Source organism: Muntiacus reevesi, chromosome X (genome assembly GCF_963930625.1).
Source record: "Muntiacus reevesi chromosome X, mMunRee1.1, whole genome shotgun sequence".
In the NCBI taxonomy this organism is placed as follows: domain Eukaryota; kingdom Metazoa; phylum Chordata; class Mammalia; order Artiodactyla; family Cervidae; genus Muntiacus; species Muntiacus reevesi.
In genome coordinates this window covers 51,284,133-51,356,221 of record NC_089271.1, presented here as the reverse complement: position 1 = coordinate 51,356,221, position 72,089 = coordinate 51,284,133, and the positions used below count along the sequence as shown (strand labels likewise).

General features: G+C 43.3%; 1 long non-coding RNA gene and 1 pseudogene across 1 annotated transcript; one reads left to right on the top strand and one right to left on the bottom strand.

The window, feature by feature from the left end:
• The first annotated feature begins 19,825 nt into the window (after positions 1–19,825).
• Positions 19,826–66,143, top strand: LOC136153865 (uncharacterized). Its single transcript, XR_010660448.1, has 3 exons — positions 19,826–19,994; positions 24,709–24,955; positions 63,752–66,143. It is a non-coding gene; the product is annotated as an uncharacterized lncRNA (long non-coding RNA).
• On the bottom strand, positions 46,377–47,864 carry LOC136153840 (MAP kinase-interacting serine/threonine-protein kinase 2 pseudogene; annotated as a pseudogene).
• Positions 66,144–72,089: the final 5,946 nt, after the last annotated feature.

Here is a 72,089-nt window from a genome sequence, read left to right as displayed (position 1 = left end):
GCCAGCGGTTCTCAAACTTGAACAGGTATCAGAATCACCTAGAGGGTGCGTCAGCACACATATTGCTAAACCTCATACCCAAAAGTCTGGTGTAGGACCTGAGAATTTGTGTTTCTGCCAATCTCTCAAATGATGCTGCCTCTGCTAATCCAAGGAACATACTGTGAGAACCATTATAAAAAAGACGGCTTTTTGTGTCAAGCCCTACTATAATACAGTTATGACAACACTCTGTCTTTTTCATTAGGCCGACCCCTTGTCCAGTTTACACCTGTTATTCGGTATGACCATTATTACTACTATTAATGGCTGCAATGCACAGCTTGCGAGATCTTAGTTCCCTGATCAGAAATTGAACCCGGATCCTCAGCAGTGAGACCACAGAGTCCTAACTACTGGACCTCCAGGAAGGAAGTCCCCCAGCATAATGGTTAATGGTGCCTCCTTCCCATTCTAAAGTGTCCTGATTTAGATGATAAAGTATAAGGTTAACACATCTACACTCCATAGGGAGATCAAACATGTTTTTGAAATTCAATTAGCATAAAACATTGACCTTGGAAGAATTGGCATATTTTCTACCTGTGACCAATGCAAATCTTACAAATGACTGTGTATCTTTTCCAGCTACAGGTAAGAAAGAAACTTATAGCTCAATTTTAATTACTCTGCAGGACTATCAGGCACAAATGTCTACAGTCAAAATAGATGCTGGTGCTGACTTTGTTCATTCTCTCTATATCTCCTCTGACCTAAATTTATAGAGTCATACCTGGACATTTTGCTTCAGGGATTCTTAAAGGCCCCCTAATGACACTGGAAAAGCAATGGGTGCAAAAGAAACAAATACATGAATTATTGATAACTCATTAAAAACTTGGTTACTTCCTGCTTTTATTGGGAAGGGGCTTGGGTCTGTGAAGTCAGGAGCGTCGTAGAGATCAGACCCACCAGCCTGGAAACACCCACACTTCAGCTGGGGGTCGCATCCTGTGGGAGACCCAAGGAGCACCACATTTCTATGGCCACAAGCTGTGTATCTGTAACTGATATGATTGTGTGACACTTAGAAAAGGCAGGTTTCTCTCTGGGACCAAGTGTACTACTATCCGCTCCTAAGTTGTTAGGTATCTGTCCTTACACCCTGATCCACGACTTCAATTTCTATAAAACAGTCATGTATATGCACACATTTTAAATGTGGAAATGTCGCGACAGTGGTGTTAATTGTCAAAACCAAAACTATCCTTCATACATGTTTACTAGCAGTATCTTGGTATAAAAATTATGCTACATGCAAAAACTCAATATTAAGAAACGGTTAAACTTGTACACAAAAATATTTGCTGACAGAGAAATATTTAAATTACAGGAAAGAGGAAAAAAAGGTAAACAATTCTAGTTTCCATTTAAAGTGTGTGCATACATTAAAAACTCATGAGCTGAAACACTGAAGCCCATACCCAGAAAAAAATGCCTGAAAGCATAAACATCAGCATGTTAGTAGAATTGATAGTTAGGAGGTAATAGAGTTAGTTCAATTCAGTTCAGTCAGTTCAGTCGTTCAGTCATGTCCGACTCCTTGTCACCCCATGGACTGCAACATGCCAGGACCCCTTGTCCATCACCAACTCCTGGAGTTGACTCAAACTCGCGTCCATGAGTCGATGATGCCATCCAACCATCTCATCTTCTGTCGTCCCCTTCTCCTCCCACCTTCAACCTTTCCCAGCATCAGGGTCTTTTCAAATGAGTCAGTTCTTCCCATCAGGTGGCCAAAGTGTTGGAGTTTCAGCTTCAGCATCAGTCCTTCTAATGAACGTTCAGGACTGATTTCTTTTAGGATAGACTGGTTGGGTCTCCTTGCTACCAAGGGACTCTCAAGAGTCTTCTCCAACACCACAGTTCAGAAGCATCAATTCTTTGGCCCTCAGCTTTTTTATAGTCCCAACTCTCACATCCATACGTGACTACTGGAAAAACCATAGCTTTGACTAGACGGACCTTTCTTGGCAAAGTTATGTCTCTGCTTTTTAATACGCTGTCTAGGTTGCTCATAACTTTTCTTCCGAGGAGCAAGCGTCTTTTAATTTCATGGCTGTAGCCACCATCTGCAGTGATTTTGGAGCCCAAATAAAGTCTGCCACTGTTTCCACTGTTTCCCCATCTATTTGCCATGAAGTGGAAACGGTGGCTGACTTTATTTTTCCTGATGTATGGATGTGAGACTTGGACTACAGAGAAAGCTGAGCGCCGAAGAATTGATGCTTTTGAACCGTGTTGTTGGAGAAGACTCTTGAGAGTCCCTTGGACTGCAAGGAGATCCAACCAGTCCATCCGAAAGGAGATCAGTCCTGGGTGTTCATTGGAGGGACTGATGTTGAAGCTGAAACCCCAATACTTTGGCCATCTGATGTGGAGAGCTGATTCATTTGAGAAGACCGTGATGCTGGGAAAGATTGAGTGAGGGCAGGAGGAGAAGGGGATGACAGAGGGCGAGATGGTTGGATGGCATCATCGACACAATGGAGATGGGTTTGGGTGGACTCCGGGAGTTGGGGATGGAGAGGGAGGCCTGGCGTGCTGTGGTTCATGGGGTCACAAAGAGTCAGACACGACTGAGCGACTGAACTGAACTGAACTGATGGGACCAGATGCCATGATCTTAGTTTTCCGAATGTTGAATTTTAGGCCAAAGTTTTTTCACTGTCCTCTTTCACTTTCATCAAGAGGCTCTTTAATTCTTCTTCGCTTTCTGCCATAAGGGTGGTGCCATCTGTATATCTGAGTTTATTGATGTTTCTCCTGGAAATCTTGATTCCAGTTTGTGCTTCATTCTCATGATGAATCTTCATTCCAGCATTTCTCACGATGTACTCTGCATATAAGTTAAATAAGCAGGGTGACAATATACAGCCCTGACATACTCCTTTTCCTATTTGGAACCAGTCTGTTGTTCCATGTCCAGTTCTAACTGTTGCTTCCTGACCTGCATACAGATTTCTCAGGAGGCAGGTCAGGTGTTCTGGTATTCCCATCCCTTGGAGAATTTTCCTCAGTTTGTTTTGATCCACACAGTGAAAGGCTTTGGCATAATCAATAAAGCAGAATTAGGTGTTTCTCTGGAACTCTCTTGCTTTTTTGATGATCCAGAAGATGTTGGCAATGTGATCTCTGGTTCGTCTGCCTTGTCTAAATCCAGCTTGAACGTCTGGAACTTCACGGTTGAAGCCTGGCTTGGAGAATTTTTAGCATAACTTTTCTAGCATGTGGAATGAGTGCAATTGTGCGGTAGTTTGACCATTCTTTGGCATTGCTTTTCTTTGGAATGAAAACTGATCTTTTCCAGTCCTGTGGGGACTGCTGAGTTTTCCCAGTGTGCTGGGATATTGAGTGCAGCACTTTCACAGCATCATCTTTCGGGATTTGAAATAGCTCAACTGGAATTCCATCACCTCCATCAGCTTTGTTCATAGCGATGCTTCCTAAGGCCCACTTGCCTTCGCATCCCAGGATGTCTGGCTCTAGGTGAGTGATCACACCATCGTGGTTATCTGGGTCATGAAGATCTTTTTTGTATAGTTCTTCTGTGTATTCTTGCCACCTCTTCTTAATACCTTCTTCTTCTGTTCGGTCCATACCATTTCTGTCCTTTATTGTGCCCATCTTTGCATGAAATATTCCCTTGGTAGCTCTAATTTTCTTGAAGGGATCTCTCGTCTTTTCCATTCTGTTGTTTTCCTCTATTTCTTTACATTGATCACTGAGGAAGGCTTTCTTATCTCTCCTTGCTATTCTTTGGAATTCTGCATTCAAATGGGTACATCTTTCCTTATCTCCTTTGCCTTTAGCTTCCCTTCTTTTCTCAGCTATTTGTAATGCCTCCTCAGGCTACCATTTTGCCTTTTTGCATTTCTTTTACTTGGGGATGGTCTTGATCAGTGCCTCCTGGACAGTGTCACGAACCTCCGTCCATAGTTCTTCAGTCACTCTGTCTATCAGATTTAATCCTTTGAAGCTATTTGTCACTTTCACTGTATAATCATAGGGGATTTGATTTAGGTCAAACCTGAATAGTCTAGTGGTTTTCCCTACTTTCTTCAATTTAAGTCTGAATTTGGCAATAAGGAGTTCATGATCTGAGCCACAGTCAGCTACAGGTCTTGTTTTTGCTGACTGTATAGAGCTTCTCCATCTTTGGCTGCAAAGAATATAATCGATCTGATTTCAATATTGACCATGTGGTGAGGTCCATGTGCAGAGTCTTCTCTTGTGTTGCTGGAGGAAGGTGCTTGCTATGACCAATGCGTTCTCTTGGCCAAACTCTATTAGCCTTTACCCTGCTTCATTCTGTACTCCAAGGCCAAATTTGCCTGTTACTCCAGGTATCACTTGACTTCCTACTTTTGCATTCGAGTCCCCTATAATGAAAAGGACGTCTTTTGGTGGTGTTCGGTCTAGAGTGAGAGGTCATTTTAAGTTTCTTCTTTCTCCTTAGAGCAGAGAACTTTACACTAAGTTGCAAATGTTACACTCTCTGTTACAAATATACTTTTTAATATATTCATATAAATAAACATTTTATATATTTATATACTTATATGATTCTATATAAAAATATAAAACACATTTAACTACTCCATATCCATTTAGTAAACAATACTAGCGTAATGCAGTTTTGTAATATATACTCTCTCACTGAGCTGAGCCCGTGACAATCGCCTGTGCCTGGCGTTGAGCAGACTCAGGACCATCAACAGAGGGAGCTGTGGGGCAGGGGCAGTCTCCCTCGTCTTCCTCTGTCTACAGAATTTCAAGGGGAACTTTTAGCGGGAAAGCTGGTCTTGGCTGGAGTGTGGGGAGGGTGGAGGACACAGTCAAGAGACCTGGCTCCTGTCCACTACTGTTACAACCCCGGAAACCTTGCCAACTCATGTACCTTCTCAGGCCATTTAATTCATTTTTAGAAGGATGAGGAAGAACTAGACGGGCCCTAAAAACTGTGCTTACCCTACAACCCTGCCATCCTCTAAGTTCCCAAAACAGGGATTTTTCTGCCCTAGATCAGGGTAGAGGGGAAGTCAGCAAATCCCCAAGGATCAGGAAAAAGGGAGCTCTGGTGGCGATCAGCTGAGCCTGTGCACAGAGCCAGTGGGGAGTGCTGGACGTCAGGGGGCAAAAACGGTATGAAACGAAACACACATACACAAATGAATACATGGGAAAATAAGAATAAGAGCAGTGTTTTCTATCAATGTCAATATGTTGGTTGTGATCATAGTCTGACAAGATGTTACCACTGGGGTGAAACTGGGTACTATGCCCTAAATGTCTGTGTCTCCCCCTCCCCAGATATCATAGATTGAAATCCTTACCCTCAAGGTGATGGTACTAGGAGATGGGACCTTTGGGAGGTAATTAGGACATGAGGTTGGAGTCCTTATGAATAGAGCTAGTGCCCTTATAGGAAAAGACGTGAAATGAATGTGGGACACCAGTCATGTGTTTCTCACCCTCAGCAGGGGCATGGTGATGAATCTCAGGGGCAGCAAGTCTGGCATCTCCCCTCGCCCCCGCCCTTACGCTGAGTCCCTAGTGCCGGGTCAGGGTCACCTCCTTACAGAATTCCTGTCGCTGGAGCCCTCTCCCTCCTCACCTCACACACACTGCCTTGTCCCTCTGCAGCCAGGGCTGGGGACCACTGGGGCTGCTCCAGTTGGCTGGCATCTTCTTGCTGGGCTCCAGGCCCCAGGCTCTCTTGCTGACAACTCTGGGAACCCCAGGTCAGGTGGGCACCTGTGTTTTCAACCAGAACTGCTGGGGCCAGAAGGGAGATTCTGCAGCCTTCACCATGGGGTCTGGCCTAGGGGCTCTGCAGAGACCCCAGGAAACCTGGAGAGACAGTGCCCACATGCTCAGCTACTTAACATTCACCCCACAAACACTTCCTGCAGGCACTAAGGAGTAGCTAACTAGATTGGATACTATTGAAGAGAAAATTTCAGAAAAAAAACCACTCTGCTTTATAGCCAAGGTGGAATACAGGGAAGATTATAAAATTTGGACAAAACTTAGTGAAGGTTTGAATCCCAAGTCTCTCACATGTTAGCTGGGAGAATATGAAGAAGTTACTTGTGGACACAAGTTCTAAAGACAAGAAAACATGTATATCTGAAAGAGTGATAAAAAGTACATGGGGGGCTTCCCTGGTAATCCAGTGGTTGTGATTTCACCTTCCAATGCAGGGGTGTGGGTTCAATCCCAGGTCAGAGAGTTAACATCCCAGGTGCTTTGCAACCAAAAAATATAAAACAGAAGCAAGGGCTTCCCTGATGGTCCAGTGGTTAAGAATCTGCCTTGCAATGTGAGGGACACCGGTTCAGTCCCTGGTCGGGGAAGATGCCATATGCCTTGGAGAGACTAAGCCCGCGTGCCACAACTACTGAGCCTGTGCTCTAGAGTCTGAGAACCGCAACTCCTGAGCCCACCATGCAACTGCTGAAGCCCATGCACCTAGAGCCTGTGCTCCACAACAAGGGAAGCCACTGCAATGAGAAGCTGTCACACCAGAACTGGAGAGTAGCCCCCAATCACCACAACTAGAGAAAGTCTGCATGCAGCATTGAAGACCCACCACAGCCAAATAAAATGAATAAATCTTTTTAAAGAACAGAGGCAATATGGAAACACATTCAACAAAGACTTCAATGGTGGTCTACATCAAAACAAAATTTTTTTTAAGTACATGAAATGTACTTGTAATGGTAATGGGTGTGGTGTTATTCATGTCATGTCGTGTCCGACTCCTTGTGACCCCATGGACTGAAGCACGCCAGGCTTCCCTATCCTTCACTATCTTCCAGAGTTTGCTCAAACTCATGTCCATTGTGTTGGTTATGCCATCCAACCATCTTATGCTGTCACCCTCTTCTTTTGCCTTGAATGCTTCCCAGCATCAGGGTCTTTTCCAATGAGTCAGCTCTTTGTATCAGGTGGCCAAAGTGTTGGGACTTCAGCTTCAGCATCAGACCTTCCAATGAATATTCAAGGTTCATTTCCTTTAGGATTGACTGGTTTGATCACCTTGCAGTCCAAGGGATTCTCAAGAGTCTTTTTCAGCACCACATATCAAAAGTATCAGTTCTTCAGTGCTCAGCCTTCTTGATGGTCCAACTCTCACATCTGTATATGACTACTGGAAAAAACCACAGCTTAGACTATATGGACCTTTGGCAACAAAGTGATGTCTCTGCTTTTTAGTACACTTCCTGGATTTGTTATGGGCTTCCCTTGTGACTCAGCTGGTAAGTAATCTACCTGCCATGTGGGAGACCTGGATTCGATCCCTGGGTTGGGAAGATCCCCTGGAGAAGGGAAAGGCTACCCACTCCAGTATTCTGGCCTGGAGAATTCCATGGACTGTATAGTCCATGGGGTCACAGAGAGTCAGACACGACTGAGTGACTTTCACTTCACTTCACTTCTAGATTTGTCAAAGTTTTTCTTCCAAGGAGCTAGTGTCTTTTAATTTCATGGCTGCAGCCATCCTCTGCAGTCATTTTCGAGCTCAAGAAAATAAAGTCTGTCACTGTTTACATTGTTTCCCAATCTATTTGCCATGAAATGATGGGACCAGGTGCCATGATCTTAGTTTCTTGAGTGTAGAGTTTTAAGCCAGCTTTTTCACTCTCTTCTTTCACCCTCATCAAGAGGCTCTTTAGTTCCTCTTCACTTTCTGCCATTAGGGTGGTATCATGTGCACATCTGAGGTTGTTGATATTTCTGCTGGGGAAGAAATGAGCAGGGTGACAATATACAGCCTTGTCTAATTCCTTTCCCAATTTGGAACCAGTGCGTTGTTCCATGTCCAGTTCTAACTGTTGCTTCTTGACCTGCATACAGGTTTCTCAGGAGGCAGATAAGGTGGTCTGATATTCCCATCTCTTTAAGAACTTTCCAGAGTTTGTTGTGCTTCACACAGTCAAAGTTAAGCATTGACTAAATATTAGCAATTACTGGTCAATTAAATTACAATTAAAAGGCACATATCAAGGCAACTCATTTAACTTTCACAATTCTGACAATTAGTTCCAACTATTATTATTCTACTCATTTTACAGATAAGAAAATAGAGACTTAGTGATTTTAAAGTCATGTGCACTGCTGCTGCTGCTGCTAAGTGGCTTCAGTCGTGTCCGACTCTGTGCGACCCTGTAGATGGCAGCCCACCAGGCTCCTCCGTCCCCGTCCCTGGGATTCTCCAGGCAAGAACACTGGACTGGGTTGCCATTTCCTTCTGCAATGCCTGAAAGTGAAAAGCGAAAGTGAAGTCGCTCAGTCATGTCCGACTCTTAGCAACCCCATGGACTGCAGACCACCAGGCTCCTCTGTCCATGGGATTTTCCAGGCAAGAGTACTGGAGTGGGGTGCCATTGCCTTCTCTGTGTGTGCACTAACATGGCAAAACAAGTGGAAAGACAGGATGCAACCCAGATCTGTTTCAAAATTCAGTCTCAGCCACCATGTAATACTGCATCAAATGTCCAGTCCCTCACCTGCTCTCATCTATTGATAACTAACCAAACATCGTCAGGGCCCAGGCTCTTAATATTACTTCATGTGGATTGTAAATTAATTTTCCAAGAGGGAAATTAGCCTGGCTTTCAAAGGCCCCTCAAATAATCCCCAGCACACGATTCCAATAACATACTCCCACCAGGAATCCAATCATTGGTCTGTCTAGACAGCCAATAACTCATCCTTACAGTATCTGAAATGCACTCAAGGAGAGGCCAGATGCTGATCTTCCAGGCCCCAATTAACTTCCTCCACATGATCACAATTCCTGATACCCATAGGACCCCAAACCACTGATCCCAGGTATTTTCAAAATAAGACCCCTCAGAAGTCTCCAGTTGCTAAAGCTCCAATGCTCTTAGTTACTCGCTGACCACATCAGCCCTTCAATCATTATCTTGCAGAGGCCTTAGTCACTAACTTTTACAATCAACAATTCCAAAGAGACGTCATTACTTCCCTGCCAAAATGCCCAAGTATTGTTTGCTAAGAGTTCCCTCAAATGCAAATTGACTGTTGACAAATTAGTAACCCAGCAGGACTTCCCATTACTGACACCATTAGGCCTGAAATCAGTGGTTCCTGATAGTGCCTACACATCAGTATCAAGCTAGGATCTTCTCAGAATGCTTATGCAGAGTTCCGCTCCTGAACGAGTGTAACTGAGTATCTGCGGGCCCAGGCATCTTTGTTTGTAAAAACTCTACAAGAGATTCTGATGCATTGAGAGGAGTGGGAGCCATTCTTTTTGTCATTATCAAGCCATTATTGAATTCCTATGTTCAATAGGAGTATTAGAATGGTGGTTGTGGCTCAGCTGGTAAAGAATCCACCTGCAATGCAGGAGACCTGGGTTCGATCCCCGGGTTGGGAAGATCCCCTGGAGAAGGGAAAGGCTACCCACTCCAGTATTCTGGCCTGGAGAATTCAATGGACTGTATAGTCCATGGGGTCCCAAAAAGTTGGACACGACTGAGTGACTTTCACTTCCGCTTTCATTATTATTCTACAATTTTGGTTTCCTTAATGTTGGGTAACCTTATCCTCCACTCTCAGATGATTAATTTATCTTAAATTTTATTTTTGGCTGTTCTGGGTCTTCGCTGCTGCTTGGACTTTTCTCTAGTTGTGGTGTGAGGGTTTCTGCAGTGGTTTCTCTTGTTTCAGAGCATGGACTGTAGGGCGCTCTGGCTTCAGTCATTGTGGCTCCCGGGCTCTAGAACACAGGCTCAATAGTTGCGGCACATGGGCTTTATGGTATGTGGGATCTTTCCGAACCAAGGATCAAACCTACATCTCATGCACTGGAGGGAGGATTCTTTACCACTGAGCCTCCAGTGAAGCCCAGGATCCAGTCTTAAATTTGATTTTCTCTTGCATGCATCTTCTCAGTATCAGACTTCTCTTACAACACTGGAATCCAGAGTCATTTAACATTTATGGACCATGGAGAGAACAGGAATTCAATGTTAGCAGCCTATATCCTTCCCAAAGATACCCCTTTTCTCAGCCAGAGTCAAAGAAGGTTAGTTTTAGACATGAAATAATTTGAAGTGTTTCATCGATTTACCATATTGAAAGAAAACATTCAAGGAAGCTTTTAAATAAAAAGAAAATTGAATCAGAAGTGAGATCTCAAAAGAACAAAACAATGGGTATATATATACACACACAGACACGAGTCCACTTTGTCATCATGAGATCTTTGAAAGCAACAGGAAACATATATATGTAAGTGTGTGTATAATCATAACAGAGGAAGAAAACAGGACTGGGAATTTTAAATTAAAAATACTAGGTGTCTTTTTAAGCAGAAACCTAAAGAAAATATAAATGGCCCATAATAAAAAATTATCTTGAAAGGTCAAGAAGTATAACTGTTTGTCTTGCTGAAGAAAACTAAAAGGAGAGGGCATGTCTCTAAAGGTATAATAGAGAATATTAGCATTTTTATTTTAATATAGTTGCTTTACAATGTTGTATTAATTTCTGCTGTACAATGAATCGAATCAGCTATATGTTTACATATATCCTCTCTCTCTTGGACCTCCCTCCCACCCCCTAATCCCACCCATCTAAGTCATCACAGAGAACCAAGCTGAGGTTTCTCTGCTTTATAGCAGGTTCCCATTAACCATCTACAGCTATGGCTGAGAACCTGCTATAAAACACAGGAACCTTAGCTTGGTGCTCTATGATGACCTAGATGAGCAGGAAATAGCAACCCACTCCAGTATTCTTGCCTGGAAGATCCCATGGACAGAGGAGCCTGGTAGGCTACAGTCCATGGGGTCACAGTCAGACATGACTGATCGCATGCATGTGTTCACACACTCACGGATACACACACACACACATACACACACACACGGTGTGTATATATCTGAGTCCTAATCTCCCAGTTTGTCCCACCCTCCCTTCCCCCCATCCATATGTCCATTCTCTATGTTTATTTCCAGGGCAGGAATAGAGATGCATATGAAGAAAATATAAATTTAATCATGCTTGATAGAAAAGGGAAGATATACCTTTAAAGATTTTATACAAGTTAAAATTTCATGACCTAAAAAGGGAGTGGATTGGGAAGAAAGGGTAAGAATGATCATACCTGCATTAAGTCATGAAAACTAAGAACAGAAAAAAGAAAGTAGAAACTGATATAAATAGTAAACATAAAGTAATAAAGCATAGAATTAGCATAGAATTTGTATAAGGTCAAGATTCTACGGGTTTCAGGAACGTTCATGACACAGACCACATTATCTAACCCCTGAGAAATTAGGTTAGAAATCAATTTTTTAAAAAGGATTCACTTTTTATTGCAAAGTAGAAAAGTGCTTCAAAGTGCTTACACAGGTGAAATGAAAAAAATAATCATAACTGAACTTTTAAAATACTTATTAATGAGCAATAATGATAATACAATACAAGATATCTTGTGGGTCTTAGATGGAAATGTTTAGCCTTATGGCTTAAATTAGAAAAGGAGCGGTTGACTAATAATTAGCTGGGGATCTGATGTAAAAAATCACATCACTGAATCCACAGTAGCCCCATCACCAAGGTAGAGACCCCCCATCACTCAGCTCAGAGTAGTCAAACAAACCCTCTCAAGATCACCCCTGACCGGCGCTAACCTGTAACCCCTGACAACTCCTTTGCTTCCGAGGTCCAACCTCTAACACCCTGGTATTTAGTCGAGACGCAGGGTAAGGTGAAGGCTCATGCTCAAGAGCACTTGGGAAGCCATGTTCCCCAGTCAACAGGCCGCTTTCATGCAGAGTCCACTAGAGTTCCTTTACCCTTTGCAGATTTGCTGGGCTTCTAATATGACCGCACTCAAGTGTCATTGCTTCTTAGGGATCGCCATCATGGAAGGGTATCCCTGTACTACAGTGGAAGAAGCTGTTGCCTCCAGTCTCACCCAGCAGGCCAGTGGGGCTGCCCTGGGAGATGGTACTCTACCCTTATTTGGGTAGACTTCCTGGTGCAGGAAGGTCTTTGGGGTTAGGCTCTGAGGAGCTGCTAAAGGCAATCCATGGGTGAGAGGGGCGCCATTACTAATGAAAAGAGTAAGAATAACCCAGAATAAGTCCAGGAGATACTATTATAGCAGAAATTGATGAAGGCTGCTTCTAATATGCTAGATCTTATTCTTTTAAGCCCACTCAGCCATTTTCTCAGAAATGTTTCTCTTTTTCACTTGATTACATTCTGAAAATGATTATTTCTAACAAGAACTGTACATTGCAGCTGGTGTTTGCTTCTCTGAGAAAGCACTCCCTGACACTCCCTTCTTTTGTAAGCATTCTTTATTCCAGAAAGAAAGTCACAGTGTGATAGCTTCAGTTCAGTTCAGTCCAGTCGCTCAGTCGTGTCCGACTCTCTGCGACCCCACGAATCGCAGCACAGCAGGCCTCCCTGTCCATCACCAACTCCCGGAGTCCACCCAAACCCATGTCCATTGAGTCGGTGATGCCATCCAACCATCTCATCCTCTGTCGTCCCCTTCTCCTGCCCTCAATCCTTCCCAGCATCAGGGTCTTTTCAAATGAGTCAGCTTTTCATATCAGTAGGCCAAAATATTGGAGTTTCAGCTTCAGCATCACTTCGTCTTATGACTATTCAGGACTCATTTCCTTTAGGATGGACTGGTTCAATCTCCTTGCAGTCCAAGGGACTCTCAAGAGTCTTCTCCAACACCACAGTTCAAAAGCATCAATTCTTCGGTGCTCAGCTGTTTTTATAGTTCAAATCTCACATCCATACATGACCACTGGAAAAACCATAGCCTTGACTAGACGGACCTTTGTTGACAAAGTAATGTCTCTGCTTTTTAATATGCTCTCTAGGTTGGTCATAACTTTCCTTCCAAGGAGTAAGTGTCTTTTGATTTCATGACTGCAATCACCATCTGCAGTGATTTTGGAGACCCCCCCCCTCAAAGAAGTCAGCCACTGTTTCCCCATCTATTTGCCATGAAGTGATGGGAGCGGATGCCATTATCTTAGTTTCTCTGAATGTTGAGCTTCAAGCCAACTTTTTCCCTCTCCTCTTTCACTTTCATCAAGAGGCTCTTTTGTTCTTCTTCACTTTCTGCCATAAGGGTGGTCTCATCTGCCTATCTGAGGTTATTGATATTTCTCCCGGCAGTCTTGATTCCAGCTTGTGCTTCCTCCAGCCCAGCGTTTCTCATGAAAAACGTTGGCAAGGACAAAGAGAGGCAAAAACCCTTTCTGAGTAAAGGATGAGGGAGACACTGCACATGCACAGAAAGGCTCCTTGAAGTCAAAAGTCAGGGGGATAACTACAGGCCATAATGAGTCTTGCTCCTTCCAGAAGCCTTCACTTTGAGATCCATCTTGGCTGAGGGGTACGTGTGCACCCCAGAAGAGGGTTCCAGGGTAGCTCAGGTGTGAAAAAGAAACCAGATAATTGGTCTGAAGGAAGACCAAGGACCCACAAGAATTGACTTATATAAATGACTTCGCCACCTCTTTACTGTGCTTCTCCTCACTAGGGGGGACGCCCACACCCTTTTTCTCCGGGTATGCATCTCTGCCTTGCTCCTAGCTCAAATAAACAATCTGTTTCTCTATGTGCTCTCCCACTTGTTGTTGTGCTGTGTCTCTAATATTAAGCTTTGCACCTGCATTTACAGTTTCTGCCTCCGTGATAAATGCGTTTTCCACTGGGGACAAAGATCCAGGGATAATTAGCTTCTAGGCTCTAGCCCTTGCTGGTTTGGTGGCTAGGATTCCTGGTTTTCATCCAGGCTACCCAGGTTCAACTCGTGGGCAGGGAATTAAGATCTCATTTCATGCCACCGTTCTCTTCTGCCTCGCCAAGATCAACACCAGTCCCTCCAAACGAAATAGTTAGTGCTATCAACAAAAATTAGTTTATTTATTTATGTTTTGGCCCTGATGTGTGGCTTGTGGGATCTCAGTTCCCCAAGCAGTGATTGAACCTGGACTATGGCAACAAAAGCCTGGAATTCTGACCACAAGACCACCAGGGAACTCCCCCAAAATTAGTTATAAATTGATATGACCAATGAATGTTTTCTCTGTCTAATGTAATGTGTCAATAAAAACATCTTCTAGGACATTTTATTATTCATAATTCCTCATAAAATGAAATCTAATAATTTGAAATGATCTGGCCCTGTGCTCTGGTGTTCTTTATATCTTTGTGCCCTCAGACCAGTCACATCTGTTTTGGGCCCCAGTTCTACATTCTGGGCAGTAGAGGGCTACACTTTGTGACTACCCAATAATAGTGTGAAATTCTTCCATTATAAATCTGGGTGTAAATTAAATAAACTATCATTGTTTTGTATCTACTGACACAGGTAAATAATCGTAGCTGTTGGATCCAAGGTCCCTGCTCAGTGGTGGTGGTTTAGTTGTTAAGTCGTATCTGACTCTTTGCTACCCCATGAAATATAGTCTGCCAGGTTCCTCTGTCCATGGGGTTCCCCAGCAAGAATACTGGAGTGGGTTGCCACTTCCTGCTCCAGGGGACCTTTCCAACCCAAGGATCAAATCCAGGTCTCCCACATTGCAGGCGGTCTCCTGCAATGCAGGCGGATATTTGACCAACTGAGCCACCAGGAAACCCTGCTCAGTAAATACTGTAAAATATTTTTCACCTACTAAAGGAAGGCATGCAAGACAAGACTGATCAGAAGGCTGGGTATTACTCCTTGCATGTGTGGGTGTGTGTGTGTGTACTCAGTCACTCAGTTGTGTCTGAGTCTTTGTGACCCCATGGACTGTAGCCCACCAGGTTCCACTGTCCGTGGGATTCTCCAGGCAAGAATACTGGAGTGGGTTGCCATTTCCTCCTCCAGGGGATCTTCCTGACCCAGAGATCGAACCCAAGTCTCCTTCCTCTCCTGCACTGCAGGTGGATTCTTTACCACTGAGTCATTGGATAAGGCCACTCCTTGCATCTACTGTAGGACAAAAAGGTACTCATTGTTACATCCTTAGCTGCAGATGTGCAAATATTCTGACCTTGCATTCTTCCTTGTTTTCAACTAGATGCCCACATACTCGTGAAGATTTGAGACTGGCCTGCTCCAGAATGCAGGGCAGCCAGTGGGAGAGTTTCAGAGAAGGCTGCTCTTCCTATTTAAAGTGGCAATTCTCCAGCCCTTTCAAGTCACATCACTCTGTCCTATCCAACTCTCTTTAGAAGTTATCAGCTTTTAACAATGTTTATTGCCTTTCTTCTTCATCAGAATGTCAGGTCCAGGAAGTTAGGGGTTTGGGGGTTGCTTTGTTCAACCAAACATTAAGTATCAAGAACAGTGACTGGTGATCAACAGATTATTGTTGAATGAATAAATAGGGTCCTATATACTCAGAAGTTCTCCGTCTCTGGTATTTTCTGCATTACTCTACAAAGTCAAATTTATAACTAGTCGTGTCATCCAGAGATGCTTGCAGAGTCTTTTAGAGGGAATAATTAATCTTTTAACAAAATGAATACAGCACATACAGAGTTGTGTTGCTCTCTACATGTGTGGTAAAGATGCTAAAAATAAAGCATCTGAATACATATGTGAGAAGCAGAAATCACTGCAGTATCAGCATGAACAGAAATAAGCAAACAGGAAATGAATAAGATAATGTCTGATAAAAAGGAAGGGTATGAAGAAAACAAATGCATAGTGAGGAGTTAGAGAGTACTGGGATAGGTCAGGGAAGAAAAACATCTGAGGAAAACACATTTGAGTGATAATATCTTATACGTGGATTTTAAAAAATGATACAAATGAACTTATTTACAAAACAGAAATAAACTTACAGATGTAGAAAACAAATTTATGGTTACCAAAGGGAGGTGGGGAAGAGGGTTAAATTGGAAGTTCGAGATTAAATTATACACAATACTATAAGTAAAATAAAGAACAAAGCTCTACTATATTAATCAGGAAAACTAAACTGTTAGACGGTGAGATGGACAGGTAAGCCTGGTGTGTGGCAGTGTATGGGGTAGTAAAGACTTGGACACGACTTGGCGACTGAACAATGACAAACTGTTAGATAAATATGCAAATGTAAGAAGAGAAAACCTGCATAGAGAAAAGTACAGTCCTGTCCTTGAATGGGCTAAGAAAATCTTTGGCCCCAGCCCAGAGACTCCACCCACTGGTGGGATGATCAAGAAGGCAGGTGCTCCATGGCCTTGACAGTTTCTTTCTTTCTGTTCTTTCTTTCTTTCTTTTTTTTTTTTACCAATAAAGACAGCTTTTATTTCTTAACAGAGGAAGGCAATTGAGAAAAGTAAGGCCTTGACAGTTTCTGTGGCCTCTGTCAAAGGTGCTCTGCCTCCAAGGCTCACCCCGTCACACCACTCTTGCACCTGCTCAAATGTCTTTTTTTTTCTTTTTAAAAAAATTATTGAAATGTAGATGATTAGCAATGTTGTGTTAGTTTCAGTATCTTGTAATAACCTATAATTGAAGAGAATGTAAAAATAATGACTGTATAACTGAATCACTTTACTGTGCACTGGAAACTAATACAACATTGCTAATCAACTGCATTTCAATATAAATTTTTTAAACAGAAAAAAAGACATTTGAGCAAGTACATGAGCGGTGTGACGGGGTGAGCCTTAGAGGCAGAGCACCTTTGGCAGGGGCCACAGTAAGTGTCAAGGCCATGGAGCGCCTGCCTTCTTGATCAGCCCACCACGGGGTGGCATCTCTGGGCTGGGGCCAGAGATTTTCTTAGCCCATTCAAGGACAGGACTGTCCTTTTCTCCATGCAGATTTTCTCTTTTTACATTTAGATATTTGTCTAAGTTTGTTGTTGTTGTTCAGTCACCAAGTCGTGCCTGAGTCTTCACGACCCCATGGACTGCAGCATGGCTGGCTTCCCTGTCCATCTCACCATCTAACAGTTTAATTTTCCAGACTAACTTAGACATTAAGTTAGTTTTAATAATATGATTAGCACTGATGCACCTACCACCCAAGAGAAAAGGTATGGCCTTAACAATAATTCCATCTAACCACGTGTTTCCTCAATTCCTGGCCCTGCCTGTCCTTAACTGAGGTAAACATCATCCTAAATACCAAGCTCACCAATTTTTTATTTCCTTTTAATATAGTTTTATCAAAACTATACAAAATCCTAAATAATTCTTTTTAATTTTATAAAAGTGTGTTACGCTTTTTATACTATTTCGGGAATCACAGTCTGGGTTTTTTCCCTTAAATTCATCCCTATTGTTGGGTACTGTTCTGGTTCATTCATTTTGACTCCATTCACTTTTGTTTCCAGGTTTTGCTATCGTGAACAAGATACCATGCATATTCTATGTTTCATGTGCAAAGTGGTTCTCTTAGATATATTCCTAAGCACGGACAGGATAGAATGTGAGGACTGTAAATATTCACTGTAGGAGGAAATGCCAACTATCTTCTGAAGTGGTCACACTGATTTATATTCCTTCAACAGGGCAAGAAGATCGTGTATTTATATATCCTCTCCAACAGTCTGTTTTGTCAGACATAATTTTTGCAAGTTGAATGGGTGTTAAATGTTATCTCATTATTTGTATTTCCCTGATCACTAATGACTTTGAACATCTCTTCATATGATTATTGGCTCCGTCTTTCTTCTCTGAAATAGTCTAATAGACTTAGCTTTTTAAAAACATAACCATAGTACTATTATGACACTGACATTAACAGTGATTCCTGGTGCTGTATTAGACTAGTATGCATACCAAACATGCTTCCACTGCTTCCATTTCTTCTTTCATGTATTCATTCAACAAACACCCAGACCAGGACTATAGGGGCAGAAAGAGAATCTGGGATAATCAGACTCTAACCATCTAAGAAAGGAAAAATTGGCTAAGAGTGTAAAAGTATGCTCTGCCATTCATAAGGCTGGGGGAACAGACACAGATAAAGTCAGATGAAAATTAATAGGAAACATTATTTCTTTCAAGGATGTCCTGTATCTGTAATGCCATAAAGAACTCCTGCTTTGAGGGACTGCTGCTTTTTTACTCACTGAGAAACTTTGTTCTCTACAATCATAAAGTATCAGAAACTGTTTGATATCAGTCTAGTTAAAACATCCCACTCTTGCTGAAGATTTTAAGTCACTTACACACAAAAGAGCAGCTAAGGTTTCCAACCCCAGTGCAGAGACAGGGGGTATCTAGATAGAAAATTCCATATCTATCGTAACTTTATGGTTTCCAAGGAAACAGGATTCTGAATTCACTTTATAGTCCACATACAGCCCTGCTTTGCTTTGAGTTTACCAAAACACTGCTTCATTCACATTTCATCTGAACTTCACCAGTCCTCAGAATTTCATAACTCCATTTTTTCTTTTGTTTAGTGAACCACTCCATGGTTCCTCTGGTGTGTGGTCTCCCTCACTGACTGATAAATTTGTCAGACTACAGATTAATCCCAGATGTTCTTAGGCTAATTGGAATAGGACACCCTTCTATTCCATATTGTTAAACCGAGGCCCAGATGGAATGTCACTAGACTGAGAGCATCCAGCAAGTTCACACCTGAGCTCCTCCAAACACCTTCCATACCTGAGGATTCAGAAGGGCCTGAAGTGGGATACAGAGCCCTCCACCTCTGTCAGGAGGATTCCATGAAGGAGATATTGGAACTTGGTTTTGAAAAATACGTAGGCATTCCCAGGAGAAAGGCAGCATGACTTCTTCTTCATCTGCCCCAGTGACATCTCCCAGAGGGCAAGGGCATCTCCAGGCTTTCCTTACTGGAAGTGACAAGGGGCAACAAGCAGGTTAAAGGGCAGAAGTGGTCTTGTCTTAATTTTTAATTTTTTTATTTTCCATTTATTTTTATTAGTTGGAGGCTAATTACTTTACAATATTGAAGTGGTTTTTGTCATACATTGACATGAATCAGCCATGGATTTACAAGTATTCCCCATCCCGATCCCCTCTTCCCACCTCCCTCTCCACCGGACAGTCTTGTCTTAAAGCTACATTTGCAAAGTAAGGGCACTATTACTATTTACATTTTATTTTATGAAAAAATAAAAGCAATTTTTCCTAAAATATTTTTATTGACATATTGTATTAGAGGAAGGGAAATTTTTTTAAAAATTGGTATAAACTTCTTTTAGCTGGGGTGGCTGGAGTGGGTATGTCGATCATGTCGATTTGGGAGCATCCAAACCCCACAGCCAACACCACAAGCCCAGCAGAGGGGAAGCGTACACTGACTCCTTCCCCTTTTCCTCCAGTGCTATATCCTAGGAGGGCCTGTAGGTCCCTGATTTCTTCCCTTTCGCCCCTCGTGGTATGTTCCAGGAGGAGCCTGCAAGCAGTCCGACTTCTCATCCCCTGTTATCTGCCAGGAGATAATAGCCACTGGCATCTCTGTGTGTTTCCAGAGGCCTCTCAGCTTCTCTGAACATCGTTACACAGATCCATAGAGTTCAGAGCCAAAGGCCCTTTCTCCAAGAAGCCCGCCAGAGAAACGCCCCCATTCTTGCTCCCCACCGCCGGTGAGACAGGGCCACCGCTCCGCAACGTGAGTAGAGGCGTCCTCATCCTCCGTACGGAATGGACACTCCTGCAACATGGCGTGCCCCACGGGGAAGCGCAACTCTGGCGCGGCCACGTTCCCCGCCTGACAACGCTGCCGAGGGGCACGGAATGCCCCGAAACATCGACTCCGTAACAGGCGATGTTGACTGTTGGTTGACTGCGGCTTCGAACGTGGTTTTGCGCCTGTGCAGAGCCACGCCCCTTCGCGTGTGAACCTCCCACCCAAGCCCCGAGAAGGGGCGGTGCTAGGGGTGGTGACCGGAAGCGGCTGCAGTTTTCAGTCGTGGTTTCAGAGTTGTTGTGCAGAGGATCGCGGTGCTCTGTGTCCGAGCGGTGTGAAGGTAAAGGGGACCCGGGGAGGGTGAGTGTTGGGGAATTCTGTCTGGTCGGTGATGGAGTCGGTTGTCTGGCTATAGCTGGATGACTCGCTTTTTATTTTTCAGGCTTTCCTCTTTTCTCATATCAATGTTAAGATCTTAAAGTTCACTCTGAGACCCACAGGGTTCAGTGCTTTATATTCTAAGTGTTTTCTAAGAGTGGATTTTTTTTTTCTGGTCCATGAATTATTTAGAAGTGCGCTTTCATTTTACAAAAGTTTATCTTTTTACTAGACTTTTAAGTTTTCTTTGGTTAGAGAAATGTCTGCATGAAGCTCATTTCTTGAAATCTGAGGGGACTCATGGCCTAGTCCTTGGTGAATTTTTAATGAATGTCCCATGTATAATTCGAAAATAATATTTAATTGTTTAGCTATCACTTGTGTTGTACAAAATTTGTACTCTTTTGTTTGCTTATTCTCTTACAGAGAAAGGAGAGATTAAGTCTTCACTGTGATAATGATTTTATTCATTTCTTCTTCCGCTGTCCATGATCCAATTTGAGTTGTTTTGTATGAAGCGGTGAGTCTTAGATCGAGGTGCATGTATTTGATGTTCAGTTACTTAAGCACTGTTTGTTAAAAAGACTGCAGTTCCTCCACTGACTCCTTTGGTACCTTTGTCAAAAATAAATTTGCCATACTTTTGTGCAGCTACTTCTAGATTCTTTGTGTTCCATTTGTCTATGTGTCTCTCTGCTTTTATGGTGAAAATATGTTGAATTTGTCAATACTGTATGAATTTATATGATTTTTCTTCTTTTGTCTGTTAATATGGGGGAATCCCCTTATTGATTTTTGAATATTGAACCAGCCTTACATTCCTGGAATTAACTTCACTTGCTTGTGGTGTATAATTCTTTTTTTTTTCTATTGCAGGAATTATTAATTAATGCTTTTTATGAGGATTTTTGTGTCCAAGGTTGTGACAGACATTGGTCTGTAGATTTCTTTTTCTGTCCTGTCTTTGGTTTTAGTATTAGGATAATCCTATCTCAGAAAACTGAGTTAGGACGTGTTCTCTCCTCTTGTATTTTCTGAAAGAGGTTATGTAGATGATATTGTTTCTTTAATGTTCAGTAGAAATCTCCAGTGAAACCATCTGGACCTGGAGATTTCCTTTTAGAAGGTTTTGATTATGGCGTCAATTTCTGCAGTAAATAACTGTTCAGGTTATCTATTTAGTGTCTGTTCAGAGTACAATAGTGGGTAAATTGTAGGAGTCTATGTTTTGTGAGAAAATTGGACTATTTCATCCATGTTGTTGAATTTATGTGCATAAAGTGGTGTGTGATATTCCCTTACTTTCAATGACTACAGATATAGTTATATCTCCTGTTTCATTTCTGATATTGGTAATTTGTGTCTTCTCTTTTAATCTTTGTCAGGCTTGCTAGAGGATTACCAATTTGATTGTCTTTTCAACAAACCAGCTTGTACTTTCATTGATCTTTCTCTATTTTCAATTTTATTGATTTCCACTCTTACACTTATTACTTGCTTCCTTCTGATTGCTTTGGGTTTTCTTTGCTCTTCTTTTTCTAGTATCTTATGGTGGGAGCTTACCTTATTGATTTAATACCTTAATTCTTTTCTAATATAAACATTTAGGATTATAAATTTACCTTTCAACACTGCTTTATCTGCGTCCCAAATTGTGATATGTTGTATTTTCATTTTCATTCATTGCTTTTTAATTTCCTTGAGACTTCCTCTTTGATCCATTGGTTATATAGAAATGTATTGTTTAATTTCCAAAGTTTGGCAACTTTCTTGTTAGCTGTTATTGATTTCTAGTTTGATGCTATTATAATCAGAGAACATAAGCTGTGTGATTTCAATTTGTTAAGGTTTGTTTTATGTCCCTGGAGAGTGTCACACAGGTGCTTGAAGAGAATGCGTGTTCTCTTAGTGTTTGACTGGAGTAGGATGGATATGCTCAGTTAGGACTCGTTTCTTGGTCCTTTGATTAAGGGGTGCAGGCTTTTCTTAGAGCTTTGTTGTCTGTGCCTGTTGATGGTTCTGAGTTATAAGCTTCTCTAGTGGCCTGTTTGTGATACTTGTGAGGGATAAGGAAACCCAGGGAACTCACTACAGTTGTTCCTTAGGCCCTGAGATCTGTGGACCGTGCCTTTTCTTTTTAACTTTGAGTCTTTCTCTTTGTATTTGTTGTTATGTCATTTCCCCGTGCTCTCCTCCCCCTCCCCAGGTGATGCCATCTGCATCTGTTATATTTATTTTTAATTAAAAATAAAGCCATTAAAATATATACATCTCACTCTGTATACAACTTTAGCATGTTCCATGACTTCTGGTAAAAATTGTGTAGCCTTTGTATTGATTTCTGACTTTGATCCTGGGTTATTTAGGAAAGTGCTCTTTTTCTTTTTTCTTTTTCCCTTGTGGCTCAGTGGGTAAAGAATCTGACTGCAATGTGGGAAACCTGGGTTCGAACCCTGGGTTGGGGAGATCCCCTGGAGAAGGGATAGGCTACTGACTCCAGTATTCTGGCCTGGACTATTCCATGGACTGGATAGTCCATGTGGTTGCAAAGAGTTGGACACGACTGAGCGACTTTCACTTTCTGTTTCTTTTAAAGCATTTATTTATTTAGTTATATAAAAGAGACATACATATATATATATTCAATACCTTAAAATTCATCAATTTGAAGTGTACGGTTCAGTGATTTTTGGTACATTCACAGAATTGTTTAGTCAACACCACAGTTTAATTTAGAACGTTTTCAATACCCCAGATAGAAACTTTTCACGCATTAGCAGACATTCATCATTCATGCCACCCTACATCCCCAGCCCTAGGGAACTTCTAATCAGTTTTCTGTCTCATGTGTTTGCCTATTCTGGACATTTCATATATATGGAATCATAAAATATGTGGTCTTTTGCGACTGACTTCTTTCCCTTACGATAATGATTTTAAGGTTCATTTATGTTACAGCATGTATTGGTACTTCTTTTTTATTGCCAAATAATATTCCATTGTATGCACACAGCAAATTTTGTTTATCTGTTCATCAGTTGGTCGACATTTAAGTGGTTTCCTCTTTTTGGCTACTATGACTAATACTGCTGTGAATATTTGTGCACAAGTTCTGGAGTGGACATGGCCTTTCATTTCTCTTGGTAGATACTAGGAGTAGAACTGCTGGGTCATACGATGACTGTATATGGGTCGCATTTTGAGGAACTGCCAGCCTATTTTTCAGAGTGGCTGGACCATTTTATTTTATTTATTTTTTTTGTACCATTTTAAAATTTTACCAGTAATGTCTGCAAGCTCAAATTTATTCACATCTCACCAACGTTAGTTACTGTCTTTTTTTTTTAGCCATCCTAGTGTATATGAAATAGTTTGCTAATGAATAGAACATTTTTGGTCTTGATTGTATTTCCTAAGGCATAATGACATTGAATATCTTATACTATAAGATAACATCTTATATACTATATGCTTATATAGACTATATATACACATAGTATATATAAGTATATACTACAGTATAACGTCTTATACTATAACATTCAGACAACTACCAGGTTTTTTTCTGGCCATGTTATTTGATAGAATTGTGTAAAAAGTTCTCTAAACATAAGAAAAGAAAGCATATTCTCACTTTCTCTGACACAATGTCATCTTTGCATGTTTAAAATTTAACCTATTCATACTTTTCATTTTACTTTACTTTTTATTTTGTTTACTTTCTTGTTTCTTAACTTCTCTTATCTTAAGTTCCTCCTCATTTTATGTGGTACTTTCCCTTTCCCAACAAGGATGACTAAATCTGTAGTGCCTGGATTAGTTGATCATAATGAAATTGTACCTCAGCTTGGACAGGGAGACACCTTCCCCTCCCTCGTTCCCTCAACGGGAGAAACAGTTTCTACTTCTGGATGTTATTGTGGTAATTAAAAATTTTAGTCCCAGACTGTTAGTAATTTCCTTATGGCATATATCTTCTGTCTTAAGAAACTTTACTTAATATTTTTTCCAAATTATAATGTTTTCAACATCTGTTTAATAATAGAACCATGTTTATTTTGAGCCTCCCACATATAAGGTACCACGTGGTATACCATTGAGAACGTGAGCTTTGAAGCCAGGTAGACTGACTTCAATTTAACATCACTGAACCTCTGTTTCTATATGCATACTGTGAGATGATAATAATTACAGCAGTACACAAATAATGTGATTGATGTGCACACTAAATGAGATACCTCCTTCTTCATATTACATGATTCCTTGTAATAACCGTACTTGCTAATATGAATTAAATATTTATCTGGGGCAGTCTGTTGCTGAGTTCCTTAAAAATACCAACTCATTTAATTCTCACAGTCCCTTGAAATAAATATTTTTGATTTGTTTTAGGGAAAAGAAAACCTGAAGAAACATTTTCATATCCATATAGCTAAAGGATGACAGAGCTAGAAATGAAGCTTTTTTTAGTTTTAGTCTAAGTCTCATGGTCACACTCATATTCCCTTTTGATGAATGACCTGAATAGGTCGATGTGAATAGGTTCAATAGGTTGAATAGGTTGATGTGACTGTCTACTCCACAGTATGCCATGCCATAACAATTCTCTGGTGCTCTCAGGAAGCACTTGTGGGCTGAATGCAGAATAACTGACCACGTGAACACTGTCTTTCCAGGTTTCTTGGAATCTCTGCCTAGCCCTTGGGACAGACCCTGTGGTGAAGGCTGCAGGATCTTCCATTTCCAGCATCAGCAGCTGTGGTTAAGTCCACAGGTGCCCACCTGACCTCGGGTTCCTGGGAAGAGCAGAGTTGTCAGCAAGAGAACCGGGGGGTAAAGCCCAGCGGGAAGATGCCAGGCAATCGGAGTGCTGCTGGGCCGTCCGTGACCCTGACTCCAGGGGGCCGTGACAACTCCTGTGAGGTGAGGAGTCGGAAGAGGCACCCGGGCACAGAAATTCTCCAGAATGAAGGATAGTATCTCATTATTTTAATTTGTATGAGTTTTTTTTAATCAGGCAACATAATCAGGGGATTTTTATTGCTGATTTATGTATGTGAATTTCTATCCATTGTTGATTTATTTATATTAACTTAAGGATTTTTATAGAGTTTTTTTGAAGAGTAAGTTTAATAACCTTTTGTCATTCTTATATATTGGGTTGACCAAAACGTTTGTTTGGGGTTTTCTGTACGATGTTATGGAAAAAACCCAAATGAACTTTGTGGTCAACCCAATATTTCTGTGAATATTTTTTGCCACTTTGTAATTTGAAATTGGCTTCTAGTTCAGTTATAAGTGACAAAAGGTGCCAAAGAGTTCTCAAAGTCTTCTTAAAACAATGACTCTTCCCTGATTTGTTTCTCCCAGATTCCAGTTCCCTAGAAGCAAGCTCTCTTAAACTTTTTAATGGATTTCTTTTTCGTTTTGAACATTATCTATAGACTTTCCACTATGGAAGGTAGAGATTTAGCTTTTCCACGCACCTCCACTCATATACACATTTGCCTCTACCTATCAGTGTTCTGATTAGATCTATCGTGTTTATTATTGTGACTGTTTATAGTTGAGTCGTGTAGTATCCATGCTTACTGTTTCTTCACAACTTTTACTTTTCCCTGGAATTAACTATTTTTCAATGGATTGATCATTTCTTTGCTTTACTATAGACATATCAATAATTCAACTCCAAATTCTTTCTAGTTATTTAAATCTCCTCTCTGTATGTTCAGACATAGACGTTAAAGAATCTGCCTGTAATGTGAGACTCACGTTCAATTCCTTGGTCAGGAAGATCCCCTGGAGAAGGGACTGGCAACCCACTGCAGTATTCTTGCCTTGAGAATCCCATGGACAGAGGAGCCTGGTGGGCTACAGCCCATGGGGTTGCAAAGAGTCAGACACACACGTAGTGACATTCCTTATAAATACTCATACCATGTTTACTGTGAGCCCAGTACTGTTAAACACACACTACATCTACTAAGTCATCTTTGTTACAATCTGGAGAAGTAGGTACCATTTTTATTCTCATTTTATATAAGGGGAAACTGTTGTTTGTTATTTAGTTGCTGGGTCGTATCCAACTTTTTTTTTTCTAAACAATTAATAACCCTTTATTTCCTACCTTTACTTTTTTATTTGTTTATATATTTTATATTGTAGTGGTTTTTGCCATACACTGACATGAATCAGCCATGGATTTACATGTGTTCCCCTTGCCGATCTCCCCTCCTGCCTCCCTCTCCATCCCGTCCCTCTGGGTCTTCCCAGTGCACCAGCCCTGAGCACTTGTCTCATGCATCCAACCTGGGCTGGTGATCTGTTTCACCCTTGATAGTATACTTGTTTCAATGCTATTCCCTCAGAACATCCCACCCTCGCCTTCTCCCACAGAGTCCCAAAGTCTGTTCTGTACATCTGTGTCTCTTTTTCTGTTTTGCATATAGTATTATCATTACCATCTTTTCAAATTCCATATATATGCGTTAGTATACTGTATTGGTCTCTCTCTTTCTGAAGGCTTACTTCACTCTGTATAATGGGCTCCAGTTTCATCCATCTCATTAGAACTGATTCAAATGAATCCTTTATAATGACTGAGTAATAGTCCATTCTGTACATGTACCACAGCTTCCTTATCCATTTGTCTGCTGATGGGCATCTAGGTTGCTTCCATGTCCTGGCTATTACAAACAGTGCTGCAGTGAACACTGGGGTACACGTGTCTCTTTCAGATCTGATTTCCTCAGTGTGTTTGCCCAGGAGTGGGTTTGATGGGTCATATGGCAGTTCTATTTCCAGTCTTTTAAGGAATCTCCGCGCTGTTCTCCATCGTGGCTGTACTAGTTTGCATTCCCACCAACGGTGTAAGAGGGTTTCCTTTTCTCCACACCCTCTCCAGCATTTATTGCTTGTAGACTTTTGGATAGCAGCCATCCTGACTGGCGTGTAATGGTACCTCATTGTGGTTTTGATTTGCATTTATCTGATAATGAGTGATGTTGAGCATCTTTTCATATGTTTGTTAGCCATCCGTATGTCTTTTTTGGAGAAATGTCTCTTTAGATCTTTGGCCCATTTTTTGATTGGGTCGTTTGTTTTTCTGGAATTGAGCTTCAGGAGTTTCTTGTATATTTTTGCGATTAATCCTTTGTCTGTTTCTTCATTTGCTATTATTTTCTCCCATTCTGAAAGTTGTCTTTTCACCTTGTGTATAGTTTCCTTTGTTGTGCAAAAGCTTTTAAGTTTCATTAGATCCCATTTGTTTATTTTTGCTTTTATTTCCAATATTCTGGGAGGTGGGTCATAGAGGATCCTGCTGTGATTTATTTGGCTGTTTGAAGCTCCATGGACTATAGCCCCCCAGGCTCCTCTCTCCATGAAATTTTCCAGGCAAGAATGGTGGAGTGGATTCCCATTTCCTTCTCCAAGGGGAAACTGGGACATAGAGAAAAACTATCTGGCCCAAGTTAACACAGCAAGTAATAGCGGGGAGTGCTATCTCAACTCTGGGTATCAGTGTCTTCTCTTTGAAAAAATCTCTCCTTGACCTTGTTGACTTGCTGAAGGCTCGTCTGGTTGCTCTCTCACCTTCACACGCAGCTATGATTTTGGTGTCTACTGTTCGCCATCTATCAGGAAATCCTTTTTACCTCTGTCTTGTATCAGATTCCCTTCCCTGAGAATCCAGTTTTTTCCTTCCTGTTTCCTGGATCCTGTGTCTTCCTAGATCCTGTGTCTTCCTCTTTCTTGGTTTACCCCCTAATTTGGGGGGTGGGGTACATCCTTGAGTATGTCCTTGAAAATGGATGCATGACAAGTGAACTTTACAAAAATTTGCATATTTGAAAATGTCATGTAAAATGTATTTATGTAATATATATAATTGTATAATGTCAGGAAGCATTTAACAAGAGGCTTCCTGTGTGCTGTTTTGGATCTGTCAGGAACCCTCTGGCCCTTATTGATTCCTGAATATTCAGGAATTAAGAGGAGAGGCACGCCTTTCCCGCCTTTCCAGGGACTGAGGAATCCAGGCATTTCTCATTACAGTGATAAGTACCCTCTTCGTTTTTATGAGCCAAATGGTAAAAGGTGATTGTTTGCAACTCTCTCTTTGATAGGGATCATCTTACGTTTTATAAGTCTGGAATTTTAATCTTTGTCTTTGCTGAGAAGAACCACCTTGTAAGACAGTGTATATGCCCACAGCAAGTTGATTAAAACACCTTTGCTCCATCAGAGCTTTGGTCTCCGTGTCTTGCTCCCTCCCTCCCTTTCCTTTCTTTCCTTTCCTTCCTTTCTTTCCTTTCCTTTTCTTTCTATCTTTCTTTCTGTCTTTCGTTCTGTCTGTCTGTCTTTCTGTCTGTCTGTCTTTTCTTTCTCTCTCTCTCTCTCTCTCTCTCTCTCTCTCTCTCTCTATCTTTCTCTCCCTCTATTTCTGGCTAATTCCTTGGAGCGCGGAGGCCCGCTGAGCTCACTTTCTTGCCCGAGCTTCTAAGACCCTCTCGAGAAGGCGCACTGCGCCTTCACCCACTCCAGAGGGCGCCCGGTGCCTACGTGCAGCAGTGCTAGCCCTAAGAACAGGACTCTATTGGCTTTCCGCGTAAACCAGGGGATATCAGCCTCTTTCTCTCTCTTACTCTCCGGACCACCAGGTTCCGGTCCATTAAAGGACCAACAGTATAAATACCTTTATAAAAATAAAAAGTAATAAATACCATGGAAGTATGTTTATTTGGCCCTGATGATAAATTTATCTTTTTGCCTGAGTGTAGAATTCTAGGTTGGAAATCATTTTTGTGTAGAATTTTACAAACCTGTTTCCAGTCTAGTCCTTTTCCTACTCATACACACATTTTTTTCTGGTTTTCAAAAAATCTCTTATTTCAGTTGTTGATCCTCCATATTTTAAATTCTTTGCTCTACTGATTTCTATTTCTTTCTCTTTTGCTCTCCTTCCTAAAAGGTTTTTTTTTGTAAAACTATCTGCCAAATCATCTTCTGTGTCTCTCATTAATGCTGTTCTATAATTTTGGAAGATGGAGGGATACTCAAGATACTGGGATGGTATCTTGAGACTGAGAAATGAGGCAGGCAACTCCATATAATCAATGGATTGGTTTATTGTTATAGGTAACTTACTCACAGGGTGGGATCAGGGGGTCGATGAACCAGAAGCATTCACAGCTGCCTCCTACACAGCTGAGGGACGATTGGGACAATTTCACAGTTAACCCAGGATCTGGGTGGGGTACGTGCATTCCTAAGTCAAGATTTATGAATGGACAACTAGTCTTATGGGCACTGGGAATACCTCAGTGAAGGTCTTCATTATTATTTAAAGACTAATAGAGCCTAGAGGCCACAAGATCTAATGATCATTAAGCAATATCTAGTAACTATCCATACAAAGCCCTTGGTGACAGAGAAGAGACTTACTACACAGTATAGCCCTAGGCAGGGTCAGTGCGGAAGCCCAAGATGGCCTCTAGTATGATAACAACTATACATATGTTTTATATATATATAATTTTATTTATTTATTTGTTTAGGCTGTGTTGGGTCTTTGTTGCTTCACGAGGGCTTTCTGTAGTTGCAGTGAGTGCGGGCTACACTCTACTTGCAGTGCTCGGGCTTGTCATTGCAGTGGCTTCTCTTGCTGTGGAGGAGGGGATCTAGGGTGCATGGGCTTCAGTAGCTGCAGTTCCTGGGCTCTAGAACACAGGCTCAATAGTTGTGGCATAAGGGCCTAGTTGCTTTGTGGCATGTGGAATCTTCCTGGACCGGGGATTGAACGCATGTCTCCTGCAATGGCAGGTGAATTCTTTACCACTGAGCCACCAGGGAGGCCCATGTTTCTGTTTTAAATAGCTCTTTTTCTTTTCAGAATTTTTGTTTAGTATCTTATCATTCTACTACTAATATACTAATATTATTATTCAACTACTAATATAATAGTTTTTAAATTTAATTTTTAAATGACAATATAGTCAGATGGCTCAAAAATAAAAATTTTAAATCTATATAGCATTTTAAAATATGAAAAGCTATATACAGTCTAAATTCTCTCATCTTTTTCCTATCTATTCATGTCTCTTTATTTTTTATTTTTATTTAGTTTTTGGCTGCACCATAGGGCATGTGGCATCTTAGTACCCTGACCAGGGATTGAACCCATGCCCCCTGCAGTGGAAGCATAGAGACTTAACCACTGGACCACCAGGGAACTCGCTGTTTACCTCTCTTTAATACATATAACCAAGTTAGTTTTCTCTGCATGAATTTCTTTATGTAAGTAAAAGCCGTTGAGCGCACACTGTTATTTTTTCTTTTTTTAGTTCAGGAAAGGTATCCCATAAAACAAATTCTTATCAGTTCTTGGTAATTTTAAATCTTTTGGTAAAATATAATGTGAGTTATAAACCATGCTGCCATGAACGTTTTTGTTCATGTCATGTCTGTGTGTCCACCCTCTCTTGACTGTACACATAGGGATGGACTTAGTGGGTCCTAGATTGAGCCTATCTTTTAAAAAATATTTTTGTTGTGAAATATAACATATGTACAGAAAAGTGCAAAACAGACATGTACAGCTCAGTAATTTTTCACTGTGTAGGTCTAGAAAATGTCCATCGCTAACATTCCAGAATTTCCCTACTTCCAAAGGTAATCACTGTCCTGACTTCTATGATAACTTATTTCCATTGAAAAGTGAATCACAAGCCGCAGAGTGGAAGAAGAGACAGACAAGAGAGGACTTGTACCCAGGATGCATAAAGAACAGTAAACAGTAAGAAAAAGCAGATGACCCTGTAGTCAGAGGGGTTATTTGAGTAGGTGTGTGGCAAAGGAAGAAATCCCAATGGCTAGTAACACCTGAGACGGTACTCAGGGAAATGCAGGGCAATCAGGGAAATGCAAAAGTGAAACCACAATGTAATCCTACCCTACCTCCCCCAGAATGGCTAAAATTAAGAAGCCTGACAATGACAACTGTTAGCAAGGATAAGGGTTTGTATCAGTAGCTCATATAGTCATCTCAGCACATATAGTTGCTGATGTATTGGCTCATATGAGCAGTCCATAGACTGCTGGTGGGAGTGTAAACTGGTGCAGTCTCTTTGGAAAACATTTTAGCTTTCTTCATCAAAGCATCTGTAGACCATATGAAGAAACTCTTCTAGAAAATACCCAAGAGAAATCCTTGGCTAGTGTACCAGGTTGTTGTTGTTCAGTCGCCCAGTCGTGTCCAACTCTTTGACCTCAGGCATGAGGAGGCTCCTGGGCAAAGAGCTGGCAATGTACTGTTTCCAGACCAGAGTGGGAATTAGGTAGGTATTTGCCTTGAATAATTAGTTAGGCCAAATATTTAGTCTGCGTGAATTTTCCTGGGAATGTTATATTTTGTAAAAATCTTTTGTTTTTTTTAATATTTTTTTAATTTTTTTTATTTTTCAGTGGGTTTTGTCATACATTGATATGAATCAGCCATAGAGTTACACGAATTCCCCATCCCGGTCTCCCATCCCACCTCCCTCTCCACCCGATTCCTCTGGATCTTCCCAGCCCAACAGGCCCGAGCACTTGACTCATGCCTACCACCTGGGCTGGTGGTCTGTTTCACCACAGATAATATACATGCTGTTCTTTCGAAACATCCCACCCTCCCCTTCTCCCACAGAGTTCAAAAGTCTGTTCTGTACTTCTGCGTCTCTTCTTCTGCCCTGCATATAGGGCCATCGTTACCATCTTTCTAAATTCCGTATATATGTGTTAGTATACTGTAATGTTCTTTATCTTTCTGGCTCACCTCACTCTGTATAATGGGCTCCAGTTTCATCCATCTCGTTAGAACTGATTCAAATGAATTCTTTTTAATGGCTGAGTAATATTCCATGGTGTATATGTACCACAGCTTCCTTATCCATTCATCTGCTGATGGGCATCTAGGCTGCTTCCATGTCCTGGCTATTATAAACAGTGCTGCGATGAACATTGGGGTGCACGTGTCTCTTTCAGATCTGGATTCCTCAGTGTGTATGCCCAGAAGTGGTATTGCTGGGTCATATGGTAGTTCTATTTCCAGTTTTTTAAGAAATCGCCACACTGTTTTCCATAGTGGCTGTACTAGTTTGCATTACCACCAACAGTGTAAGAGGATTCCCTTTTCTCCACACCCTCTCCATATTTTGTAAAAATCTTTTGAAAGAGAATACATGCCTTCCAATTTTGACCTTAATCTCCCATATACCCTTTCCAAGGACAGCTACAGGGACACACACACAGACACACACACACACTGCTGTATCCATTTCTAAACTTCTAACACTTTTCTCATTTATTAATAAGTTTTAGTGATAATTTAATGTATAGATAATTAAATAGATGTAAGATGTTGCCTCATTCTTTTCAAGGATGAATCTTGTTCAATAGCAAAATGACCTTCTTTGTGGGTTTTTTCAATTGTATAACAATGCCTGTTTTCAGCATACTCAAGACAGAACAGCGTCTTGTCATATTTTTCTTTTTGGCCCATGTAATAGGTTAAAGCATGGTATCTTACTACAGATCTAATTTGCGTGTCTTGTATCATGACTGATGTTGAATACATGTAATTGTGTTTAAAGACCCATTTATATTATTTTTTCTAAGCTGATTTTAAATTTCCTTTGCCCATTTTTCTATTAGGTTGTTGCTCTTTATATATTAAAGACAGTGGCTCTTTGTCTTTTATGTGTGTCCCAAATATTTTCCCTCAACTTCTCAATTGCCTTTTAAAAGAAAAATTTTGACATTTTCTCATGCAATTCACAAAATTGTGCTTATCAATCTTTTGTGTCCTCCGAGTTTTGTGCCATAAATAGATAGCTTTCCCTATTGCTCATCTATATTTAAAAATAAAATTCCTGCAATTTTCTTTTTTTTTTCCTTCTGTCTTTTTTTTTGGGGGGGGGTCATGCCATGTGGCATGCAGGATCTTAGTTCCCTGACCAGGGATCAAACCTGTCCCCTATGAATCGAGAGCAGGGCATCTTAACCACCAAACTACCAGGAAAGTCCTCTGCATTTTCTTTTTAGTGCTTTCATGTTTTTTGGTTTTTCTTTTACTTCTGTGACTATCTAGATTTTCGATGGTTGTTGTAAAGTCTTAGCTGGGGATCAGTCTTCATTTTCTTCAATATGGTTACACGTTTGTCCCATCACTATTTGTTGAATAACCTAGAGTTTCCCCACTAACGTGCTGCCCTTCATCATATATACACACATTATAATATATAATTGTGTGTGTATTTATGAACCTTAGTTTCTTCTGTTGATCTAATGGTCATAGTCTCTATGATTCTAATTCCTTTGCATTTATAGTTTATTCTAATAAATAGGTGGGCTAAGTCTCTGATTACTCTTCTTTTCCAGAAATTTACTATTTCCTTGACTGTTTTATTTTCCATACACAATTTATAGTCTGCTTACCAAATTTAAAAAGAATTCTGTTGTTGTTGTCAGTGAATTTGTATTAATCTTGTATTTTAAGAGGGCCATTTGTCTCTTTATAATAATTCAGATTTATTACTAAAGTACAATGTATGTCTGTACTTTCTTCAAGTAATCTTTGCATTTCTGATTAGTGTGATAAAGTTTTCTTCAAGTATATTTTTGACCTCAGTGCTTGTTTCTGTTATCTTAATGAAAAATTACAATGCAAATGTATATGAATGTATATCATTACAAATTGGAACTAAAATGAAGAGGGACACATGAGAGGTAGTTGGAGAGTGAGTTAAAGGAAAAGTGAAGAAGCCTATGGTTCTCTTATTCCTGTTCAGGAGAACACTATAGATAGACCTATCTGTATTACGCATGTTAGAGAAACATGCGTACAGTATGGTTCCCTTTCCTCCACATCCTCTCTAGCATTTACAATTTGTAAATTTTTTGATGATGGCCGTTCTGACTGGTGTGAGGTGATACGTCATTGTAGTTTTGATTTGCATTTCTCTAATAGTGATGTTGAGCATCTTTTCATGTGCCTGTTGGCCATCTGTATGTCTTCTTTGGAGAAATGTTTGTTTAGGTCTTCTGCCTATTTTTGTTTGGGCTTTTTGTCTATTTTTTTTGGTTACTGAGTTGTATGAGCTGTCTGGATATTTTGGAAACTAAGCCTTTGTTGGTCGCATCATTTGTAAATATGTAAGGGAGCCAAATGCCTAATCTCAGTTAATCATTCATGAGACAGATAATGGGGAGTAAAAGGGTCTATGTCTGGCCTTGTCCACAGATTCAGGCACAAGGAGAAAGCTCTGCATTTGGCCTTGTCACAGGTAAATAAGGGAGTCATTTCCAAGTTGTATGGGGTCATGGGAAAGAGTGGACAGCCAGATTGACCTAAGTCATGTGGGAAGAATGGTTCTTTGTGGTAAGTCATTTCTCAAAAAGGAACACAGATGAGGGGTGAGGATTTCTTGACTGTCACTGTTTTGGGGGCTTAGGTGAAGTTCAGCATTGTCACAGGTTGTCAGTTCTGCCTGAAAACTTGAGTCTAGTCCTAGATGTCCATGCCATCAGACACATGGCATTCTTCTGCCCCATAGAATTGCTGAGCGATGGCCAGCGGAAATGGTTCAGGAAGACACTTGGAGGTGTTCACAGGTGTTCTGAGTGTTCGATGCAGGAGCTGGGGCCCTCCCTGTTGTTTGTGACAGACTTCTTAGCAGGATAAAGGGGAATGGTGATAATATCCCAGTCAATATCCCAGGTGTTGGAAGACCTGACAGTCAGTTAACTTTAAGGCTCTTGCAATTTGGGGAAGATGTGCCAGGGCATTCTTCTTTGTGAGGAAGGCTCCAGGGGGTGGTTCTGAAAGGCAAAGATCATTAATGCCTTTCACTTTCCTGTACTTCTGAGGTCTAAGGTGTTTCCTCTTCAGGTTCTGTGTTGTTGCTCGTCTTCTACTGACACAAAATCATTATGGCCCATTCTAGTAGCTATGAATTCACCTAACCCCCCAATTTTCTCCTGCTACTTACCAGACCTTTTATCTGAATGGATCATGTACAAGAGAGACAAGGACACTTTTCATGAATTCACAGAGATCCTTTAGGTTGTGTACTTTGGCCTGTGTGGGTCGCTGTAGGGGGACATAGTAAGCAGTGTACTGAACCAAGTAGTAATCCAACGGGAGAATCCAGGTAGCTGAACCAGAATTAAATTTCAGTCTCTCAGGCTCCCCCACTGCTGGCTGGGCTGCCATCCAGAGGGTTAGCAGCCAGGCTGGTCCAGGTCACTCGGTGAAGAAAGATTATACCCAGGATGTTCAACAGAGGATCACACGTTGTCAAAATATGTCCCTGTAACCCCTGATCTTAGTTAACTACCCAGGGAGTAGCTGAAAAGAGCTGATTCTTTTCCAGCCATATTCCTTGACCCAACTGCCATAATAGGCTGTATGAAGAACCAGAAGCAGGTAAGGATGGTAGACTCTGAAATCCTTTGGAGTCCATTAAAAAATTTTTTAAACATATAATTTTTTATTTTTCCAATGATCATTATTGCAAAAAGTGCTTAATAATACATAGAAAGTAAAATCCTCTTTGTAATCTCATCCTGGAGAGGCTGCCAAAGAATTATCTGAAAATTTCCAGGAAATGTTTGGTTGATTCTTTCTGTGATATTAGAGGTTGTTAGCCTGATCCATTCTTTATTAGGTTCCTCATTAGTTTTTTATCTGATGATTGATTTTTATCATTGCCTAGATCATTAATTCATTAGGAGTTACAAAATCGTGATGTTCTAATTCTGTCATTCCTTCTGAATTTATTGGCTGGAATGTTTCTATAAAGAAGAACTTTCTCTCATCAACTAGCTGTATTTTCCCTGTTTCTTTAACTGATAAAAAGCTCAAGGGGCTTGCCCCCAGCAAGGCTCTGGGTTTATGGATGCTGAACTTCCTCCTGTGTTCCCCTTAACAGGAACCCACTGAATCAGAGGTCTATTCTGGCCTGTGTTGTTTTAGCACTGGCATTTGCACTGTGTTGCTTTTATGCATTTCTAGTATCCCCTAAGGCAGCATTTAGTCACACTGAACTGTCTGGGCTTCCATATTTTCTCCTGAGGGTACCAATTATTGTTTTTAGGGCTCCTACTACATAGGTTTGATTGATCAGTTCCTCATTTGAGTCCATTTTTGAGGAAGCCGTTCCAGTGCTTGACCATACCAGATGCCAGTGGATGGTAGTGAGTGTGGAAGTCCGTCAGATACCTTGACTATCAGCCTATCATTACATGACTTTTGCAGTAAAAGGCGTACCACTCTCAGGCTGCAAATAAATAGTCCAGGATGCTGAATACCTGACACTGATTAATTCTAAGGGCCTCAGTGGAGTGGCTGGCGTCAGCTGAGCATACTGAAATAGCAACACTTCAACGTGAAAAAATATCAACAGTCATATGCAACAGCATACAGTGAAATCCTTGAGAACGGATTCTTGAGATGTGATGCTGTGTGCCAGGAGCAGGCAGGCCCACAATTCATGCAATGTGCTCTTCCTCATCCCAACAGACCATTTTTTAGAAGGAGTCACAGTTTGGCCGGCCATGGTAACTTTTGCATCAGAAAGGTATAGTCTTGTAATTTGTACCCAGTCTGTGATGATGGATGTGTTTGTTGCCATGTCCACGTAATGATGGATGCAGAAAAGCAATAGCAGTGATCTGGGCCCTGAGAGCTCCATCAACAATATGGTGCTAGTCAGTGGTTTCAGAGAATGAACCCTTACCATGAGACCTGCATAGGTGACCCAGACCATTCAGTTAGCAGCCTCGATTTGTTTCCATCACTCACCATACTAAGGAGGGCCATCCAACCTCCCAGCCGGTAGTCTTCCAAGTGGGAGACTGAACAACTGGACATTGGCTGCAGCTTCAGAGTCAGTAGATTATCAAAGGGAGTATTGGCCAGAGTTGTAAGAATAGCCTTGAGTTCTGCCTGCTGAAGGGAGTGCCCACATCTATTCTCAGTTCTGCTAAGGTTGAAGAGCCACAGAGCCCAGAGTAGAATGTTAGATTCCAGCTAAGCCCAGTGGTTAGTGGATCAGGTTCAGGCATTTGAGGAATCGTCTATGAATCAAGTGCCGCAGAAAGCCCTGCAGCCTTGCTCTATGGTTGGCAGAGTGGGAAATAAATTTTCCCCCAAAGGGATAGCTGTCCCATTTTCCTCTGAAGCCAAGATGCTGCTGGAGCCGGGCCAGCTGTGCTCTTGAATATACTCTTTCCGTTTGACAAATGGAGGCTTGTTGGGTCCTTCCCACCTTGTCAGTCATCGAGTCTGAATTGACCTACCCCTAGATGGGACTATCAGGCTAGATGGCCTCCATGGGTCAGGTGTTCAGTTTGGACAAGGGCCCAGTAGAAGACTAATAACTGCTTTTCATAAGGGGTGTAGGTAGTAGCTGTGTAAGGAAGAAGAAGAGCTGGTACCCTAGGGAGCTTTTCCAGATGGGCTTCCCTTCGCTACTGGCCCCAACAGGCAACACCATCGGTTACACAGATTGGTAACTCAGCAGGGTCATTGAGGCTTTGAGGACCCTGAAGATAGAGAGCAGAGAATGTGTCACAGCATGCCGGATAGCATTCTACACTGGCCCATTGGTTTGGCCCCACTGAAAGGACATCGCAGTTTAGCAAATATGAAGGATTTAGTAGAATGTCCAGGCGAGGCACATAACTGTCTCCTTTTCCCAAAGAGCCCAGGATGGTGCTGGACTTCCTTTTTTTGGCGTAGGGTTCAAAGAGGTAGGTGTTCTTTGACTGCAAGAGGAATGGAGCATCATGAGTCCATCCAGAGGTCCCAGACACTTTATTTGCATTTTGTCAGGGTTTACCAGCCACCTCTGATGTGGCAAAGGCATGATAATACTATGGGTGGAGCCAATGAGACTAAGGCTTCTGACTGGCTAACCAACACCTCATCTATACAGTGAGAAGTTTGGACAGCAGAGGGTAGAGGCAGTCTTGCTAAAGTCTGATCCACTTACTGATGGTGCTCTCATTACCCCTGGGAAAGCACTGCCAACGTGTATGGAAGGTCTTGCCATGTGAATGCCAGCTGGTCATGGTGCTTGGTGTGAAGAACTGTGAAGGGGCGGAGATTTTAAGCTAACACGCTGGTGTGCCACAGTTTCAAGTATGTTGACAGAGGCCATGAGACCCCTGAGTCAGTGATGGGATACTGTATAGTCGCAGAAAAATCAGTAGCCATAATTAGCATGTTTGCATTTTAGGGGAAAAAAAGTTAAAGCTCTTGGCAACCTATGAAATCTCTTCAAATATAAAATAGAAAGAAAATGGTTTTGTTATTGAATAAGCATCAAAGCAGGGCTTCCTGGGTAGCTCAACTGGTAAAGAATCCACCTGCAGTGCAGCAGACCCCAGTTCGGTTCCTGAGTGGGGAAGTCCCCCAGAGAAGAAATAGGCTACACACTGCAGTATTCTTAGGCTTCCCTGGTGGCTCAGATGGTAAAGAATCTGCCTGCAATATGGGAGACCTGGGTTCAATCCCTGGGTTGGGAAGATCCCCTGGGAGGGCATGGCATCTCACTCCAGTATTCTTGCCTGGAGATTCCCCATGGACAGAGGGGCCTAGTGGGCTGCAGTCTATGGGGTCACACAGAGTTGGACACAACTGAGAGACTAAACACAGCACAGCGCACAAGCATCAAAGCAGACCACAGTGTGCATCCCAAGCCGTTAGCTAAAGAGACTGCAGAGACAGAAGGAAATCTCATTCATCCCTTTCTGTGACAGAGCATATAGAGTCCATTACATGCTGGTTTTCAAGACACATGATAATTTATCAAGTCCTCATGCAAGAGGACTTCACAGGATGATTTGTCCTACATTCTTTTATAGTTCATCCTAAGTTCAGCTGATAATGGCAGTGGCTATCTGTGCTAGTTAATTGCCTTTATCCAAAGGCAAAATTGAACTTCTCTTTTCTCTATGACAATCAGAGTTCCAGCTTAGAGCCATTCACCCAGGATAAGGTGACAGGGAGATAGGGTACCATCTTCCTTAATGTTTACATGTCAGTGAGGTGGTCCTTAAGAAGACTCTTAAGAAAATCCCAGGTCCTTAAGAAAAACATTCCTGGGTTATAATGTGGACAAAAGGCTTTTTTTCCCCCCATTTATTTTTATTAGTTGGAGGCTAATTACTTTCCAATATTGTAGTGGTTTTTGCCATACATTGACATGAATCAGTCATGGATTTACATGTATTCCCCATCCTGATCCCTCCTCCCACCTCCCTCTCCACCGGATCCATCTGGGTCTTCCCAGTGCACCAGCCCCGAGCACGTGTCTCATGCATCCAACCTGGGCTGGTGATCTGTTTCACCCTTGATAATATACATGTTTTGATGCTGTTCTCTCAAAACATCCCACCCTCGCCTTCTCCCATAGAGTCCAAAAGTCTGTTCTGTATATCTGTGTCTCTTTTTCTGTTTTCCATATAGGGTTATTGTTACCATCTTTCTAAATTCCATATATATCTGTTAGTATACTGTATTGGTGTTTATCTTTCTGGCTTACATCACTCTGTATAATGGGATCCAGTTTCATCCATGTCATTAGAACTGATTCAAATGAATTCTTTTTAATGGCTGAGTAATATTCCATGGTATATATATATAAGGTACCACAGCTTCCTTATCCATTCATCTGCTGATGGGCATCTAGGTTGCTTCCATGTCCTGGCTATTGTAAACAGTGCTGCGATGAACATTGGGGTGCACGTCTCTCTTTCAGATCTGTTTTTTTCGGTGTGTATGCCCAGCAGTGGGACTGCTGGGTCATATGGCAGTTCTATTTCCAGTTTTTTAAGAAATCTCCACACTATTCTCCATAGCGACTGTAGTAGTTTGCATTCCCACCAACAGTGTGAGAGGGTTCCGTTTTCTCCACACCCTCTCCAGCATTTATTGCTTGTAGACTTGACAAAAGGCTTATTTAACTGTTTAAAAGATTTACATATATTTTGATATACATGTAAGTGGTAGAGGAAGCATTTACAAATACCAGTTTTCTCAAGGAAATACTCTAAGAAAAGGGAGAAGATCTCTTTCAGTAGCAGGGAAAATTGCATTTTTAAAAATCCTTGCACTTTCCCTTTTATAATAACAGCACATTTTTCTAATTTTCTCCATTGTAATTTCTACCTTTGTCTGGGCAGTGTGCGGCCACCTAAATATCTAGCAAGTCCGTATAACAGCAAAATAAAGCAGTTAGGAAAATCATCATAGGGTGAATTTTAAAAGTCAGTGCAGCCTTCAGAATGGGAGAAAATAATAGCAAACAAAGCAACTGACAAAGAATTAATCTCAAAAATATACAAGCAGCTCCTGCAGCTCATTCAGGAAAAATAAATGACCCAATCAAAAAATGGGCCAAGAAACTAAACAGACATTGCTCCAAAGAAGACATACACATGGCTAACAAACACATGAAAAGATGCTCAACATCACTCATTATCAGAGAAATGAAAAATCATATCCACAATGAGGTACCATCTCATGCCAGTCAGAATGGCTGCTATCCAAAAGTCTACAAACAATAAATGTTGGGGAGGATGCCGAGAAAAAGGAACCCTCTTGCACTGTTGGTGGGAATGCAAACTAGTACAGACACTATAGAGACCAGTGTGGAGATTCCTTATAAAACTGGAAATAGAACTGCCATACAACCCAGCAGTCCCACTGCTGGGCATACACACCGAGGAAACCAGAATTGAAAGAGACACGTGTACCCCAGTGTTCATTGCAGCACTGTTTGCAATAGCCAGGACATTGAAGCTATGTAGATGTCCATCAGCAGACGAATGGATAAGAAAGCTGTGGTACATGTACAGAATGGAATATTACTCAGCCATTAGAAAGAATACATTTGAATCATTTCTAATGAGGTGGATGAAACTGGAGCCTATTATACAGAGTGAAGCAAGTCAGAAAGAAAAACACCAATACAGTATACTAATGCAAATATATAGAATTTAGAAAGATGGTAATGATGACGCTATATGCGAGACAGCAAGAGACACAGATGTGAAGAACAGTCTTTTGGACTCTGGGGGAGAAGGCGAGGGTGGGATGATTTGAGAGGGTAGTGTTGAAACATGTATATTATCATATGTGAAGCGGATCACCGGTCCAGGTTCGATGCATGAGACAGGGTGCTCAGGGCTGGTGCACTGGGATGACCCTGGGGGATGGGATGGGGAGGGAGGTGAGAGGGGGATTCTGGATGGGGAACACATATGCGCCCGTGGCTGAATCATGTCGATGTTTGGCAAAAGCCACTGCAATATCGTAAATTAATTAGCCTCCAATTAAAATAAATAAATTTAGAAAAGAAAAAAACAAGAGAGACCATTTAGCTTTCTCAGATTGAAAATAGTTGAAAAACCAGAGAGAAAGTTTACCTTTCTAAGGCATCTTTGCACCTCCTGATACCTCTCTTCCAACAGCTGCAAGGATCAGAAACATCATGTTCTCTTCTGACAGCACAAATATGTCTACTGTTTGAAGGGACCTCCACTACGATAGCTTATGGTACATCTTTGTTAACTAAGGTTTTTGTTTACAGATATTGCAGGTGTCAACTAGGTGTAAGGAGGAACGCTGTATAATAAAGTTTACACTTGGGGGGGGGGATAAAAAAATAAAGTCAGTGCAAAGAACCTACACTATAGCACAGGGAGCTCAGCTCGGTGCTCTGTGATGACCTAGATGGATGGGATTGGGGGAAGGCTGTGGAAGCGAGGTCCAAAAGGAAGCGGATGTATGTATACATATAGCTGATTCAGTTTGTTGTACAGAGGAAACTAATAAGACATTGTAAAGCAACTGTGCCGCAATTTTTTACAAAGTGCAATATACGTGTTGGAGAAAAAAACCTTTAAATATGTCTTACCAGTGGTTATAGCACATTCTTGATTAGCAATTGTGAAGAAGTTCTCTGTTACTCATAGGTTACTTTTATAAATTGTTAGGTTATCTTTGTTGCTTGCTCTTTCAAATGATTACTTGTTTAGGTACTACTTTGTAGTTCCTAAAGAAATGGCAACCCACTCCAGTATTCTTGCCTGGAAAATTCCATGGACAGAGAAGCATGGCAGGCTACAGTCCGTGGGGTCACAAAGAGTGGGACATGACTGAACAACTAAAAAAAAATAAAACAAAACTTATGAAGTCTTACTCAGTCCAAGCCCAAGGAGTAGCTCTGTGGAGGCCTGATAGTTAATTTTTAATTGAGTTTTTTCTTATAAGGTCCAATGAATTTCTCCTGAATTCTTGTCTTTCAATAATTAGCATCACACATACATAATTTAGTGATGCAGTAATGGTTCCATCTCCCCAGATAATATTTCCCAGATGCAAAACACAAAGACACCCATAGTCATTTCTAGTATATTATTATGAAGCACTCTTTGAAGGGTACAGATTGAACTTGTAGTGCTTAATGTATTTGCTTTAATTATTTTGGGGCTTCCCTTGTGGCTCAGCTGGTAAAGAATCCGCCTGTAATGTGGGAGACGTGGGTTCAATCCCTGGGTTGGGAAGATCCCCTGGAGAAGGGAAAGGCTACCAACTACAGTATTCTGGCCTAGAGAATTCCATGGACTGCATAGTCCATGGGATCACAAAGAGTTGGACATGACTGAGCGACTTTCACTTTCACTTAATTATTTTAAGTCTTAAGGAACAATCCAGCCTCTGAGCCACTGCTTGCAGTAGTCCAAATCAGTCCAATTCCCATATGTTCTCAATATTTATTTGACTTGAGATTCCACAGCTTTTAAACATTTTGCATGACATGATTCCATCCAGTTTGCAGTTGTATTATGTGTTTTTTAAATTATTCCAAAACACTTATTATTCAAAGACTCATTGTCAAAAGAGTTAGCTGTACCTGCTCCTGTTCCTGTTTCTTCCAGGATTGTATTCTAATAAGCCTCCTTTTGCTATTGTACAGTCCCAAACACGTCCCTTACACAAATTGGTGGGAAAATTGTGCCTATGCCAATTTTAAGTAAAATCCTTTATTTTGAATTATACTGCTTTGAGAGGTCTCATTTCAGAAGAATAGCCTGTGCAGTTGCTATGGTTGTTAATGCATTCTGAGGGTTGTCCATCCCTGGGGTTTGCAAGTTGTTCACTTGAAACATTCTTAATATGGTTGGCTTCTTGTTTGCAAGCTAGATATTACGGTAGCAATCAAAGATTCCAGTGTTTGATGTTTGCCTCTGCTAGAAATAACAGCCTCTTAAGTGAAGACTTAGTGACTACTAGATTATCCTTAGGACTCTGCATTAATTCTCTAATGTTCTTGGTATTTAAGAAAAAACATATTTGTCACAGAATTTTAGTTAACATCTTACAACTGAACCTGTATATATGTGTAGATAAACTAGTCACTATAAACATTACATGATCTGGAATTTGTTTTTATTTGGAAATGAGAGCTTTATGATTTACAGATTCATTAAAAACTGTAAACTGTTTCTGTAAAAAAGTGTCTCTGAACTTTTAGAATTGCTTAGGCAGAGTTGACAGAAGCCCCTTTAATACTTAAATGCCATCTCCTGGTATGACCCTTGCCAGTACCCATTGTCTTCTTTGGCTTTCTGGCAGGAGAGTGTCCTGCCCTTCTCCCCCCATCCCTGTAGTCTAGACCATATGCCACACTACCGTCTCAGGACCTTGCTTTCTTAGTTATTTTTTTCCTTCCTACTATTTTGTACTGCTTTTGACCTGTCCCCCCCCACCATAGCTTTTGACCTTATGTATTTGGATTTCAAGGATCTGCTTCCTTGCAAAGAACCAATTCCGCCCTTGCTCCTGCCAATCCCTTTCCATTTCCTCTCCAGCTTCTCAATGTCATCTAAGGCCAACCTCATTTTGTTTTACATATCTCAACTCTGACATCAGATCCTATACTCTTGCTCATCACCCTATACCTCATCCTCAGCTGCTAACTTTGTGGTGTTTCAATTTCTCTTATAATCAACTACTTTGAATGTTAATTGTACCTGTTATCCACGTGGGATTCCATTCTGTGAAGTGCTTGTTCTTATTGTTCTATCCATTATTACTGTAGATATTTTGTGTTTTCCTTGTTGGTGAGTGCCTTGTTTTCTTTTTACAAACTTTTCCCCTTCCATTCCCTCTAGCTGAAGGGCCCTGTCTACTGTCCTCTGCTCTTCCCTTCCTTAAGGGAATCTCTCATCCATTCTGAACACGTTTTATTTTCCTATTGTACTGACTCATATAGTGATCCCTTTAGTCCGTGCATTAGGACTGTACCTTAGTACCAAAATTTACCTGTGTAGAGTGACATTTCCCACAGCTGTGCAATTCCTTCCTTCTAAATATATTATTAACTGGAATCATCATTGCCCGAATCAGATACTGTTCTCCAATATTCTTCACTCTGCAATTCCTCTTTTTTTTCTCTTTTTGAAAGTGTTATTTAAATGCCCCCTCCCCCTTTTAAGTCCCATCTATGTCACCACAAAACAAGTCCATATTGTATCCTGGTTGGATTATTCTGTTCTTTTTTTTTTTTTTTTTTTTTTTTTGGTTTTTTGACTTTTATTAAAATCCTTACAAAATTCCGGCATTGACAGTTGGTGTAAAGGAAAACTTCTGAGCTGTATCAGCTCACCTGGCAGAGTGGAGCTAAAGTGCTTGGATGTTTTTCCCCCACTTTAAAAAAATCTTTTTTTTTTTTTTTACACATCTTAACATTGAAACACTGCTGTACCCCCTTCCCCCAGCGCCGGAGCATCCTGAGAGCCAGGCTCATTCACAGCAACGGTTCTGACCAGTCCTCCGGGCCTCACTGTTCGAGACAGCCGGGGAGGAAGTGGATGTCCCACCTTTGGATTTAAAAAGAAAAAAAAAAAAAAGCGGCTCACAGCTCAGCTTTCCCGAGTAAAATGGCCATGGCGCCTCGCAGCGGGCGAGAGTCCGTTTTTTGTTTTTTTTTTTTTTTACAAAAAGGAAGAATTCTCGGTTGCAAAACATGGAATCACAAATGGGAGAGAAATGATGGTGGGGGTTGGCCTCCCCACCCCCGGAGTCTTTGGAAAGGCCAGTCCACAGATCCGGCGGGCGGGGGCGGGGAGGGCGGCGGCCCCCACCAGCCCTCCAGACGCGGAGGGACCGCAGAAACGGCGCCCGAGCTCCCCACGCCTCGAACCCCTCCCCCCACATTCAAGTATTCTTCAAGAACAGGGAAGGGAAGTCAACTTTTGTTTTAGAAAACTAACGAAACAGAACGAACGACTAGAAGCCGGATCGGGGTACCCGCAGAGGCCGGCCGGGACCCCGGGGACCGCCTGCCGGCGCCCCCCCACCCCCTCGCCCCGGCAGAAGCCCGTGTGCACGTAGAAAAGGAAGCCTGTGTATCGCATAGGGTCTCCTACCCGAGGGTCCAGGCGTCAGATCGGGGAGGGCCCAGACTCCCCAGACCGGCGGGTCACGCGACAACGTCTGACTCGGGCGCGGGCGGACGGGGCAGCAGCTGCGGCCTTTTCCTGAAGAAGGGCGGGGCAGAGACGCCGCCCGGGGCAGGGGAGGGGGGGGCGCTGACGGGGCATCCACGCCGGACCCGAGGGGTGGCCGGGCGGGACGTGGCGGTGGTCAGACTGAGCCCTGAGAAGGGGCACTCAGGTGCCCGGGTCTGGGGTCCGCGGGACCCCCACGTCGGCTGACGGGCGCCTGTCCAGCCCCTCCCGCTTGCCCTGGCGCCCCCCTCCCGGGTGGACAGTCCCCAGTGGAAGGGCCAGAGGAGGGCCCATCAGCTGCAGCTTAAGGTCAAGGTTCGAGGGACCCCGATTGTCAGTCGGCGGGAGGGGGTGGGGGTGTCCAGCGGGCGGTGTCACTCCGCCCTCCCCGCCCCAGGCTCCGCTCCCGCGACTGCGGAGACCTGAGAAGAACCCGGCCCCGCCGTCCACCAGGGTGTCTGTGGGGAGGGAAGGAGCTACCGTCTCATTCAGGGGAAGTGGGGGTGGACCGGTCCCTGAAAACTCCGCGAGGGCCGGAGAGGGCGGCGGGGCCCCGCCCGGCCCGGGAGACGCCACGCCATCCTCTCCTGAGTCCCGCGGGCGGAGGGAGGGGCCTTCACAGTGGCCGAGGCGTCCCTGGCGGGGCGGCGGGAGGGCTCACCCAGCCGCGCGCCCTCAGCTCTCCTCCCCCCAGCCTGCTTTGCTTTTAATACCATTGGAGGGGGGTGGGGAGAGAAACAGAAAAAAAAAAAAAAAACAACAGCAAAAACCTTATATAAAAAGACCCCCGAGCTGAGCAGAGCGCCTCCGAATCCAGCCGGGAGGGGGAGGGAGGGGAGGGGGTAGAGGAGCCCGCTGGTCAGGGCGGGCGGGCAATAGCTTAAAAAATCTTTTTAGATCTGACGAATGGGGAAGGCCTACGTACAGAGGGAAGGAAGGCGTCACGCGTGGTCTCCCACCAGGACCACGGGGGCCGCGGACAGGCTGGCGCGCTGCCGCCGCTGGGCCAACTTGAACTGGGAGGGCGGGGACAGCTGCAAGCAGCGTGAGGTAGCTCGGACGACCACGGGCTGGCCCTGCTCCGCCTCCTCCTCCGCCGCGTCTTCCTCCCGCTGGGCCAGCTGCCAGTTCATGGCAATGGCCTCCGCCGCGAACGAAGTGAAGTCTTTGGCACAGCTGTTCCTCTGCAGGACCATGGGCGTGGGCAGGGTGTTTTCCGGGGCGCACCCCTGCACCCAGGGGTGCTGCAGGACTTGGGCAGCGCTCAGCCTCTGCTTGGCATCACGGACGAGGAGCTTGGAGATGAGGTCTTTGGCAGCAAAGGAGATGTGGGCCCAGTCCTTCTCTGGAAACTTCGTACTTGCCCACCTGGATGCTCTCTCAAACAGCATGTTCTGGAAGGCGGGGCAGGCCTCCCCGCGGTCCCAGCCGCAGTCGCTGCCGCAGTGGCCCACGAAGGGCGGGTAGCCGCTGAGCAGGATGTAGAGGATGACGCCCAGGCTCCAGAGGTCGCAGCGCTTGTCATAGATACTGGCCTCCTCGCTGAAGGCCTCCACTACCTCCAGGGCTGTGTACTCCGCGGAGCCGCACGGGCTGAGCAGTTCTGGGGTGGAGATGGGGGAGTAGTCCCCGTTGAGTTTGATGCCACTGCCCAGGTCAAAGTCGCAGATCTTCACGGGGGACACCTGGTTGAGGTGCTCACAGAGGATGTTTTCCGGCTTTAGGTCCCTGTGGGCGATGCCACCCCGCATCTTCTCAAACACCAGGTTGAAACTGTCCTCCTCCTTGAAGAACTCAATCAGCTCGAGGACGTTCCTGTGTCCCTGGCACTGATACAGCATCTCCGCTTCCCTGAAAATCCTGCTCCGAATGTGGCCCGTCTGCTTCTCAATGATCTTGACAGCATACTCCTGGTTGGTGATGAGGTTGATGCAGGTCTGCACACGGGCATGGGCACCCTCCCCAAGCACGTCCTCCTGCAGCTGGTAGACATCTTCAAACTTGCCTGAAAAGCTGTCAGTGGCCCGGCATCTCTTCTTCTTTTTGCCTCTCTTCTTGGCATCAGGGATATCGATGGGCTGGCTCGTGGGCATATCAGGGCGGGTCGGGCACTCTGGGCTGAAGTCAGGCTCCCCGTGGTGAGCCTGGTCTAGGGTGAAGGCTAGCTCGTAAGGATTCTGCCCCTTGAAGGAACGGTGGAAGTCCTGAAGTTCGGCTGTTTTCTTCTGCACCATCTTCTGTCCGCGGCCCGCCAGCGGGGAAGGGGACGTGGGGCCCGGAGGGGGGGGGGCGGCCCGTTGGAGGCGGGCGGCAGGGGAGGGGACCCTGAAGGCGGGAGCAGACAAAGGAGGGCGTTGAGTGGCCGCGGCCGGCTGCGCCCGGAGCCCGGGCCAGGGCGGTCAGGCTCCGTGGGGCCCGATCCCCGCGCCCGGGCCGGGGCCGGGCCGGGCCGGAGTCGCAGGGCGACACTCACCGGGGTCGGGCTCGGGCCGGGGCCGCAGTGCCGCAGCCCGAGACGCGCAGCCCGGACCCCGCTGCGCGGACCGCGCGGGGAACAGCGCCGCCGCCTCCACTGCCACCACCGCGGACTCCTCGGCCTGGGCCGCCACCGCCTAGAGGAGCCGGATTATTCTGTTCTTAATGGGATAACTATTTCCATTTTTTGACAAGTTCATTTTAGGTGCTACTGACAGATTTCATTACCTAAACTATGACATTTATCTTGTACTAGCCTTATGAAATAAAATAGCAGTTACTACCTATTATGTAGCACATGATAATTAAACTTTCCTCTTAATGACAGCAGGCCCCTTATTGCCAACTCAAATGTGTATCTGTATATCTTCCACAACTCATGTTTAACTAGAGTTTTCTTAAAGCTTCCTACATAGGAAATTTCTCTCTGTGTCTAAGCTATTGATTATTTAGGGTTCTATTTAGATACAGGCTTCACCTGTTCCATAAAATTGGGCCCTTAATCACTCCAGTATCTAATATTCTTTTCCTTTTCTCACCCCCACCATCCCATAGAGCTCAGAGCAAATAAAAACTTTCCCCCCTTTATCTTGACTTTTAATTTAAACTTTTTGGAGAGATGACACATTGATAAATGTTGAAATTCAGATGTGTGAAAGAGTAGGCACTGAAACATCTTACTCTCACCTCTACTCGCCAGTTCTCTTCCCTGTGGCCTACCAATGCTAATCATTTTGTACTTTCTTTCCAGAAATACATCTTTAAAAATAATGCTTTTAGATTGTGTGGTACATGAATATATTCAATCCTATACCTATGAGAAAACTTTAAGAATACAAAATTAATAATATTTTATCCTTAAATTCTCTAGTGGAATAATGGAGAAACCAGTTCAAGTGCTGAAAGTGATAGTTTTTTGGAGATGTTTCAGTGGTTTTTTTTTTTTTTAAATCATGTTAAAGATAGTTCAAAGAAACAGATTTTTAGTAGGAAGGGGGGAAATGGCTTGAAAACAAAAAAGAATTCAGCCTTGTTCATTAATCACTCTAGTGAAGCAGACAACTCTCAGAAAGCATCAAGGTGGGCAGCGTAGATAATGTCTGCTTTTAAAATGCAGAGAAAACTATGGCTCCCTAAAGTTGTGGTGAGACTGTGGACTAGTTTACAGAGCACAGTGCTCTTAACTGATCTATGAATCACATGTATATTTTGAACTGGCACAAAGAGCAGAAAGAGCCAAATTAATGGAAGGAGTGTCTGTGAATAATTATTGGATTGGGGAATAAGCTGGATATTTTGAGGACGCGTTCATGACTAGTGGCTTCCCTCATAGCTTGGTTGTTAAAGAATCCGCCTGCAATGCAGGGGACAGCGGCTTGATTCCTGGGTCAGGAAGATCCTCTTAAGAACGGATAGGCTACCCACTCCGGTATTCTTGGGCTTCCCTTGTGGCTCCACTGGTAAAGAATCTGCCTGCAATGCGGGAGGACTGGGTTTGATTCCTTGGTTTGGAAGATCCCCTGGAGAAGGAAAAGGCAACCCACTCCAGCATTCAGGCCTGGAAAATTCCACGGATAATCCATGGAGTTGCAAAGAGTTGGACACGACTGAGCGACTTTCACTTTCATGACTGGCAGAATACAAACTCACATTCACAGCTATGTTTCCAGAATGACAACTCTATTTGTGTGCTGATAAGGAAGTCTATGGGCTCAGACTGTCAAAGATAATTATTTTCAGCACAGGCATTAACTGTTTACATTGAATAGTGTTGGCTGTAACTAAATATTATTGACTCTAGTGAATTTTATACATACATACTAAATGAAGTAGAAACTTGGGAAAAGTCTCAATCCATGCCTATGAATCGAAATGCTTAAGATCTATAGAATAAATGAAATAAGGCTTGTGGATATAAAGAGTGAAGCATAGGAGTGAAAGAATAGTGAAGTTTGGCAGGGATAAGACAAAAGTTCTAGATTTCACTATTTTAGCCTAACTAAAAGAGGAAAACAGACTGGATTTCATTTTCCGATCAGGTTCAGTATTTTACAATTTGGTATAATGGGATAATAGCCTAACTTCTTCATTCTATTTAATATTAAAACCTGTTATATTTCATCTTCTGTACAAAGCATCAGTGATTTTCCCTTCCAGGTGAGTTGGTACGTTGCTTAGGGTAAAGCTGAGCTGTTGGAAGAACTACATGGGTACTTTGTAGGTGCGTGTTTAGTCACTCAGTCGTGTCCAACTCTTTGTGACCCCGTGGACTGTAGTCCACCTGGCTGCTCTGTCCATGAGATTTCCCAGGCAATAATACTGGAGTGGGTTGCCGTTCCCTTTTCCAGGGTACTTCCTGACCCAGGGGTGGAACCTGAGTCTCTTGTGTCTCCTGCATTAGCAGGTGGATTCTTTATCATCTGAGCCACCAGGAAAGCCCCCAAATGGGTACCAGAGAGTCTATGTAAGTGGAGACATGCTGCCTTGTTTTATTCTCTCCTGCATATGACCTGTATCATCTTGAGAATATTATTTACTTGTTCTGGGCTTTAGTTTCCTCTTTTAAATAATGTATAATAGTATCTAGCTCATATGGTTTCTGAGAGAATTAAATGAGTTCATATGTGTGTACATACTTCTGTGTCACATACAACAGTGCCTGGCATGTCCTCAAGACTATAAGTACATAGCATAAATAAAGAACCATAGGAGTGTTTTCTATCATCATCATCCTCCTCCTCATCATCATCTGCTTTCCCTGTGTCCAACCTGGATCAGTTGCATGTAGCTCCTCTATATTTGGCTAACTGTTCCAAGTTTCAATTTTGCCTTCTTTTTCTCCTTTTAAGAGAGAAACCTGAGATTGAAATCATGCAGTAGATTACTGCAAAAGCTTCATTTCACAATGAGAAACTGGATGAATTCAAGAGGCATTATTCATTGTTTCTTTTTAATTAAAATGATTATTCATTTTAAATAAAAACTGTGACAATATGATGACCAGATAAATATAAGGAAAACCAAAAGAGACCTTTGTGTCATGTTGCTTTCATCAATAAGAACACATTGAATAAGTATAGAGACTGTGAATGTAAGTATACTGGAAAAATACCTTATATGAGCCCATAGTTAGTTCATAAGAACAACCCCTTAAAGGTGATTCATTTGGAAATGATTTGAAGTATAGGTTAAACTCATATGTCCTAAGAAGTAACATAAGAAACACCTTGAGACGATTATTGGTTGTAGTCAAATTTTACTGATTCCTTTTTCTATACTAACTATGTTAATTCTCATCTAAATGAGAAATTCTGTGAACCTAATCAGTGTGGGAAAGCCCTCAGCCAGAAATAAGAACACATTCCTCAGTGAAAATTTCTTACTGGGAAGGTAGTCTATGTATGCAGTGAATGTGGAAAGGTCTTCACTCAGAAGCCACACCTCTTTGTCCAGCCGATTCTGTGGGAAAACCCTATGAATGCAATGAATGTGATGAGAGTTTCACTCATCAGTCAATAGTGAGGTTGCATCAGAGAATTCATACAGGAGTGAAACCCTGCATATGCACTGAATGTAGGCAGACTTTTATCCAGAAGACCCACTTGGTTGCACATCAAAAAATTCATAGTGGAGAGAAGCCATATGAATGCAGTAACTGTGGGACATCTTTCCCTTCCAAATCAAATGCATGAGCACAGAAAAACTCACACAGGGTAAAAACCCTTACCTGCACAAGACGTGGGAAGGTCTTCACCAAAAGATCAAATCTCCTTATCCACCAGAAGACTCGGACTGCACAAAGAACTTATGTTTAAACTGAATGTGGAGAGACCTTCACTTAAAAGTCAGTCTTGATTATATATCAGAGAATTCATACTGGTGAAAAACCTTATGAATGCAGTGGCTGTGGGAAAATCTTTACCCAGAAGTCACACCTCATTGGACACCTGAATGTTAATACTGGAAGGAAACCTTCTGTATGTACTGAATGTGAAATACCCTGAAGTCCCTCATGATCACTCTGCCAACTTCCCATTCTTTTCTAAAGCTATCTTATGGTAGCTTGTGAACCTCTCTGACTTCCCCATTCCTCAAATCATCCGGTGGTACATCTCAGAAGGGGGACTGTTCTATCCTAAATTTCCACCCTCTCACATAGTTGTATGTCTTAGAAGATAATTTCTCTGTCTTGCTCCCATGCCATATACTGAGGGTACCACTGTGGCACTATAAATATCACAGATCGCTATACTCAGATCCAAACACCCACCCCCCCCACTCCTACTCCAGGAATCTTTCTGGACCAGCAATCAAACCTATGTCCCCTGTGTCCCCTGTGTCGGCAAGTGGATTCTTATCCACTGGGCCACCTGCGAAGTCCTTAATGAGTGTTAACCCTAGTATGAAACATAGTATGCCTGTTACTAAATACCTAATATGAAATAACATTTTGTAGGAGAAAATATAATTGAGGTTTCTGAAATTCAGTGTTCCTGCAGTAATAGTTGTTCTTTACTAAAAATGAGGGCTACATAGACAAATGAATGAATAGAGAATATGTGAGATACATATATATGTGAGAACCATTTTCTAGAAGACGGCTGTGGCAGATGTTACTATAATACACTTTCGACAAGGTTACTCTCAATAACACTCTTGTCTTTTTCATTAGGCCGACCCCTTGTCCAGTTTACACCTGTTGTTTGGTATAACCATTATTACTGGCTGCATTGCACAGCTTGTGAGGTCTTAGTTCCCTGACCAGGGATTGGACCGAGATCCCCAGCAGTGAGACCACAGAGTCCTAAGTACTGGACCACCAGGAAGGAAGTCCCCCAACACAGTTATTAATGATGCCCCTTTCCCATTCTAAAGTGTCCTGGTTTAGATGATAAAGTATAAGGTTAACTCAGCTATACTCCATAAGGAGATCAAACATGTTTTTGAAATTCAGTTATCAGGAAACATTTACCCTGGAAGAATCGGCATATTTTCTACCTGTGACCAATGTAAATCTTGCAAATGACTGCATTTCTTTTCCAGCTGCATCTAATAGGAAGGTAAGAAAGAAACTTATAGCTCAATTTTATTTACTCTTTAGGACTATCAGGCACAAATGTCTACAGTCAAAATAGATGCTGGTGCTGACTTTGTTCATTCTCTCTATATCTGCTCTGACCTAAATTTATAGAGTCATACCCGGACATTTTGCTTCAGGGATTCTTAAAGGCCCACTAAAAACACTGGGAAAGCAATGGATGGAAAAAACCAAATACATGAATTAATGATAACTCATTAAAAACTTGGTTATTTCCTGCTTTTATTGGGAAGGAGCTTGGTCTGTGAAGTCAGAATCGTTGTAGATATCAGATCCACCGGCCTGAAAACACCCACACTTCAGCTGGGGGTCGCACGCTGTGGCAGACCCAAGGAGCACCACATTTCTATGGCCACAAGCTGTGTATCTGTAACTGATATGATTGTGTGACACTTAGAAAAGGCAGGTTTCTCACTGGGACCAAGTGTACCAACTATCCCATCCCAAGTCATTAAATATCTTTCGTTACACCCTGACCCAAGACTTCAATTTCTAGAAATCAGTCATGTAGATGCACAAAGATTTAGATGCAGAAATTAACTACAGTGGTATTAATTGTCAACTCAAGACTGTCCTTCATACGTGTTTACTAACAGTATCAGTACAGTTCATTTGCTCAGTCGTGTCCAACTTTTGTGATCCCATGGACTGCAGCAAACCAGGCTTCCCTGTCCATCACCCACTCCGGGAGCTTGCTAAACCTCATGTCCCTCTAGTTGGTGATGCCATCCAACCAAATCATCTGTTGTCACCTTCTTCTACAGCCTTCAATCTTTCCCAGCAACACAGTCTTTTCTAATGAGTCAGTTATTCAAATCAGGGGGCCAAAGTATTGGAGCATTAGCTGCAGCATCAGTCCTTCCAATGAATATTCAGGATTCATTTCCTTTAGAATGGAATTGTTGGATCTCCTGGCAGTTCAAGGGACTCTCAAGAGTCTTCTCCAACACCAAAGTTCAAAAGCATCAATTCTCTGTCCCTCAGCTCTCTTTATGGTCCAAACACATCCATACATGACTACTGGAAAAACCATAGCATTGACTAGATGGACCTCTGTGGGCAAAGTAATGTCTCTGATTTTTAATATGCTCTCTTGGATTGTCATAGCTGTTCTTCCAAGGAGAAAGCATCTTTGAATTTTATGGCTTCAGTCATCATCTGCAGTGATTTCAGAGCCCAAGAAATAACGTCTCTCACTGTTTCCATTGTTTACCCATCTATTTGCCATGAAGTGATGGGATAGGATGCCATGAACTTCATTCTTTGGATGCTGACTTTTAAGCCAGCTTTTTCACCTTCGTTTTCCACTTTCATCAAGAGGCTCTCTAGTTTCTCTTTGGTTTCTACCTTAAGGGTGGTGTAATATGCGCATCTGAAGTTATTGGTATTTCTCCCGGCAGTCTTGATTCCAGTTTGTGCTTCATCAAGCTTGGCATTTCCCATGATGTAGTCTGCATAGAAGTTAAATAAGCAGGGTGACAGTATACAGTTTTGACGTACTCCTTTCCCAATTTGGAACCAGTCTGTTCTTGCATGTCCAGTTCTAACTTGCTTCTCCACCTGCATACAAATTTCCCAGGAAGCAGGTCAGGTGGTCTGCTATTCCCATCACTTGAAGAATTTTCCAGTTAGTTGTGATCCACACAGTTAAAGACTTTAGTATAGTCAATAAAGTAGAAGTAGATGTTTTTCTGGAACACTTTTGCTTTTTCTATGACCTAACGGTTGTTGCAATTTGAATTCTAGCTCATCTGTGTTTTCTAAATCCAGTTTGAACATCTGGAAGTTCACAGTTCACATACAGTTGAAGCCTGGCTTGGAGAATTTTGAGCATTAGTTTGGTAGCATGGGAGATGAGTGCAATTGTGCAGTGGTTTGCACATTCTTTGGCATTGCCTTTCTTTGGGATTGGAATGAAAACGGAACATTTCCAGTCCTGTGGCCACTGCTGAGGTTTCCAAATTTGCTGGCATTTGAGTGCAGCACTTTCACAGCATCATCTTTCAGGATTTGAAATAGTTCAACTAGAATTCCATCACCTCCCCTAGCTTTGTTCGTAGGGATGCTTCCTAAGGCCCACTTGACTTCACATTCCAGGATGTCTGGCTGTAGGTGAGTGATCATACCCTCGTGGTTATCTGGGTCATGAAGATCTTTTTTGTATAGTTCTTCTGTGTATGGTTGCCACCTCTTCTTAATACCTGCTGCTTCTGTTAGGTCCATAACAGTTCTGTCCTATATTGTGCCCATCTTTGCATGAAATGTTCCCTTGATAGCTCTAATTTTCTGGAAGAGATCTCTAGTGTTTCCCATTCTATTGTTTTCCTCTATTTCTTTGCATTGATCACTGAGGAAGGCTTTCTTATCTCTCCTTGCTATTCTTTGGAACTCTGAATTCTAGTGGGTATACCTTTCCTTTTCTCCTTTGCCTTTAGCTTCTTTTCTTTCCTCAACTATTTGTAAGGCTTCCTCAGACTACCATTTTGCCTTTTTGCATTTCTTTTTCATGGGGATGGTCTTGATCAGTGCCTCCTGTACAATGTCACGAACCTCTGTCCATAGTTTTTCAAGCACTCTGTCTATCGGATCTAACCCCTTGAATCTATTTGTCACTTCCACTGTATAATCATAAGGGATTTGATTTAGGTCTTATGTGAATGGTCTAGTGGTTTTCCCTACTTTCTTCAATGGAAGTCTGAATATGGCAAGAAGGAGTTCATGATCTGAGCCACAGTCAGCTCCTGGTCTTGTTTTTGCTGACCATATAGAGCTTCTCCTTCTTTGGCTGCAAAGAATATAATCACTCTGCTTTTGGTATTGACCATCTGGTGATGTCCATGTGTAGAGTCTTCTCTTGTGTTGTTGGAAGAGTGTGTTTGCTATGAGCAGTGCGTTTTCTTGGCAAAACTCTGTTAGCCTTTGCCCTGCTTTGTTTTCTCCTTCAAGGCCAAATTTGCCTGTTATTCCAGTTATCTCCTGACTTACTGCTTTTGCATTCCAGTCCCCTATAATGAAAAGGACATCTTTCTTGGGTGTTAGTTCTAGAAGGTCTTGTAGGTCTTCATAGAACTGTTCAAGTTCAGCTTCTTCAGCATTACTGGTTGGGGCATAGACTTGGATTACTGTGATGCTGACTGGTTTGCCTTGAAATGAACAGATGATTCTGTCATTTTTGAGACTGCATCCATGTACTGCACATCAGACTCTTATATGGACTATGAGGGCTACTCCATTTCTTCTAAGGGATTCTTGCCCACAGTGTTAGATATAATGGTCATCTGAGTTAAATTCACCCATTCCAGTCTATTTTAGTTCACTGATTCCTAAAGTGATTCCTATATTAATAGTATATTGGTGATAAAAATGGTGATACATGCAAAAACTCAATATTATGCCACTGCTCAAACTGCATATAAAAAAATTTGGCGACATGAAGAAATGTGTAAGTTAGTGTAAAGAGCAAAAAATGAAGGTAAACAATTCTAGTTTTCATGAAAACTAAGTGTGCATATATTAATAAGATATTAAACACTCACGAACAGACACACATGCACATACCCAGAAAAAAATATTTGAAACCAAAAACATCAAAATGTTAACAGAATTGATAGTTAGGTGACAATAGAGTTAGAGGTCACTTTAATTTTCTTCTTTCTACTTAGAGTGTATGACTTCTTGTTTCAAAAATAAAGCTCTTTTTATATAATCACAAATAAATATACATTTTACATTTTTATATACATATATGAATTTATATAATAATATGAAATACATTTAACTATTTCAAATCCATATAATAAACAAAACTATGTAAGACAGTTTTATAATATATAGTGTCTTACTGAGCCCCTGTGACAACCAGCCTGTCCCCGGAGTTGACAGCAGACTCAGGACTCTCCGAAGAAGGGAGCTATGGGGCAGGGTCTGGCTCCCTCATCCTCCTGTATTTGCAAAATTTCAAGGGGAACTTTTAGTGGGAAAGCTGGTCTTGGCTGGAGTGTGGGGAGGGTGGAACACACAGTCAGGAGACCTGGCTCCAGTCCATTACTGTCACAACCCCAGGAACCTGGCCAACTCATGTACCTTCTCAGGCCACTTTATTCATCTTTGAGAAGAGGAGGAAGAACTAGAAGGGCCCTAGAGACTGTGCGCACCCTATGATCTGGCCATCCTCTAAGTTCCAAAACAAGGAGGGGGGGCAGTTTCTGTCCTAGATCAGGGTAGAGGGAAAATTATCAAATCCCCAAGGATCAGGAAAATGGAAGATCTGGTGGCGATCAGCTGAGCATTTGCACAGAGTCAGTGGGGAGTGCTGGACATCAGGGGGCAGTGTCTCCCAGGCTGGGGCTGGTGGTCACCCCTACCTGGACATTGCTGCCTGCAGACACCCTGGACTTACCCCTCTGTCAGGCTATGAGGCTCACCCTTCATCCCACCGTTCCTCCATCAACTACATCACATTTTTCACTGAAATATGCAGGGCTCTAGATGTGGGACACCAGCCACGTGGTACTCACGCTCAGCGGTGGGATGGTGATTCATCTCCGGGACAACAAGTCTGGAATCTGCCCCTCCTGTGAAACACTTGCCCTGCCCTGAGGCCCTGCTGATCAATAACAGGCTCCTCATTTAATTTTCACTATAACCTTGCCAGCTACATGACAATGATTATCATTAGAACCATTTGACAGCAGAAGCTATTGAAGCACAGTGAGGTTAAGTCCGTTATCCTAAGGTCCCACTACTAGCAAGTAGAAAGACCAGGAAATACGGAAGCCAAGATCAGCTGACTCCAAAGTTAGTCTGTGATTCTGACCCCATACTGGGTCAGCTCCCAATAAACAATAGTCCACAGTGATGACTATGACAACATTGGATGATAACCAACACAAATACAGCAGTGCCACATCCCATGCAGCTTTCCAATTGTCCATCTTTCCAGACTGCCAATTAATGACCCACATAGTTTCTAAAATGGACTCATGGAGCAGCCAAACACTGGACTTTCCTGATGGATGCCATGGTTTTCATCTCAGAAACCAACCTAGTACCTTTCACAAAATCACTGACCTGCTCGTCCCTATTTGTCTCCAATTCCCATAAACTTAATTGTCTAAAACAACACACACTGATTATCTCAGAGTTTAAGTGGGTCAAAATCCTAGGCACAGCATAGCTTGATCCTCTGTTTCAGGGTCTCTCATGTGGCTGCAATCAAGCTCTCAGCTAGGCTTGGGGCCTCATCCAAAGGCTCACCTGGGGAAGGATGTTCTTCCAAGCTCATTTATGTGGTTGTTTGCAGGATCCAGTTCATTTAGGCTCTTGGACTGAGAGCCTCAGTTTCATACTAACTGTCAAAGGCCATCCTGAGTTCCCTGCTATATAGGCTTCCCCAACATGGCAAGTTGGTTCACTAGTCCACAAGGAAGAGAGCCTGTTAGCAAGACAGAAGCTACAATCTCTTGTAAGCTAATCACAAAGGTGGCATCTCCTCAATATTAAAGGTATGCTTCTGCTTAGAAGTGAGTCACACAAATGGAGGGAATTACACAAAGCCTTGAATACCAGGAGTCTGGGATCTTTGGGAGCCATCTTAGAAGCCACTTCTCATAGGCCATTAATAAAGAAGGACTCTTGGATACATATATATGTATGGCTGAGTCCCTTTGTTTTCCAGCTGAAACTATCACAACCTTGTTAATCTCCTGTACTCCCATACAAAAATAAAAATGTAGTTAAAAAGAAGGACTCTAATGCAGCGATCCTATACCCACTCCCAAGAAAACACTCCTTGGAGCAAAAAAACAACAGGTTCAGACATTAAATAATTTGAAGACTATTCCACCAGTTTATTCTATTTGATGAAAACACTAAAGGAAGTATTCTAAACAAATGAATAGTGAATGAGAAGATAGATCTCAAAATAAGAGAGCAAAAAAATGGTTAGCAATAACTGTTTTGGTAAAACATAGACCTGCAAGTGCACACTCATATAGCTAGAGTTAAATTATGATACCTAAAGAGTGTAATTGGGAACTTTGAATACAATTACTAAGTTTTCTTGAAGCAAAATTGACTTAACCAAAGAAAAATACAGTCTTCAAAAGAGCATCTTTAATATTTCTAGAAAAACACAAAAATAATACTGTTCATCATCCTGAGGCAAATATGGGGAAAAAAAAAAAAAAAACTCCGAGGGTCTAGTGAGTATAAAAAGAACAGGAAGAGTAGTTGAAGTCTCTCATTTGTGGCATACCAATCCCCACAGGCAGCCTTACTGGACACACCTCCACAGGCCTGGCAGGGCCTTGCAAAGGCAGATGTGGCAGAGGTCCCAGTCCCTTTCTGGCAACCTTACAGGATTAGGTAGACAGAGCCAGCTCGAGAGAGTAGACTCAGAGAAGGGTAGTGGGAAGAGGAGAACAAGACAGGATCAGAGATCTGGGGTGGGGTGGGGAGGGGAAGGTGGTAGCATGTGCATAGGCCAGGACTGCACTGACAGGGGCCAAGGCTGACAGAAGGGCTGGGACCTCGTGGTGTGGTGAGGGGTGGAACAAGATGGGCAGGGGCAAGGGCACGATTGCACTGACACCTTGAACTCTGCTCAGTGTCCCAAAATGGAATCATCACCTTTTCCCTCCATTGCAACATTTTTCCAGCACCTCTGGCCTGGGGAATGCCAAAATTATACAGAAGTCGGTCAAAGTGCACAAATCAGGTGACAGTGACAGACCTGATGGCCTGGGATGGGGGATTCAGGGTCACTGGTACCCACTTTGTAACCTCACCTTTCCCTTGACAGGAAAGGACAAACTGAGCTGAGTGTGGAGCACTTCTCAGCCAACTCCAAATGGGCCTGCCACCCAAGTAAAGCTGCACTATCACCCACCACCCCTGGAGGTTTGGAATTGGGTTTGTGGGCACAGAGACTGGATTAGGGGCCACCAGGAGATACCAAAATGTCTTGCTAATCTCAAGTTTCTAAACAAAACTCTGGCCAGTCGGAGTTGAGCACTTGGCATATCCCTTGGCCCTGCCCAGATTCAGGAAAGAGAGAGGAAGGGGATAAGAGAAAGGACAGAAATGGGGAAATTGTAAAGACTAGTCCACCCTAAGGAGGCATAGAGACAGGATACTAAATGGGGAATAGAGAAGCACAGAGAAACTTTGAGATGCCCTGAGAAAGACATGGTTAGAGGAACGGGTGTTTGAGAAATTCGTAGTGGCTCCTTTGCACCAGGTATCGAGCATAGGACCTCAGTTGAGCAGAGCTCAGCTGTCTACTCTGGAGCGTAGGTCAGTGGTGAGTGGATCATGCTGGGTTGCTTGGTGAAGCATCAGGGCCAGCAGCCCTGTCCGATTCATAATGGCTGTGCGCACCTCTGCTCCTTCTCAACCAGCTCGTGCAACTGTGGGGGTAAGGGTGAGAAGGGGCTTGCAGGATCCCATTCTGCCCCTCAGCCACACTCAGCCTTGTAACCCACTGCACGAACACACTCTAGGTCCACCTCAACACGCCTCAGCTTCGCCCAGCAATAGTGGAGGTTGCAGAAGCATTTGGGGAGACAACAGAAATCATCAGTGACCTCAAAGACATTGTGCAGTAGTGGACAACCGCACACCTCATCATCTGGAACCTGTGGGTAGAAAGAATGGTGATGAGGTATGGATGGGGGTGTCTATGGAGGTGGAACAGGCAGGTAAAATGAGAGGAAGAGGGGGATTGGAGGGCAGTCAGGCAGAAGGAGAGGGATGGGACGTGACCTAGCAGGAAGGAAGAGAGGAATTCATTGATTACTAGGTAAAGAAGAAGGGGGTACAGGGGGTATGATCAAGCATGGAGGATGGAGGAAGAAGTTAAGCTGGGATGTAGGAAAGGGTGTGATCAGGTAAGATGAATGGAAGAGTAGAAAGAGATCAAACAGGAAGGAGAGGAAGGATGGAGGGGAAGTCTGACAGGAAGAAGTACATGAATGTGAGTGACAGTCGCCCAGTCATGTCCAACTCTTTGTGACCCCATGGACCCATGGAATGTTCTAGGCCAGAATACTGGAGTAGGTAGCCTTTCCCTTCTCCGGGGGATCTTCCCAAACCAGGGATTGAACTCAGGTCTCCTGCATTGCGGGCGGATTCTTTACTAGCTGGACCACAGTAGATGACTGGAGGTCCATAAAACATAGAGGAGGTGAGGAATGGGGTCAGGAGTGTGGAGGAATGAGGGCTGATCAAAGAAAGAAGACAGGATTTTGGAGATGGGAAGTGGTTAGAAGGTGACTGGGGAAGTGAGGCAGGAAGAATGAAAAAAATGAAGGGAAGTCAGAAATTCAAAAGAGGAATTGAGGGTGGCCTTTCAAGGATGGTTGGGGTGGAATGTCAGGCACGGTCTGGGAAAATAAAGTAGATGGGCAAGCAAGGAGACAGGGGGAATGGGATGGTTATACTGAGGAGCAGAGGAATGGAGGCTAGACAGGCAGAAAGAGAGAGACAGGCAGAAAGAGAAATGTTGGGGGTGTGGTCAGGCAAGGAGCTTATCAATGAAGAAACAGAAAGAAAAGTGAGACTAGAAGATGATTGATCACTAAGGTGGGTGAGTGTAGGGGAGGTAAGAAAGAGAGGAGGGGACCCACTGAGATTGGTCAGTAGGTATGAAAGCAGTCAGGCAGAGGGAAGAAGGAATAGGAGGCAATTCAAACATGGAGAACCAGAAGAAGGTGGTCAGGTAGGGAGAAGGGAGAGGGGAAATGGAAGGTCATGAGATAGAGAAGGTGAAGTCTCACCTTGGGGTCCATTGAGTGCTCGGGGCCTAACACCGGGAGTTGCTTATAGTACCTCTTACTCTGTGGGTTGTAAACATCACAGAAGAGCCTTGTGGCTCTGGGGAGAGATTGAAAGTGAGGTGCTAAAGATGAAGAGAAGGGTGGTTTCACCCTGAACCCAGGCCATACTTTCTCCCAACCCCACCCAAGTGGGCTTCCCTGGTGGCTCCTCATACAAACCCTGCCCCAAATTCACCCACTTTTGCCTCTGAGCCCACCCACATCCTGCCCTTGATCTTGCCCACCCTGCTCCTGATCCTGTCCACACCATGCCTTTGAAGCTTCAGCTTCATCATCAGTCCTTCCAATGAATATTCATTGATGATTTCCTTTAGGATTTGCTGGTTTGATCTCCTTGTAGACCAAGGGGCTCTCAAGAGTCTTCTGCAGCATGAATATTTACCAGAAAAGACAAGCATAAATTAGCCTCAGGTCAAATTATTGAAACTTGTGTTTCACCAGTTTCCACCTCCAAGATTCCCTCAATCTGTTGACTTTGAGTCTTTTGCCTATTATTCCCTACCTGAGGGTTTCTTCCTGGGCTTTCCTGACTCCCTTTTTCCTGCAGGGTCTGCATTCTCAGGAGTCTCTCTCTCTCCAGTCCCTCATCCAGTGTCTTGACATAATGTAATAATGACATGCAGTCTTCCCACCTAACTTGGCTCCCTTCACATGCTATCCAGAGTAGGAGCTCTTCCCTTAGACAATAGGTGTAACCAAGTGGCTAACACAGCGATGTTTAACTGCTCCTTTTCTCCTTCCTTTTTCTCTAGCATGCCCCCAAATTGAGCAGCTGCTGTTAAGTTTTATGTAATAATCTGTTCTAGGTTGAAACAAATGTAGATAAGACTAGTGTGTGATTTTGAACTGCCTCTGGATCCATGCCGGTAAGTTGTGGGAAAGCCTCAACAAACTGCCAATGAAAATCACCAAAGAAATCACTATTCTGAATACACTGCTGTGATTTCTCCTAGCTCACTTTTCGTCAGAGGGCTTCAACTATGACCACCTGCAGGCCTCTCAGTGGGTCCCTCAAGCCTTTAGTTCTTCCATGGTTTTGGGAGGTGGCATACAGTCTGAGTCTTTTGCCCACCTTTCCCCCTGATATGGTGGGTTGCTTTCCAGTCCTGACATGCCTGCTCCATCAAACAACCAAAGCCTGCTGCATGCAGAATTCTGTGCAGCTACCAGGGCACATCCCCATGTTTGGGGCTGTAAACTGAAAACACACTGCCAGGTACTTGTGCAAACTTCTGTGGGTATTTCCCAGGCCCAGGAAAAGAATCCCTCAGTGAATAAGGTACAGAAGTTGAACAGCATGTAGATTTGTGCTGTTTCAAGCCTGGGTAGTCACTGAATATTATCAGCTTTGTTGGCAAATTGGTAAGGGAAGGCTAACTGTCTTGACATTGAGTCAGGAGAAATGTAGAATTAGACGACTCTTGGGTTTCCTTTCCCATATTGTGTTTTTCAGCCTAACACCACTTTTGTTTGTCTATTCCAGTGACTGCTGCAACCACTCTCCATCCTGTAGCCACCATGGGAGGTGGGGTGGGGACACAGTCTTTTATTAAATTTCCCAGTTACTCCTTAATAGTATTGTTTTATCATCTCTGCTTTCCTGGCTATATAGTTTGTAGATAAGAAAATATTCTTGAAGGTCAAGATCTAGGCTAAGCCTGAAATGGAATCACAGCTAGGGCATGAGACACACACATCTCACACAGAGCAGATAATTCATTACTGTCTCCTTGTCCTTCTTTGCAGGGAAATCTACTTAAACGCCTATCTTGAAGGTCATCGTTTCGCCCTTACTAGAAGTCGGATTGAGGCATGAAGATGAAGAGACGCCATGGAAAGGGACCAAAATAAAGGGAGACAGCTGAGAAAGGAGGAAGAGGGTTTGGAGAAAGAGAAAGTGACTTTAGTTCTCCCATTTCCTCTTCCATTTTCCTACATCTTCCCAAATAATGTAACCTTCTTCCTAAGATGATATTCAACCTGTAAAGACAAGTATGTCCTTTGCTGGAGATGAAAGTGCAAGTGTTAGTCGACCAGTTGTGTCCACCTCTTTGCAACACCATGCCTGCCAGGTTCCTCTCTCCGTGGGATTCTCCAGGCAAGAATACTGGAGTGGGTAGCCATTCCCTTCTCCAGGGGGTCTTCCTGACCCAGGGATCAAACCCAGGTCTCCTGCATTGCTAGCAGATTCTTTACTGTCTGAACCACCAGGGAAACCTGGGCAAGAGGTTCTTCTAAAAACCACCATATATGTTAATTCATCCAAATTAATGGAAGTATGCTCAGGCCAATATAAGCCTGTATTTTCCTTTCAAATGGATGTCCTTCCAAATGTCATATAGAGCTGTATTGGCCATTCAAGAGAGAAGATCTGCAGGCAACATCTGGGCTTCCCATCTTTCCCACCATTAAAGCTGATGGTGGCCCTGATGGATTTTTAGGTCCTGTATTATGCGTGCTTACTCAAAAACACAATGTAGAATTTGGAGAGTGAGATCTATCCAGGTCATACTTGAAAAGAGCATAGTGCTAAGAGGGAGACATTTTATAATTCACGTTCACTGGTCTGCTCAGTTCAGGAACGTTCAGGCCATCCCATCCTCATCAGCAAACTGAGAAAGTTAAAAATGCAGTCTCCTGAAAGCCCAGGACATCTTCTCCACAAATGAAGAATAGAAACAGAATGATTTCATTACTGAGTATTAAACCAGGCTGTGGTTGGCATCATGGGCAATCTGCTAATCAGACTGCAAAGGTAGCAAGAAATCAACCTTTTGCTTAACTGAGCAGATGCAGTCCAGTACCTAAATGTTGTTAAGAAGAATGACAACTAGTTGTCCTGCAAGAGGACCTGAGACCACCATTTTCTCTACATTCGATCATAGTTCATCCTAAGCTCTGCAGGTAATGGGAGTGGCATCTGTGCCTGTTAATTGCCTTTATCCAAAGGCAAAGTCAGACTTCTCCTCTCTTTTATGACAAGGAGGTCTCAAGGAAAGAGAAGAAAGCCTTCCTAAGTGATGAATGCAAAGAAGTAGAGGGAAACAATAGAAAGGGAAAGACTAGAGATGTCTTTAAGAAAATTAGAGATACCAAGGGAACATTTCATGCAAAATTGTGCACAGTTAAAGACAGAAATGGTACGGATCTAACAGAAGCAGAAGATATTAAGAAGGGGTGGCAAGAGTACACAGAACTATACAAAGCAGATGTTAATGACCCAGATAACCACGATGGTGTGATCACTCACCTAGAGTCAGATATCCTGGAAAGTGAAGTCAGGTGGGTCTTTGGAAGCATCATTATGAACAAAGCTAGTGGAGGTGATGGAATTCCAGCTGAGCTATTTCAAATCCTAAAAGATGATGCTGTGAAAGTGCTGCAATCAATATGTCAGCAAATTTGGAAAACTCAGCAGTGGCCACAGGACTGGAAAAGGTCAGTTTTCATTCCAATCCCAAAGAAAGGCAATGCCAAAGAATGTTCTAACTACCACACAATTTCACTCATCTCAAACACAAGCAAAGTAATGCTCACAATTCTCCAAGCCAGGCTTCAACAGAACATGAGCTGAGAACTTGCAGATGTTCAAGCTGGATTTAGAAAAGGTAGAGGAACCAGAGATCAAATTGCCAACATGCACTGGATCATAAAACAAGCAAGAGAATTCCAGAAAATCACGTATTTCTGCTTTATTGACTATGCTAAAGCCGTTGGCTGTGTGGATCTCAACAAACTGCGGAAAGTTCTTTAAGAGATGGCAATACCAGACCACCTTACCTGCCTCCTGAGAAATCTGTATGCAGTTCAAGAAGCAACAGTTAGAACTGGACATGAAACAACAGGCTGGTTCAAAATTGGCAAAGGACACGTGAAGGCTGTATATTGTCACCCTGCTTATTTAACTTCTATGCAACATATGGAATTCAGAAAGATGGTAATGATGACCATATAACGAGACAGCAAAAGAGACACAGATGTAAAGAACAGACTGTTGCACTCTGTGGGCAAAGGTGAGGGTGGGATGATTTGAGAGAATAGCATTGAAACATGTATATTACCATATATGAACTAGATCGTCAGTCCAGGTTCGATGCATGAGGCAGGGTGCTCAGGGCTGGTGCACTGGGATGATCCTGAGAGATTGGATGGGGAAAGGGGTGGGAGGGAGGGTCAGGATGGGGAACACATGTACACCCATGGCTGATTCATGTGAATGTATGGCAAAAGCACCATGATATTGTAAAGTAATTAGCCTCCAAAAAATAATTTTAAAAAAGAAATTTCCATGAGCCAGATAATATCTAAATAAGATTATTTTAAAAGCTGCCAACTCTTGCTTCTACAATATAAAAAATTTTAAATAACTTATTGAATTATATAGTAATCTGCATATTGAGCATTTCATATTAAATATCTGTGATAATTTTATAAAATAAGAAGAAAACTTAAATGCAGAGTACATCATGGGAAATGCCTGGCTGGATGAAGCACAAACTGGCATCAAGATTGCTGGGAGAAATATCAATAACTTCAGATGCACAAATTACACCACCCTTAAGGCAGAAACCAAAGAGAAACTAGAGAGCCTCTTGATGAATGTGGAAAAGGAGAGTGAAAAGGCTGGCTTCTTGAGCTCCAAAATCACTGCAGATGGTGACTGCAGCCACAAAATTCAAAGGTGCTTGCTCCTTGGAAGAAAAGCTATGACAATCCAAGAGCGCATATTAAAATTCAGAGACATTACTTTGCCCACAAAGGTCTATCTAGTCAAAGCTATGGTTTTTCCAGCAGTCATGTATGGATGTGAGAGTTGGACCATAAAGAGAGCTGAGGGACAGAGAATTGATGCCTTTGAACTGTGGTGTTGGAGAAGACTCTTGAGAGTCCCTTGGACTGCCAGGAGATCCAACCAGTCCATCCTAAAGGAAATGAGTCCTGAATATTCATTGGAAGGACTGATGCTGCAGCTGAAGCTCCAATACTTTGGCCCCCTGATGTGAATAACTGACTCATTAGAAAAGACTGTGTTGCTGGGAAAGATTGAAGGCTGTAGAAGGGGACAACAGAGGATGAGATGGTTAGATGGCATCACTGAGTCGATGGACTTGAGTTTAAGTAAGCCCCGGGAGTTGGTGATGGACAGGGAAGCCTGGCATGCTGCAGCCCATGGGGTCACAAGGAGTCGGACACGACTGAGGGACTGAACTGAGCTGAACTGAGTTCCAGCTTAGAGCCAGGCTGTGAGGCTAAGCTCCCAGGATGACAGAGAGACAGAACACTGTCTTCTTTGGTGTTTATAGTTCAAGGAGATGGCTCCTAGTCCCAAAAGAAAATTATTCCTGGGTTGTTTTGCTGACAGAAGGCTTGTTTACCCTTTTAAGATTTACATATGTATCCAAGGGGCAGAGGAAGGGTTTACAAATACCAGTTTTCTCAAGGAAATATTCTAAGAAAAGGGAAGGAGGGAAAGGTCTCTTTCTCTTATAGCAACAGGGAAGATTCCATTTTTTTAAAACGGCTGTGAGTTTTAAAAGGCTGTGAGTTTCCTAAGCCTGAGTTCCCACAGATGTGACGCAGATCATGTTTGACAAATGCCAGTATGTGCACTGAGTTGCCTGAACCTGAGCCTGGGCAACCTGCTGCCTAAGAGCAGCCTGGAAACCAGCCTTCAAGTCATTTGCTGTAAGCACAAATCTGAGAAATGCCAGGGAAACAGCACTCGGGGCCTTGCTTTCCTGTCACACTCAGCAAGATGTGTAGGAGCACAAGAGCCCCATGGAGGAGTGTCTTCCAAGTCCAGTGGGACAGAAAAGAAGGCCTAGGAAGTGACACAGCACTCCCAGTGCCATCAGTGTGTGCTGTGCGTTCGTTTACAGTCACAAAGTCTCCAGTGGCCAGGGCCACTGGAGCAACATACATTCCATTGGCAGTAATCCACAGTGAGACTGCACCCCCTGCTAGTTTTTTCCACTGGCCATATTGGGCCATTGTATTGATGCTTTACTGTCGTCATCTACCTGCTGCATTTTAGTCCTAATCAAGGCTGTGATTTCTTTGTCCTCCAGGGATTCTCTGCTGTTTCTCTTCAGACACCTGGGCGAGGATAAGGGAGATGCGTTGGGGAGTCAATTGCATGCTCTGCTGTCATCTCTCTGCACGTGGCAGTCCCTGAACCAGAGAATTCCCTTTGGTCTTTATCCAGCATTCCTAGAACAAGCATGCAAAACACTGTCCCAGTGAAGTATTAGGTTTTGGAAGCAACAATGACAGTACTGTTGACCCTTGAACAATGTAGGGGTTAAGGGCACCAACCCCCGCTCTGAGTTAAGAATCCAAGTATAACTTTAGACTCTTCCAAAACTTCACTACTAATAGCCTACTGTTGACAGGAACCCTTACAGCTAACATAAACAGTTGATTAACATATATTTTTTATGTTATATCCATTACCTGGGCACTAGTGGTAAAGAAGCTGACTGCCAGGGCAGGAGACGAGCAAGATAGGTGGGTTTGATCCTTGGGTGGGGAAGGTCCCCTGCAGGAGGAAATGGCAACCCACTCCAGTATTCTAGCCTGGGAAATCCTGTGGACAGAGGAGCCTGGCAGGCTACAGTCGATGGTACCACAAAGAGTCAGACACAACTGACAATGCACACTCACTCATGCCTTATATACTGTATTCTTTTTTAAAAAATAATTTTATTTGTTTTGTATTTGGAGGGGGGGGGACTGTGCTAAGTCTTTGTTGCTGCATGGAAGTGTTCTCTAGTTGGGATGAGCGGGGTCTACTCTCCAGTGGCGGGCCGCACCATTCTCATTGTGGTGGCTTCTGTTGTGGATCACAGCTTCTAGGGTTTGTGGGCTCTGTCGTTGAAGCTCTGAGGCTCTAGAACACTGGCTCAATAGTTGTGGCACACACGGGTTTATTTGCTCCACAACACGTGGGATCTTCTCAGATCATTGATGGCACCAGTCACTCCTGAATTGCCAGGCAGATTCTTTACCACTGAGCCACCAGGGAAGCCCCTAAATACTGTATTCTTAAGGTAAGCCAGAGGAAAAAATAATGTTATTAAGAAAATTCATAAGGAGACACACCTTGGATGGCAGCGGGAGGGATGGTGAAATTTGCAGCCTGCCCCTCTGGGCTCTAGTCCTCGGGCCCCTGTCCCCCCAACCCTTTGGGTGGCCAGCCCATGTCCTGGTGGAGGTCCAAATGGTAGACCTCTACACCATCGTATACAACACAGGCCATGCTGACAAGCTTCAGATGCTTCAGAGGCTGCCCAGCAGCCAGAGCAGGGAGGAGCTGAACGAGCTGATGGGCTAGTTGGCCAGCGGGGGACAGGGGTGGGTGGTTAAGGTGGGGACACCACTTGTCATCACCTCCCATTGCAGCCAGCTAGATGTGGTTGAGTACCCGGAGGACCGGAGAGGTGCCAGCATGGATGCTGGCGGCTCCATACACTTCAATGACGAGAGCATTGAGGGTGCGCAGCTGCTGTGGGCTGCCTCAGCAGCTGATCACCTGGACGTGGTGCGGAGCCTGCTGCGCTGAGGGGGGGGTGCTTTGTGAGCCGCAAGAATCGCAGCCAGAATGGCTTCACTCCTGCACATGGCAGTGGGCACAGACCACAAACGAGGGCCAGTTCTAGGTGGGCAGATTTCCCTCCCTCCAGATGGCCAAGGTACCCTCGACTGTGGGGCTGACCCAGACAGTGGAAACAACCCAGGACTTTGGAAACAACAGGCCAATGCACATCGTAAAGCAGAACAACTGCTTGGGGATCACGAATGCCCTGACAGAGGCGGGGGCACACATGGATGCCATCAGAACTTTCAAGAAGACAGTCTATGAGCTATTACTGCACGAGAAGCTACTGGCCAAGAGCACCATTCAGCCCTTCAACCACGTGATCCTGTAGTGCATTGCGACTTGCACCCTGGACAAGAACAAGATTCCATACAACGGCTTCACTCCCTAAGAGCTGGAAGCTTTCATCCAGCTGCACGGAAACGGGTGGGAGAGGAAAACCTGGGATGGGCGGGGCCCACACCTGTCCTCGCCATCTCTGGGGAACACTTGTAGTGGTTGGAAACCAGGAAAGAGCTCATGGGCCTCCATGGCCCCCTCCCCTCATCAGGGAGAGGGGACAAAAATCAATGAGATGTTGGTGGTAGAAGCTTCCAGACCACGTGCTCAGAGAACTGACCTTCTATGAGTCCCTGCACTCATCCTCCACAAGAAGATGCTCAACCTCCCACACATCCCGTCTGTCTGAGTTTCAGAGAATCTTGCCTCTGACCTGGGGCAGAGAGATTGAAGCCATCGCCTTCCTCCCCTACTAGAAACACATGTAGAAGCTGAGAGTTGGGTTCAGCCTCTACCTCTGATCTATCAGACAGGATAGACCCAGCCACCCAGGGCAGTGTTAGAACTGGGGCCCCTGAGAAGGCAAAGTGGGAGAATCCACCTTTCCAGCACATTCTCACCTGCTCCTTCTGCCCTGCTGTGGGTCCAACTCTATGCCCCCAAGCCTCCAGCCCCTTGGGTAGCTTTTGTATTTGGTGTTCTGTTTATTTACCTGGGGGAGGGGAGCTAGTGCTCACCAGGTGGCTCTGTGGTAAAGAATCCACCTTCAAGCAAGAGACACAGGAGATGCAGTTTTGATCCCTGTGTCGGGAAGATCCCCTGGAGAAGGGAATGGGCACTCACTCCAGTATTCTTTCCCGGAGAATACCGTGGAGAGAGGAGCTTGGTGGGCTACAGTCCATGGTGTTGCAAAGAGTTAGATGCGAGTATGCATGCTCAGGCACAGGCAGCTTACAGCTGTGGTGCAGGAGGTTTTGCTGCCCTACCCGTTTAAAAAAAAAGATTTTGGGAGGAGGAGCTAAGATGGAGGAGGAATAGGACGAGGAGATCACTTTATCCCCTACAAATTCATCAAAAGAACATTTGAAGACTGAGCAAACTCCACAAAACAACTCCTGATCGCTAGCAAAGGCATCAGGCGCCCAGAAAAGCAGCCCATTGTCTTCAAAAGGAGGTAGGACAAAATATCAAAGATAAAAAAGAGAGACAAAAGAGTTATGGATGGAGACCCATCCCGGATAGGGAGTTGTAATAGAGGAAGTTTCCAAACACCAGGAAACTGTCTCATTGGTGGGTCTGGGGGAAGTTTTCAAATCTCGGAGGGCAACCTAACTGGGAGGAAAAATAAATAAAACCCATAGATTACTTATCTAAAAGCAACTCCCAGCAGAAAAGTACCCCAGACGCTCACATCCACCACCAGCAAGTGGGGGCTGAATGGAGAGGAGCGGGCGGCATTGCTTAGGAACAAAGGAAGGACTGAGCAATTCCAGAGAAGACCTAGTCGGCTGTGGACTGGCCCATCGCCCATCAGAGGCAGGAGGCGGGGGGAGGGGAAAGGGGCAAACTAGGCCCCAGAGAGACATCCCCTACCAAACTGCAAACAGGCTTCCAGTTTCTAACCAAAGACTTCCTGAGATTCTGGATGGTTGACATCCGCTGGGAGGGTCGCAGTTAGAGACCAGCTCCCCAGAACAGACACAAGGTGCACCGGACCAGCGTGTGTGGAAACTGAGGCTGGGACCGTGGAGGGGATAAGGCACACTGCACCCGGGGAGAGTGCACTCATCAAGCTCCTGGTTGCCTGAGCTGCTCAGGCCGTGGAAGGCACAAAACGCAGGCCCAACCGAGTCTGAGCTTTTGTGGGGTTCCTGAAAACTGGAACCACATGCAACACAGGGCCCACTCCCTATAGAGCAGCCTGGAGCCTGAGCAGTGTAGACGGGGAAAGCACACACGCCGCAAGCAGGGGCAAACCCAGTGTGGCCGGAACACTGTGAGTACTCCTCACACAGACCAGTGATATTTGTCTGCAGTGCCCACCCCTCCCCGCAGCACGACTGAACAAGTGAACCTAAACAAGAGACCACCTCCACCCACTTGTGTCAGGGTGGAAATTAGACATTGAGCAGACCTGCAAACAGAAGCCAAATAAGCAAAGGGAACTGCTTCAGAAGTGACAGGTGCAACAGATTAAAATACCTGTAG